This window comes from Lactuca serriola, chromosome 5 (assembly GCF_051521515.1).
Source record: "Lactuca serriola cultivar US96UC23 chromosome 5, Lser_US96UC23_V15, whole genome shotgun sequence".
Lineage (NCBI taxonomy): Eukaryota > Viridiplantae > Streptophyta > Magnoliopsida > Asterales > Asteraceae > Lactuca > Lactuca serriola.
Genome location: NC_136412.1, coordinates 281,495,147 through 281,567,235, shown reverse-complemented (window position 1 = coordinate 281,567,235; position 72,089 = coordinate 281,495,147). Strand labels below are relative to the sequence as shown.

Genomic DNA, 72,089 nt, shown 5'->3' with positions numbered 1-72,089 from the left:
TGTAATGGAATATATGAAACTGTTATGATTGTTGATGACTTTGGAAATGATGTTTTGAACATTGATTCTTCCACTAGTATGGATAAAGCATCCTTGTGGCATTGTCGTCTTGGACATGTCAACAAGAAACGCATAGCCCAACTCCAAAAGGATGGAGTGTTGGAGTCATTCGACCTTAGGGAGGATGACACATGCGAGTCTTGTTTGCTTGGAAAGATGGCTAAGTCGCCCTTCACGAGTACTTGTGAAAGGGGCGAGGGTCTATTGGACCTAATACATACCGATGTATGTAGACCGTTTAGATCAACCACGAAGGATGGGAACCGCTTCTATGTGACTTTTACCGATGACTATAGTAGATATGGGTATATCTACTTAATCAAGCAAAAGTCAGACACCTTTGAAAAGTTCAAAGAGTTCAAGAATGAAGTGGAGAATCAATTGGGCAGGAAAATCAAGATGCTTCGATCCGATCGAGGAGGAGAGTACCTAAGTCTTGAATTCCACGATTATCTCAAGGAGTGTGGAATAGTTTCGCAATTGACGCCTCCTAGGACACCGCAGTTGAATGGTGTGGCAGAAAGGCGTAATCGAACCTTATTGGATATGGTTCGCTCAATGATGAGTCGTGCTTCACTACCTATCTCTTTTTGGGGGTATGCCTTAGAGACTGCCGCCCATATCCTTAACCGAGTCCCTACTAAGAAGGTTGTCAAAACACCTCACGAGATGTGGACAGGGAAAGCTCCCTCGTTGGCACATATCAAGGTTTGGGGTTGCGAGGCTTTCGTAAGACGAGATACTCACGACAAGCTTGAACCTCGAAGTGAGCGATGTATTTTCATCGGCTACCCGCAGACATCCTTTGGATATCTCTTCTATAGACCGAAGGACAATGTTGTCTTCGTTGCGAGGAGAGGAGTTTTCTGAGAGCGAGAACTCATAAGCCAAGGAGACAGTGGGAGGCAAATCGAACTTGAAGAGATTCAAGAATCGATAGATGAAGGAACCTCTACCGCTGGCACTCAACCCGAGGAGGAAACTCCGGTTGAACCAATTGACGAATCCTTACCTCTTAGACGTTCCGATAGAATTAGAGTTCATCCCCAGTTTTATGGCTTTCATATTACTACCGAAGGGGACACGTATATTAGTGATGGTACACTAGTAAATCTTGATGAACCTAATAGCTATAAGGAAGCCATGGCAGGCCCGGAGTCTGTAAAGTGGAAAGAGGCAATGGATAGCGAGATCCAATCCATGTATGATAACCAAGTTTGGAATTTGGTTGATTACGTGCCCGGACGTAAGACCGTTGGGTGCAAATGGATCTTCAAGAAGAAGACCGACGTGGATGGGAACGTACACACATATAAAGCGCGATTGGTCGCGAAGGGCTTTACTCAAACTCCCGGAGTTGACTATGATGAGACCTTCTCACCAGTTGCGAAGATTAAATCTATTAGAGTGATGTTAGCAATTGCCGCATTTCATGATTATGAGATTTGGCAAATGGATGTCAAGACCGCTTTCCTTAACGGAAAGTTGGCTGAGGATGTTTACATGGCTCAGCCAGAGGGGTTTGTGGATCCAAAGCATCCGGATAGAGTGTGTAAGCTTGAGAAGTCCATTTATGGACTTAAGCAAGCATCTCGCAGATGGAATCTTTGTTTCGATGAGAAAGTCAAAGAGTTTGGATTTGTACGAAGCGAAGACGAATCTTGTGTATATGTCAAAGCCAGTGGGAGTATAGTAAGCTTCCTCGTTCTATATGTCGATGACATATTACTCATAGGAAACGACATCCCGACTCTGAAGGAGGTAAAGTCCTGGCTCGGGAAGTGCTTCACTATGAAGGATCTCGGAGAGGCTTCTTACATTTTGGGAATAAGGATAGTAAGAGAAAGAAGTAAGAGACTAATTGGACTTAGTCAGAATACTTACTTAGAGAAAGTACTAAAACGTTTTAGTATGGAAAACTCAAAGAAGGGAGAACTACCGATACAAAGTAATGCCAAATTGAGTAAGACTCAAAGTCCGAGTACCGAAGCTGAGATAGCAGAAATGAGCCGAGTACCATACGCTTCCGCAGTTGGCTCAATCATGTACGCTATGACTTGTACTCGCCCTGATGTAGCCTTTGCTTTGAGCATGGTTAGCAGATATCAAGGGAATCCTGGCAAAGCACATTGGATTGCGGTGAAGAATATCCTTAAGTACCTTCGGAGGACGAAGGAATGGTTCTTAGTCCTCGGAGGAAGTGATGACTTGAAGGTGCGAGGGTATAGTGACGCCAGTTTTCAAACCGACAGGGACAACTACCGTTCGCAGTCGGGCTGGGTCTTTACCCTAAATGGAGGAGCAGTGACATGGAAAAGTTCCAAGCAGGAAACCGTAGCTGATTCAACGTGCGAATCAGAGTACATTGCAGCGAGCGAAGCGTCGAAGGAGGCAATATGGCTAAAGAACTTCATCGGTGATCTTGGAGTCGTACCTGCCATAAAGGAGCCAATGGAGATTTTCTGTGATAACGAAGGTGCGGTTGCCTTAACCAAGGAACCGAGGGATCATGGTAGATCAAGACATATCGACAGAATGTATCACTTCATTAGACATCGTGTAGAAGAAGGACAACTCGTAGTTAAGAGGATATCATCAGAAGATAACCCAGCAGATCCGCTTACGAAGGGACTGAGTAGGGTTAAGCACTTGCAGCATGCTAGGAGTATTGGGCTGAAGGATGATATTAGCATAGATTAGATAGTATTAGAAACATGTAATAGATAAATGTAATTGACATTTGATGATTAAATAAAGGAGTTTTATTTATGAGTAATGTTACTATCTTATGTTAATTGTTTAGCTATTGTTTCACTTTGCATGTTTTGACTTCCAGAATAATTGAAATTATTAGGAATAATAGAATTGTTCAAATTGTCCACAATCGTTCATATGTTGGAAGTAGATATGAAAGAAGATTGTCATGAATTGGTGTGTAGAATGTCTAAATGGTGTTAGACATAGCAAAGGATTGCTGCAACGTTCATGAGTGCTTATGAACTAGTTTTGAGCATTGGAATAAACCCGCGCTTGCTGGAATCACCTTATGGAATAAGATATAAAAGGTGATCGCAAGACGATAATATCATATAGTCTTAAAACCTAGATATATGGTTTATTATTTGTTAATTGATTGTACATTGATTATACGAAAACGCATCAGTAACTTGGTGTTATAAAACGTATTGTTGTGTATAGTTGGTTAATGGATAATTAAATGCATATAAGTCGAAGTTTATCTGTAACTTTTATCAAAGAAGGTAAAAGCGATATCTCGGCCGCTCGATGATTTGATTTGACTTATGTGCCGGGCCCGGTCAGAACTGAATTGATGTGTTCGATTAAGTTCTATGTCAAATAAATCAGAGATCAAGAAACCTAAATGCTTGACAAACCATTCCATAGGATTGTCGACATGATATCTAACAGAGGACTGTACGTTCCCTTATCTAAAGGACAAGATTGATTAGATCAGAGTTGACAGCGTCTTTGAGAGCTATGATTGCAAACCGAATTGTACTTGTATAGTTACTAGACTTATCCAAGTGGGAGACTGTTGGAATAGTGTCTAAGGCTGTAACTATATGCGGTTGTGCATGGTCCTTTTGGGTTGCCTTCACCATAGCAACTTGATAGGATGATTTAATAAGAGAGAGTAAATATTATTAATATATTATGGGAATAATATAATGAATAATATATTGTTATTTGATTAATATAAGTCATAGAATTAATTAGAATTAATTTGGTGACTTAAAGAGATTAATTAAATAAAAGGGTATAAACTGTCAATTGTTTGATAGTTAAACTTTAGACTGTAAATCCATTTGGATATGGTATGGACGAATTCTAAGAGGTTTAGGATAGCTAAAATCGTCCATATGCTTATCTAGGAATGGATTTGGATAGCCTTAAGAGAAGATTATCCGATTAGGGTTTAGGTTGTAACCCTTAAGGAGTCTACAAGTATAAATAGACCCTATGGCTGATGGAATTCGACACTTGACCTAAAGTAAGGAACCTCTGGTCGAAATTCCTCCCCTCTCCTCTCTCCCAAATCATCCTCCTTGCTTTGGTGTTTGTAAGCCATTAGAGGTGTGACATTTGTGACTCTAGAAGCTCCAAGACCTCAAGATCAACAAGGAACTCAAAGGTATGATTCTAGATCTGTTTCAATGTTGTTATTTAACCTAATTAGTAATTAGAAGTCTTGGATTCAAAGCATGTTTATTAGAAAGCCTAGATCCAAGCATTAGGGTTTTGCATGCGCACATAGGAAAGTTCTTATGGCTAAAACCCATCATTAACATCATCCACAGAAACTCTTAGAGCAGCCATTGTCGGAAATTCTGCAGTATCCACACTTGATGGAAACATAATATCCTCCTGAGTGTATATCTCCTTATGAATTAATCCCCAAAATCAAGCACTCGACACACCAGTTGCTAACTTCGTGCGAGAGATCGAAGCTCAAAACTCTTGCCATAGATGTGAAGCATAATCAACATTCAATCCATAGTACAATTCTGCCATGAATGAGTAAACTTCAATCTTGGCCTTGTCAAGCCTAGAGCTTTTTCCTATCAAGCACCTTATAAAATTCCAAACAAGAAACTCCATACACAGGGAAGACTTGACTTCTTAAAGTGGCTTATCATATTAAGGGTAGGTTGATGTCCCATTTCGTTGAGCATATGAATCACTTGATCATTCGTATCTTCATAGAAAGTACCTGAAGTGAGTAATTTCAGAATTTGGGCAAACTACTTTCAAGTGAGCTTCTTTGTTTTTGAATTCAAGAGCTAGAACGTAACCACTTTGGTAGTTTTGTTGAACACTGTGGTTGAACCAGCAAGAGAAAGCTATTCCATCGAAATTACAAACGATGAAGAAAGAGCATATGATAGAACAGAGTTGTTCAATGTTTGAACCAACATCCTTAACTCCTATGGCATTGATCAAGTATGGGAACAAGACAAAGATTAGTGTGTTGAATCTTCATCATAGGTTGCGAGATTTCATCATCATTAGTTGTTGCTGGATCAGCATTGCGAGTAGTAGCAGCCATTATAGAGAACTGGAGTGAATTTGAAGAACTTTGAATCGATGAACAATTAGAGTTCTTGGAGTTTAATCAGAGATTAGAAAGATTAAAGGAAATCATCGTTTCCTTTTATAAATTGTATGAAACTTTGAATTTGAATCGATACCCAGTAAGAAAATGCCATGGATTTTGTTGGTTACTTAACTGGAACCATAAAAATCGCCACGTAGGAAAAATGATAATCACGTTCTCCTTGATTCCCGTAAAAATTTTGAACCATCACTTCATTCTGATGATTCGCTTCCATCAATCATATTCGTATCGCCATATGTTTTGATACCTTGATCAGAATCATCCTTCGCATGGAGGCTAGGCTCATTTACTTATGGGAAGGATAAGTAAAATCATTTTCCAGACTTTGCAAAATCTAAGTTTTGATTTGGTAAGACCCAAAACCTCAATGATTTCAATGATTTTGTGTGCCAAAGAATGAGATAGAAGCAAATAAAACAAAATGTGGATTTTGTGATATCAAATTTCATTTCATACGAAAGCAAAATGATCTCAGGCAAAGATGTCTTCATTCGACATCAAGAGAGATGAAGAATTGATTGTGTGGTGTCATGTGAATTACAATCGAATACTCGTTGATCAGTAACGAAGGGATTCTTTTTCTTTTGGTTTGGAAGGGGGCTTCAATTTTACACAAGATCACAACTCAACATAAGTGTGATTCAGTTGGGAAAAATTATTTGGATGACCAGTGTAGTCAAGACAAGTATGGTTGGTGAGTATTTTAAGTGACAAAAGTTCAGAGAAGATATTCAAATGGAAATCTCATTCCAAAAAAATTGAAAAACTGGATCTTTTTGGGAAAAAACATCTTGGGATTAGAACATTTTATCAAGATCACGCAATACGAATGGAAATGGGATTTTGAATATCGAAATGGTACAAAGAAACAAATTGTAACACTCAAAAATCACAATAATTTAAATTTTTCAAAAATCAACCATTCATCATCATTGTTTACAAAAATAGTCATTGTTTCAAAGTATTATTTCAAATCAGATTTTTCCCCAAGACCTAGATACATAAAACAGGAAGTTGTGTATGATCACGCCTTCACCTTTCCATGATCCTCGGAAGTACCTGAAACCAAAACTAAAATTGTAAGCCAAAGCTTAGTGAGTTACCCCGAAGTATCACCACAAAAACATATAATCGAATAGATAACGGGTCCATATTTGTTCCTGTTTCTTCTTCCTATCTCTATTCATGTTTCTATTCCTTCTGTTTCTATCATCTTTGTATTGTCCCAATTCGGAAAAAAAATCACTGTGTTTTACGTGATTAACAGTTTCTTATTATAATAATAATAACTTTTCCAACTTACCCACATCAAGAACACGTGGTAGATGAATCAAACAGAAATAATAGATCTACATTTAATCAGTTCCTAATGAAACCACAAAGTAGCTTTTAATTATAAAATATTTATTAAAATGGCATATATAATAGATATATGCCTATGTGTAACGTCAAAATCATGAAAGCAACTTTTCTAAATTGTTTTTTTTTTTTTGCATGGACCAGTTCTGTTAATCATAGGATTGGATTTTTCTTGGAGTTATTGTTTTCAATATGAGAGTTTTATTTGCATTTACAACATAATCTCTACTAAAATTTTGATTTTGGTTTGTAATTGGATGTCAATTCTTCATCATCATATTATCCTATCAACTTCTTGTTGCGCGGGGAAAGACCAACATGGATACTTTAGATTAAATAGTATCATAGTACTATAATAATATATCAACTATAGCATTCTACGTTTGAAAAAAATACACCAACTATTGCTTTAATTTTTTTCTGTTTCAAGAACTTACTTAAAAGTGTCATGTTATTCTTCCTGTACATATACGATTTCCAGCTCTTTTTAATAAATATAAAATACACATACATAAATAAATCCATCTATATATAGACTTTTTTTGAATCATTATTCAATCCTAAATTAACTACTCAATCCAACATTTAAGGAATTTATTGTGAATTAATTTTGGTTGACACTCTTAATTAGCATTACATAATAGACTTTTCAAAATTTAAATTACCACCATATCCAACATTTATGGAAACTAATATAATCCCAAATCAATTTGAAATACATACCAATACATCATGCCTCTAATTACTATAACTTTGTCATCGTAAAGAAAGAGCATTTGGCTGCTTCATTGTATAATTTTCACTTATAACGGTTAATTTAGGGGTATAACGGTTAATAAAAAAAATTAAATATAAAGTAGAATGATATAGCAGGTCAACCTAGGGGTAAAACAGTAAACATAAAAATTACTATAAAATGGCTCTTTGTAATAGCATCCTACTTTTCTGTGATACTGCATTTACTGTATATGATGTGTGCTTTTAAGTGGCATCTATATGTGTATGTCACTGTATCTTCTTACTTGGTTCGTAATTTTCCTTTTTTTCATTGACTTTATGTTCCTATGGTTTTTTTATAATACTCTCACATAACAATGTTAGCATCATGTGAGTTATCCTGCATAAAAGTAAAAAGGAAATTCATTAGGATATAGAAATAAATTTAATGAAATATTAGTTTACAAAGATACAAGTTCTATCAAGGTATTGTACTTTGGATTTTAGATATGTCATATTAATGAGTTGTAATGTAAACGAAAAAACTTTTCCTATTATGAAAGAAATTATAAATTAAGCAAAAAAAAAACAGAAATTATGCATTTTTTTTAGTTTAGAATTAAGGAAGAATCAGAAAACCTCTTCATAATGCAAGTTCATGGTTTTGGTTCTGCTACAAAGCAGTAATGGAGTAACAAGGACAAAATGGTTAAAAACATAACAGTGTTGTATAAGTATCAATGTTATGCTTTATAACCATACAATACAATTGTAATTCAAACTGACTAATAAAGAAGTAACTTTTATACATTATCAATTGAAAAAAATATTAAAACAATTAAACAAATGGTGAAAATAATGGTTTAAGTTTCCATGATTTCTTTTTGCCCACTGCTATTATCTCTAAATATTATTAAAAGAGAAACTTTATGACATCATCTAAAACAATCTGGATTGTTGATTGTGTTTTCTTTGTAGGTTTTACACCCTTAGATCAATTTGCTTACTTCACCTTGATCAAACAAGAAGTCAATCCGTTATATTAGGAAATTAAATATAGGAATTGAATGAAAATGATACTTGAATTTATTTCCAAACTTACAACTTCAAAATTGGTTCCTTATTAATGTAAACCTTAAATTTAGGCTCTATTTCCATTCAAAATTGCTTTCCAAATTATATTATATGTTGAAATCTCGGAAACTATTAATTTCAAATTTCAAAAGTTTCGGATATTTTTATGAACCAATACACTTTCAAGCATGATATCTTTTATTTTAAGTTTAAATGAGATTTCAATTGATTACCTACTAATTTTCTTCATATTGACTTGTATATATATTTCAAACCTTTTTAATAATCGATTTACACAAACATTATCTCATAATTCCCACATAGAAAACAAATCTCTAAATATTATTAAAAGAGAAACCTTATGACGTCATCTAAAACAATCTGGATCGTTGATTGTGTTTTCTTTATAGGTTTTACACCCTTAGATCAATTTGCTTACTTTACGTTGATCAAACAAGAAGTCAATCCGTTATATTAGGAAATTAAATGTAGGAATTGAATGAAAATGATACTTGAATTTATTTCCAAACTTACAACTTCAAAATTGGTTCCTTATTAATGTAAACTTTAAATTTAGGCTCTATTTCCATTCAAAATTGCTTTCCAAATTATATTATATGTTGAAATCTCGGAAACTATTAATTTCAAATTTCAAAAGTTTCGAATATTTTTATGAACCAATACACTTTCAAGCATGATATCTTCTATTTTAAGTTTAAATGAGATTTCAATTGATTACCTGCTAATTTTCATCATATTGACTTGTATATATATTTCAAACCTTTTTAATAATTGATTTACACAAACATTATGTCATAATTCCCACATAGAAAACAAATCTCTAAATATTATTTAAAGAGAAACCTTATGACGTCATCTAAAACAATCTGGATCGTTGATTGTGTTTTCTTTATAGGTTTTACACTTTAGATCAATTTGCTTACGTCACCTTGATCAAACAAGAAGTCAATCCATTATATTAGGAAATTAAATGTAGGAATTGAATGAAAATGATACTTGAATTCTTTCCAAACTTACAACTACAAAATTGGTTCCTTATTAATGTAAACTTTAAATTTAGGCTCTATTTCCATTCAAAATTGTTTTCCAAATTATATTATATGTTGAAATCTCAGAAATTATTAATTTCAAATTTCAAAAGTTTCGGATATTTTTATGAACCAATACACTTTCAAGCATGATATCTTCTATTTTAAGTTTAAATGAGATTTCAATTGATTACCTGCTAATTTTCATCATATTGACTTGTATATATATTTCAAACTTTTTTAATAATCGATTTACACAAACATTATGTCATAATTCTCTCGTAGAAAACAAATGCAAAAAAACTTCAACTTTCCCATCAGTCTGATTAGTCGAATAAATGTATGTATTTCTTCCTCAAATCATGTTAATCTGTAAGTTTGATATTGTTTTTTAAATTACATGTTTTTACTCATTCGTATGGTTCTTTGTTGAATACTTATAATTTGGATGTATAATGTTGTTTTTGAAAAAAAAAATTGATGTTGTGTTCGGTTCTTGGTTCCATCTTTTTAATCGGTAACTATGATTCTATTTTCAAAAACTGTAAACTCAATGTTAAAATTGGATGTTATATATAATGAAATTATGATGTTACATGTGTGTATACCTTTGTAAAAAATCAATAGACAAGACAAGAGATGACATGACATAATATAATAGAAGGGTTGTACAAAAGACATGAACGCCCTCATTAGAAAGTTTTTTTTATGTCTCCGGTAGTAACAAAATAAGAATAAGAAATATACCTTCTCAACAATTGATGTGAGCTTTAAAGTTAAATATAAGCATGTTGTAAAAGATGAAAATAGGCTCCCGTATTCTTTTTTCAAAAAGAATCGGTACCATATATAGGCAGGTAAGAATGCACGGTATAATAGAAGTGTGCACTCAACTAGAGTCACCATTTGACCCTGAAATACCAAAAACGCGCCTTAGAACCTTCTAAAAAAAAATTAGGTATACTCAAGGACCAAAAATGTAATCTACCCTAAACTTAAGTAAAAATATATATATATATATATATATATATATATATATATATATATATATATATATATATATATATAAATTTTGTTGTTATGCTATATGTTTTTTAGTTTTGGTTCAAAGGCAAAATGGCGATTTAAAAAAAAAATAAAAAAAAATAAAAAAAAAAATAATAGCTAGGTTGTTAACTTAGGCAATCATAAAAGTTTTATGAAACAGTGAAACAAGGTCCAAAACCTACAACCTGATTCTTTTTAGGGACCAAAACCAAAAAAATCAACTAAACACAAGGACCAAATATGTAAATCACTAAAAATAAATGAAAAACTTTCGTTTATACTGATCCCCCCCCCCCCCTCCGTTTAGAGGTCATGGTAGTAGATTGAGCTTCATCACTTCTACCCCTAATTTGCTCTTTGCTTTATTGTAAAGAATGTTCTTTACTACCACTAGATCATTTCTTGCACGTTCAGGATCCATTTAGAGATGTCAAAAAGTCCCGTGGGACCCCGAACCCGTGGGGACCTGATCCCGAATGGGGAATATCTATTTAAAAATTCGGGGATGGGGGCGGGGGTGGGGGTTGGGGTGGATAGTCCCGTCCCGAACCCCCAATGGGAACCCCGTTAATATATTATTTATATTAATATATATTAATTATAAAAATATAATAAATAATAAAAATGATATTGAATTTCCAAAATTCAATTAAATATCACATTTTTAAGTTTATAGTATAACGTTTTTAAGATGTTATAATATTTTTATTTTAAATATATAAAATTATGCTATAAATAACTATATTTATCCAAAATAGTTTCTTTTAGCTCAAAAAATAACTATTTTTAGCCTAAACAACACCTTCGTTTGCCAAAAAAAAAAGTCAACCCAAACGAGGGCGGGGAAACGGGGGCGGGGGCGGGGGTAATCCTTGGATTCGAGGGCGGGGGCGGGGGTTGGGGAACAAGAAAATTTCGGGGGTGGGGGCGAGGAATGCAATCCCCGCCCCGTTTGCCCCCGTTGACATCCCTAGATCCATTGATATAATCCCTGTTGTATTTCAAATTCAATAACAAAATGGTAATTTATTAATTTCTCATTGAAGTTAATAAATTATAAATTTATCTCACTTCCTGCTCATCCACGTTTTATCATTGCTATAGCATCACGAAGTTGATCATATCACATATTTTTCTAAATAAGAAACACTAATATCAACAAAAGAAGCTATTTAATTTTGTAATAAAGTTGAATTAAAAAATAAGTAAATAAATAAATAAGAAATAGAAGAACCTTGTATTACCACCATATTTTATGTTTGATCTCATCACCATATTTAAATCCTCCCATAATTTGAGGCATTGTGATTAACCAAAATGCAACAATGTTTGGATCTTTCATGCTATCAATAATATGCTGAAACACAAAATTAGATGTTTTGAAGTGAGATAAATGTTACAAGAGGAAAGGGGTAGAATCGTAATTGACATTTACCTCATAAGGGTTTTTTGTTTTTTTCATTATGTTGTAAGCTTTGCTTGGAGGCTCGATAATTTGCAAAGCAAATAAAACTAAAGGGATGTTTCTTTTTTTCTTCATTGAACTCTATAGTGAATGACTATATGAATAAAGTGTTCTATACATAAAGATTGTAGATAAAGATGGAAATAAAACGCAATGGATTATGAGAAATCGCAAAAAATAAGAACCAAACCTAGGAACCAACATCGAACAAAAACCCTACTTTCTTTACTTCAAAAAAAATCAACATACCTGCACATACTCAAAACCATAGAAAGAATTTCATAAAAAAATGTTATTTCATAAAAAAAAAGGAGCCTGAAAAAAAAAAAGATGGTGGTAAACCGAAGAAGGCATATCAAAATCAACAAAAAAAAAACCGAAGATATAAACATAAATGATGAACCTGATAAATGATTTCTGTCATATTATCCCTAAAATAAAAAGAAGTCATCAATGAATCTTAACATTGTCGATGATAGTGACAATAACTTAGATTAAGGGAAAAAAAGATCTGATATTAGAGATGAAGTGGAGGGAGATGATTAGCTTCGTTGCAGATTTATTGGTTATAGATTCTTTATATTTAATATTGTGGGGGGTTTTATGTGGTTCATTTTGAAGGAACATAAATAAGTTGCTATTTTTTGAAATAAAAAGTTATATTTCGCAATATAGCCATAAAATAACAATGTATTTTGAAAGTACATTGTTAAATGTTGGATTATACTTGTGTAGACCCATTTTCACACATGGTTGGCTATATATAGTTGTTTTCCGTGTCACAAGTAAAAAATATTTGAAGGTACTTATATGTGACAAACAAGGTCATTGAATTAATAAAACAACAAATATTGTCTATAAAGAGGTCCTTTAACGTTATGTATATTTACCTATTTTAGTGTAATTTTTACACATTTCAATAATACCAATAATCCTACTTTTTTTATAATTATTTTGTAATATCTATATAAATTTGCATTTTATTTATGTGTTCCTCGCGTTTAACGCGGGTCATAATCTAGTTACAACAACATACCAACTTGATAATGGTTTTAGTTTCCAAGATTTTTGTATTTGCGATAAGTAAAGGTTATTTATACAATCTAAATGTATCTATTGTTTGTTAATTTAATTAAGATGTGTGGATCCAAAACGAAAAATCAACATGTTTTGACTTGCGACATATGTTGGTTCTGATTTCATTAGCTTAGATTGAAATTGTTCCTCATAAACAAAAATCTAATAATTTTTAAAAAGTGGGAATGAAATTTTTTCAGAATATAATGGAGATAATTTAGCGATTCAAATTTCCACAACAGTCAAAGAATATATATTGTTATATTTGTGGCAAGTATTCCACAATACCCTATTAAACTTACTATGTTAAAATCATCCTATTTTTCTGTGATAATGCATTTACATTAGCTTGTATCTTATTTCTTTAATCAACTTTTCTAATAAAGTTGACTGATATAGAATGTAATCATAAGACATATATTTAATCATAAATACATTGTTATTCTGTTTTTTTATTTGTATTGTTGTACAGTTTACCATTTTCAATCAAGATAACTTTCCACTTCATCATTTTGTCCCTAACAGATGGAAAAGTCAATCATAACATTAATATAATTAACATGTTATTGTTTATTTATAGTTACCATATATGTAGATACTAGTAACTCTTTTACATGGACATGAAAATAACATGTTACCAACCATAGCATTCTATGTAGGTTGTTATTAAACTATATACATTCTACAAATATTCTATTTCTAACATTTTTCAAATTAGCCCAATATACATTTGTATAGAAATGGCTAACTTGTTTGTAATTATGAATGTGAAAATGTCCTTAAGTATAAGTAAGTTACTAAAAATTGCACGTTTTGCACAATTTTGACCTTATGATGCACCGTCATTGTTTCAAAGCATTTGATAGGAAACTTAGAGACGTTACCCTTTCATCGGACAAGAATAAACCATTTGGAGGCAAGACCATTTTATTTGGAGGTGACTTTCGAAAAATTCTTCCAGTAATTCAAATAGGAAATCGTTCAGATATTGCCCATGCATCATTGCATTCATCCTGATTATGGCGTTAATGTACAGTTTTACGTTTGACTGTAAACATGAGGCTTCAAGTTGGTTGTCCAAACAATGATTTCAAAGAGACAAAATCATTTACTGAATGGATTCTTAAAATTGATGAAGGTACTATCGGTGGCCCTAATAATGGTGAAGTTGAAGTTGAATTTCCAAAAGATGTTATCGTTCCCTCTACGGGTGACCATAATCATTCAATTGTATCCACCATTTATTCATCCTTTTAGAACCATCTTGATGATCCATTGTATTTTCAAGGTAAAGCATTTTTGGTCCCTACAGATGAAGAATTTGATGCGCTCAATGACTACATGTTAGAATTGATGAAAGACGAAGGGAAAACATATCTAAGTTTAGATTCTTTATGTAACACCCGATTTATCAGGTAAATCCCTTAGCCATTATTTCCTACATTTGGACCCTCGGGCTTAAGTATGTTGGGAGTACACATGGTATATCGGGCGTACTCTAGTGGCTGCATGAGGCAGGGTGTCCCCTACTTACGTTGGGCGTACCCATGCGTACGCAGGGCGTACACAAGCTAGGGGAAAACCCTAAATTTAGGGTTTGCACCCTATTTAAACACATTAAGTCCTTCACCTCTTTCACCTTATCAGCCTCCTTTGCCTCTTGATCCATATATCAAAACCCTAATCCATTTTCCCAAAAGATTGAGCTTGTGTGTGTGGTTGCTTAGTAAAGAAGAAGAAGATTTGTGGAGAAGCATTGAACAAGAAAGAGTTTGTAGATCCAGAGGTTGCTCACCATTTCTAGTTTATTGGAGGTAAAAAGCTCTTACCTTGATGACATCATGTGTTAGTTTTAGTTTAGGGCTTATGTTCTTCATATTATGGACCTTAAGATTCTTGAGAGTATAAGCAACTCCAGAAGAAAATAATGTTAGACCCTAGTGCTTCTGATGTCCCTTGAGCATAAAAATGGTGTCTTGATGGATTAAGTTCAACCATGAAAAGGTTGAAGGTTGTTTCATGAAGTTACTGTGATAAAGTCCAAGATTTGCCCCTTTTAGGACATGCAAAAGCATAAAGTTTGTAACTTTATGGCTTAATACGCTCTAATAAGCTTAGGTCTAAAATTGGACGTTAGGTCGTAACTGATTAAGACCTTCAAAGGAGATTTTGGCCAGCTACAGTGTATGTCAGGCGTACCTAGACATACGATGTGCGTACGCTCCTAAAGTTCCGTCGATGCATGGGTCGTGAGTACGTCGGGTGTACTGGTGGTGCACTGAACATACTCACTAGAGAGGATTTGGGCATTTTAAGCCTCGGGGCATTTCAGACTTAAGGACTTGGCCCTTTGTTGGGCCGCAAGCTTTTCGATGATGGGCCTTCTTGATCTTGGGCCCATTTTGGATATAGACTATCTTCTGGGCTTGGGGCTAATGGTATTTGGGCCTTGGTGGGTTAGGCCCAATAGAGCAAGGGTCAAGCAACCTTTTTAGGGTTTGGACTCTCGAGTGAGAGGATTTCGTAAGTCAGCAGCTCGAGTGTTATTTGATATATTCAATCTAAGGTGAGTTTCCTTCACTGTACTCGTGGGTCGAAGGCACCAATGCCGGCCCACTAGATTATGTTTGTAGTATGATGATTGTCTTTGTGACAATTACATGTTGTGTCTATACCTATTTGATGTCTCTGTGACTCTTATTGTCATGATTATATGTGAAGTGGTAGGGGTGAAATAGACCCGATACCAGTTGAAAGATACCAAAGGGGGTGAAATAGACACCATATTGGTTGAAAGATACCGAAGAGGGTGAAATAGACCCAATACCGGTTGAAAGGTACCAAAGGGGGTGAAATAGACCCCTTATATATATATATATATATATATATATATATATATATATATATATATATATATATGGTGTCAGATATTTTGGAGGAAATCACTAAGCTTTGTGCTTACGGTTTTCAGTTTATGTTTCATATACTTCCAGCTCGAAAGGGAAGGCTCTGACATGATCACACTGCATCCACCTATGTTTTTCTGCATCACGTAATTTTGGGATTTTGTACTTTGATAATATTTCACTATGATATACTCTCGACTGTTTTTACATGATTATCGTATGTTTGGAATGAATTAAAAAATGAAAATTTTCTCTGAATTTTTGGGATGTTACACTTTATATGAGATTGAGGCATAAGATTCTTTTGAGGAATCAGTATACTCTCTAGATGTGTTGAATGGTTTTAAGGCTTCCGGAATTCCCAACCATAAACTTATACTAAAAAAGGTGTTTCAGTCATGTTACTTCGTAATATCGACCAAACCAAATGACTTTGAAATGGTACTATATTACAGATCGTTTGGCTTGGAAGACACGTCTTTTAAGCCCAAATCATATTTGGTAGATTTTTCAACGAGACTACTTATATACCTCACATGAAGTTAACCCCGTCTGATAAAAAAAATTCATTCCGTTTTCAACGGAGGCAATTCCCCATAGATGTTTGTTTTATTATGACCATTAACAAAAGTCAAGGACAATTATTATCAAATGTTGGATTATACTTGCGTAGACTCGTCTCCGTGCATGGTCAATTATATATAGTTGTTTCCCGGGTCATAAGTAAACAAAAGGTTTGAAGGTACTCATATGTGACGAGTAAAGTCGTTCAACTAATAAAACAAAAAATGTTGTTTACAAAGAGGTCCTTCAACGATTATAGATATTTATCGATTTAAGTGTATCTTTTACACATTTCAATAATACCAATACCCCAAAAAATATAATTATTATGCAACATATGTAGATATTTGTATGTTTTTTATGGGTTCCCCCGCGATTAATGTGGGTTATAATCTAGTTATAAGTTTAATCCATAATAACAACATACTTAACTTTTAAACCATAATAGCAATGTATATTTTTTATTGTCAATTTAATCAATAATAACAACAAACAAACTAACTTTTAAACCATGATAGCAATGTACTTTTGTTTTTAATCAATTTTATCCATAATAAGAACTAACTTCTTAAGTTTCAAACCATAATAACTAGGTTCGCCTCAAGGATACCTCTCGTGATCTTAGACGCGATGAACTCACGTAGCCCGTCATCAACCAGCTCAGATCGTGCACTCGAGCCTAACTCTGATCCTGAACCAGATCCTGCTCCATGTCGCGTAATCGCCATATTGAAAACAAACACAATGATGTCAGGGTCATACATACTCTCGAGAGATCTCACACACTCTCCAAGTTTCCTGGTTCTATCTCAGCCTTCCTTGATTCGAGTACGGATCCTATGCTTCCAGTAGTACGGGCCCATACTACCTTTCACATCTATTCGTACTTTCCTCAAGAACTGCCTTGACTTCACCAAGTCCCTTTCTACTAATACAACTTCCCAACTAATTTCATCCTAGGGTTTCCTACGACACCCTCCGACCTACTCTCCGCCATCAACTGCACTAGGAGTCCCTACCACCTTTCCCTAACTAGCTTGCAAATACTATTACATATTCGCCTACTAGTTAGTTAAAGCTGGCCAGAACCCTTATAGCACAACGTAAGTAGCATTCGGGCATCGAGTGAACAAATCAAGCATAACCTAACTAGGCTTTCATACTATTGACTAATAGCCCTAGCATACAGCTCAATAAGCTCATACAACAGGCATATAAGGCCTCCTTCCTAGATCCTTAGTTCTATTCTAGCATGCAGTTATCAGGATCATATAACAGGCATACAAGGAATCTTCCTAGATCCTTAGCCCTAATCTAGCATGCAGTTCTCATAATCATATCATATAACATAACGTGACAAGTATGGGTATCTTAAGGAGAACTTACTTGAGCTCGGTCGGTCGCACACATCACACACCTCGTTTTTTTTTGTCAAAATTCTTTAACTTAGATTTTAGAAAACTATTTTTCTTGTAAAAATCCTTCAATCCCTCGATTTGAGTTCAGACACCCCGAAGGTGGGTCCGAATCCCTCAAACCAAGGCTCTGATACCAACTTGTAACATCCCAAATTTCGAGTCCAAAAATTTCGTTAGTAATTAAGTAATTTATAAAATCGTTTACTGAAAACATTTTCAATATCATATCAATCCATAAACCATCATGAACATGTCTCAAAATCAAACATTGAACAATAGTATAAATCAGAGTACAATCCTAGAAAATTCTTTGCAGAAATCATGTATAAATGTGTGATGCGTTGCTACACCACCGGCTTCTTCCCCTTGGATGAAGAGGTACCTGAAATCAAAAATAAAAACCGTAAGCACAAAGCTTAGTGAGTTCCCCCATCATACCCACACAAAATAATGCATAATCATCGGTATCTTCCAACCGGTAACTGTCAGGCATAACCGGAAGCTATAGTCCCCTTCGGTATCTTTCAACTGGCAACAGGGAACTAACTGTTGGATTAGTGTCTAAGTCCATAACTATTTTGGTATGTACTTGATCCGATGGTGCATGGTCCTTTTGGGTTGCCTTCACCAAAGCAACTTGATTGGAGAAATAAATAAAGAGAGAGAGGTTATTATGATTTATTAATATGTTATAAGAATAATATATTAAAGGAGAAATCATATTTGTTTAATTAATATTGGTCAATAATTAATTAAGAATTAATTTTGTGATCAAGTGTAATTAATTAAACTAGAGGGGCTGATTTGTAATTATGTGATAGTTACAAAATAAGGTAAGGATTATCTTATATATGGTGAACGAATTTGAGGTGTAAATCCCTTAGAATTCGAGTATGATAAGGATTCAAGGATTATCTTATTGGTTGCTTGGTGGATAAGCAACTAGATAAGGATAATGACTGAAGCCCTATCTCTACACCTATATAAACACCCCTAGGGTCATGAATTCGTGTATCCCTTCCCAAGAAGTCTTAGAGACGAATTCTAACCTCCCTCCTCTCTCTTTATACCTTCTCCACTTGCTTATGGTGTTTGTAAGCCATTAGAGGAGTGACACTTGTGACTCTCAGCTTTCCAAGGTCAATTCAAGGAGGAATTAGATTGTTATTGCTATATAACAATCAAGGTATGTTCTTAAACCTAGTTACATGTGAATTCTGATTTCCATATGCTAGAATTAGGGTTTATAGTCTTGGATTCAAAGCATGTACAATAGAGAAACCTAGATCCGAGCTTTAGGGTTTGTATGAGCAAATAGGATGTCTTATGACCAAAACCCATCAGTGGTATCAGATCCTAGCTTGGTTTCAATTGTATTGATGCATTAGATATCTGGAAAATTCGTTTATAGGGTTTCTGGAGGCTGGACTCGCCGAGTCCATAGCTGAACTCGCCGAGTCCAAGGTGACTCGACGAGTCCAAGCCTGACTCGACGAGTCAACTCGTCAGATGGGGATAATCACGGGATTTCTTGATGTTTTTGCATTGGGATAGTTACCTTATCATGTTAGATCAATATTAATCCGATTATATGATATATTTGACTATAATTTTGATCTAATTGAAGATATTTATCAATTAAAATGATAATTGTTTCCTTATAAGATAATTGATTAATTATTTTTGACTAAATTGGTAAATTGTTTTGCAAGAAATCATTAAACAAATCAAATATGGATAATTATGTGATTAAATGTTAATTTAAATTATTTTTTATTTGATCCTTGTTGTTATGAAAAGTTTCATATTTTCCCCTTAGGTTTTATAGTTTGAATTTGAACCCAAAAGTTTTGTTGTTTTGAAATTTAAATAGTTGAAACCCTAATGTTTTGAAAAAGGTTTCAAAACTTGCCCTCAAGTTTTGGAATTTAAATTTTCATTAAATAGTTTAATTTTGATGCATATTTAAATTCTAAACCCTAATAGTTTGAAATGTTTCAAAACTTGCCCTCAAGTTTTGGAATTTAAAAGTTGATTAAAAGTTTAATTAGGAATGTTAAATTCTAAAACCCTAGTATAGTTTTGAAAAAGTTCAAATTACACCCTTATGGTTTTATTAATTAATTAAGGAGTATAATTAAAAGAGGTTTAATAAATCCATAAAAGTTTAGGTTAACAATTTAATTGAATTAAAAGTATAATTGTTAAATTTAACCACCTAGTATTTTGAAAGTATAAAATACACCCTATACTATATATAACATTAAAAGTCTAACATTATATATATGTATGAGTAAAAGTCATTCTTACCGTTAGTAGGCCTCATTCACGAAGCTAGTCTATAAGGGGTGTTTAAGGAAATTGCCTATAAAATGGCGATTGAATGGGTATCCACTCTTACCCACCGCACTCTTGACTAGTGGAGGGTCGTTAGCCGAACGGGTAGGATAGGACGAAACCTTCCATTATAAGTATAATGAATTACTAAAGTAACTAAATGTTTTCATAAAATTCCCAATCTTAGTTACTTAGGCAAAAGTGAATTGATGCAATTCCATGAAATTACACTTTGTGCCCTTGCGAAGACGTTAGTGGAGCGTGTGTGGTTAACCGGCACACTAAATGGTTCTAAGCAAAGGTAGCAAAGGGTGACTCAATGTTTGTCATAGTTCGGTGGAGCGTGTGTGGTTTACCGGCACATCGAATAGGTGATTGTAACATGTGAGGGCACCATGTAGTTTGCATGGTTATTCACACCCGCTTTGTGATCCTCGGCATCCCAGTCACAAACAAGAGGGGCATATCGAGATATAAACATGCCATTGAAAGTTCAATGTATCTCAAAGGATCTAGGAGTTTTCATAGATTTAAAACTTAAATTTCTTTTTCGTTTTTCATGGTGGAAATTAGTGAATCGTCATTCACTTACCTTCAAATATTCTGCAACTAGATTACGACATCCCTTTTCTAGGTTGTAGCGTATTGTGTTGGGTCCTAGCCTTAGTATCTCATTTGGGTGATTTGCTAAGGACTCAATCAATCAACTAACTTGAATTTCGTTTTTCTCCCGTTTTGTAGATGTCAAAGTTCGACAACTATGGTCTTCTCAAATCCCGTGGAACAAGCATTCCACATGAAGATGATATTCCACGATTCGATCGAGGAACAAGAGATCATGCTTCACTTCCTCCTCCTCCTCCAATTATTCTCCCTAACCCACAAGTTCAAAGGCTTGAAAAGTTCAAGATCACTCAAGCCCTTTTGGCAAGTAAACATAAAGAAGGAAAGACCGTGTGTGCACACGTCCTAGGGATGAAGTCACACATTGATAAGTTAAGAATGTTGGGATCCGTTGTCTGTGAGGAAATGGCTGTTGATTGGGTTCTTCAGTCACTTCCCAACTCATATAGTGAGTTCGTAAGAGAGTACTATATGATGAACTACGACGTGACCCTTATAGATCTCATCTATATGCTTATTGCTGCTGAATCTGCAATGATTTGGCGCAATAGAAAAGCAAAGTTGATTGGTGAATCTGCCTTCAAGACCTCTATGGATATAGACAATGGCAACGAAAGACATGCTATGATCGAAAAGTTTGATCATAAGAGAAAGGCGATGTCTGAAGTAGTTCCATGTCCTGTTCCAAAAGAGTCGATTTGCTTTTATTGCCAAGAGAAGGGGCATTGGAGACGAAGTTGCCCCATTTACCTAAGAGATCTAAGAGATGGTAGAGTCGAAACGTATGGCTCTAATATAGGTAAAATCCATTTACTAACTCTTTTAAGCTTCTATTCTATTCTAGTCGAAACCGTGAAGGAATGGATTTCGATCGCGTTTCTCGAAGATTAGATTCTTGAGCTACTACTTAGAGTTAGAATTAGATTGCTAAGAAAGATGTATTAGCATAAGTTTTTCAATGAATTGCATTGTAAGGACAAATTTTTCCGCAATAAAATAAATTTTGATTTTATTTATTTATCCTTGCAATGGCGTGTATGAAAAAAAATTGATGTTAAAATGTTTCTATTATTAGCAATAATGGATTTGGTTCTTATTGTGTTATTTATGGAAAATTGAGGATTTACCAAATAGGGAGAGTTTCTCATCGCCCAAAGTTTCAATTGGACAGAAATTTGGAATCACGCAACTTGGTTGCACGATGAATGAGAAATTTCATATTTGGAAATTAGACAAATTCATTGACAAAGTGTCAAGTGAAGGACTAGGAGATCGAGTACACAAAGTTGCGTATTGATCAAGTCTGTCATAATATTAACAAGATATCCGTCATGATTTACTAAAGGTTTAGTAAATATGATTATAATTATAAGATTAAGTGTAATTCTTAGTTGATTGAAAAAGTTTAAATCAATAGCAGAACGAATAAGAAGAATCAAGAAGGCAGAGAGATAAAAGTCTCTCCATTCTAAGAAGAAGGGAGAGTACCTTTTATGCTTTATGATAAGTCTTAATGATTAAGAACCATATCTCAATTGATCCTCTAAGTGAGTCTTGGTACAATTGTATGTCCGAGAAGAGGAATCAAGAATTGAAGAAATGGTTAAATCAACAAGTCAATCATACTTCGTTCCAATAACAAGTCTTAAAGTTAAGATTGTGACATTGAGTGAAAGGTATTAAGAAGGTTTGTAACTTTCATTAAATGTGGAAAGTTGTGATGTCTTGGATAAGACAAAGACCAACTAGGACCAATTTATGAAGTGTTTTGATAAAAGCTACACTAACTCTTGAATATTTGTTTGTCAAGAAATGGTTATTGACAAGAGAACCTTATATGTCAAGGAGTCAGTGGGAGTCTTAATTGTCTTGAAAGGTTCAAGAACAAATCAAATAAACCTTATCGATCATCACAAGCACACAAGTTGAGGTTTACAACCTATCGTGATGACATCATTTTGTTTCTGTGCCAATCCAATCAAGTTAATTATGCATGAGAGTTCTATGAGTTCTCATTTTGAACGCATAAAAGGAAAAACACCTTAATCAATGAAAGGTACATTGATAAGAAAAGGTGAGCTGCTTAACTACTTGGAAGACATGGTGGGCAGCTATGCTACCATAAGGCAAGAAATCAAGATTAAGAAAGCTCGGTCCATATGAGTTTGAATTTGTCGTAAACTTTAGTTTTAACAAATTCACATGGATAAGAACACATACACCGCTCAAATCTAAGTGTCATAAGATTTCCTCCTTCATGAAAATGATTGTGAAGAAATGCTTTCACTAAGAGAGATTTTAAGAAGATAGTGATTGTAAAATTGCATTCTCAAATTCAATCATGGTTACAGCATCCCTTTCCATAATTTGAATTTGAGGTTTGGCAATTAGTCTTAATTGTTTAGACACACATATGAACTATCGAAGGAAAATGTGTATAAGTTCAAGAAACCTTGATAAAAGATTATCAAAGCACTAAGTATTAGAAACATGAACTTAAGAAATTCAATAAGCGTTGTTTTTCTGAAAGTTAAGATGTTTATGAATACATGTCGAAGCTAGTGGGAGCATAAGTGTTATTTTTTATAATAATTAAGGAAAATAGTGGGAGCATAAAATTTATGATTGTATGATTATTAAGGAAAGTATTGCAAGGTTAGCAATATTAATTATAGAAAACAAGAGTCATACTTTACAAAGTCGCAATTGTTGAAGAATTGTTTTGCTATAATTAAGGGAGGGAATATTATGCTTCATTTCAAATCTAAAGGCTTAGGTTGTGGAATGTTAATAAAATTTAGTCAAAGGTACATAGTGTGTTCTTAAAATTTCGATTATGATTACGGCATCCCTCTTCACAATTCGAATTTTGACAACATAGCAAATAAAACATTATGCGTCGTGTCCCATACGCTTCGGGTATAGGATCGATTGCAAATGCTTTAATGTTTGACCATTCTAAAATTTTCCAAATGTCGAGCGCATTTAGAGGGAAAAGGGACTAGAATTGGTTTTGACTAAAATAATTAAACAACTATCAAAGGACAATCCAAGTTCGACGATGATTGGTCGCTTGTGAGTAGTTGGAAGTATAGTATTGGAAAATATGGAAATGTTTCCATATTGGATGGACCATATCGATATCATTACGAATAGATAAGATTCTATTAAGAATGAGTTGTCATATGGAACATATGGAAGTGTGTCCATATTGGGAATTGAATATTGAGAAATCTATGACTAGATTAGAAACTTCTATGCAAAAGGATGTTCAAAGAATGTACTTTGAGTGAGAGACATCACGTCTATGGAATTGTCTTGTAACAATCTCCGATAGAGGACTTTGTAATATCATTGGCAATAGTCTTTGTGACTTTGGTGCAGTGACATTACGAAAGGATAGTTGCATGGAATGTTAGAATCTAGCATATTCTATAAGTGGCAAGAATTTGATATTCTTAAACTTATGATAAATGGATTTGGAGTTGTGAAATGAGAATGATTGGAAATGTGTTCAATGTGATCTATTTCACAAAGTAAGAACCATAGGTAAACATTGTGTGCATGCTAGGAGCATGGGACAAGTGTAATAATTCAAGTAAGAAGTTGATTACCCGAAACGACAAATAATGAGTAATCAATATGGTGATAAATAAAAGGCGTTTTATTTATACTCAAAGGTTTGAGGTCATATGGGATTAGTATTATTCTTGTGTTTCACTTTGCATGTTTTGACTTCCAGAATAATTGAGTTTATTAAGAATAATCGAATTATTCAAACGGGCCACAGTCGTTCATATGTTGGAAGTAGATATGAATGAAGACTGTCATGAATTGGTGTGTGGATTGTCTAAAAGAGTATTAGACATAAGCAAATGTTTGCTGCAACGTTCATGAGTGCTTATGAATATGATTTGAGCATTGGATTAGACCCACGCTCACTTGGATCACTCCATGGATTGTATCACGAGTGATTGGTGAGACGATAACATCTTATATTCTTGAAACCGAGATGTGTGAGTTGTATCTTGCAAATCGGTTGCACATTGATAATATGTAAACGCACTAGTAACTTGGTGTTATAAAACATATTGTTGTGTGTGATTCGGTGTGTGAGTGCAAGCGAGCATTGTATCAAAGTTTATCCGTTCCTTTTATTCAAAGTAGGATAAAAGCGATATCTTTGGGCCCCTCGATGGTTTAGTGATGACAAACGTAAATGCTCGGTCGGGCTAGGGCTAATTTGATTTGTTCAATTAGTCAGTCGTCATAAATCGGGAATCGAGATATAGTACAAAGAGAATGATTTGAAATCATATCTCATATGATATCTAGAATGGAGGAATATATGATCCCTTATCTAAGGACACGCGTATTTGATATGATCAGAGTTGACAGCGGCTTTGGAAAGCTACGATTGCAGATCGGGATCTGAAGTCATACGCAGAATAGTTATTAGACTTATCCAAGTGGGAGACTGTTGGATTAGTGTCTAAGTCCATAACTATTTTGGTATGTACTTGATCCGATGGTGCATGGTCCTTTTGGGTTGCCTTCACCAAAGCAACTTGATTGGAGAAATAAATAAAGAGAGAGAGGTTATTATGATTTATTAATATGTTATAAGAATAATATATTAAAGTAGAAATCATATTTGTTTAATTAATATTGGTCAATAATTAATTAAGAATTAATTTTGTGATCAAGTGTAATTAATTAAACTAGAGGGGCTGATTTGTAATTATGTGATAGTTACAAAATAAGGTAAGGATTATCTTATATATGGTGAACGAATTTGAGGTGTAAATCCCTTAGAATTCGAGTATGATAAGGATTCAAGGATTATCTTATTGGTTGCTTGGTGGATAAGCAACTAGATAAGGATAATGACTGAAACCCTATCTCTACACCTATATAAACACCCCTAGGGTCATGAATTCGTGTATCCCTTCCCAAGAAGTCTTAGAGACGAATTCTAACCTCCCTCCTCTCTCTTTATACCTTCTCCACTTGCTTATGGTGTTTGTAAGCCATTAGAGGAGTGACACTTGTGACTCTCAACTTTCCAAGGTCAATTCAAGGAGGAATTAGATTGTTATTGCTATATAACAATCAAGGTATGTTCTTAAACCTAGTTACATGTGAATTCTGATTTCCATATGCTAGAATTAGGGTTTATAGTCTTGGATTCAAAGCATGTACAATAGAGAAACCTAGATCCGAGCTTTAGGGTTTGTATGAGCACATAGGATGTCTTATGACCAAAACCCATCACTAACATCCCCTTCAGTATCTTTCAACCGGTAACTGGGAACTAACCTCCCCTTTGGTGTCTTTCAATCGGTAACCGGGGACTATTTCACCCCCTAATACTACTAACACATATCAGGCACAATAGGCATGTGAAGTACAATAATCACATCAAGCGTAGTAAACATGTCACATATCAATCCTAGATAATTGTCATAAAGACAATCATCTATCCAACACTCTTACTTGTGGGCCGGCATTGTGGCCGTAGACCCACCCCTACTAGGAGGAAACTCACCTCGAAGTCGTGTAGTGTCTGAACTAATCTCGGTGTGGCAATCGACTCTCCCCATCTCCTCAATCCCTACACGACAACTCTTCTAAGTTATGAACTCATACCCGTAACCCTTACAAGGGTCACTCAGTCCAATCCAAAGTCAAAGTTTAACTCCATGGTCAAAGTCAACATCTGGTCGACTCGACTCGCCGAGTGAGCCCGTCAACTCGTCGAGTCCCCCTATCCACAAAATGTCATAATCCCGTCCCTACTCGTCGAGTCTAGCAAGAGCTCGACGAGTTCACCTTCAACAACACATCAGATAATCTTCAACCGACTCATCGAGTTCGTCCTTGAACTCGCCAAGTTCATCTGCATTCATAAGAAGATGTTCAGTCTATGACTCGCTGAGTTCCCTTTAAACTCGTCGAGTCCGTCTTCATGTGGCTGGGACATTGCCTTGAACACGTCGATTATGTTCATCCACTCGCCAAGTCCTATGATTTCCAGGTCCCTAGTGAACTTAAACAACCGGGGAAACCTTCGATCTTAACAACTGGTCCAAAACAGAAGGATTTGGTGGAAAATGCACCCCGACTCGCCGAGTCCCAAGAACGACTCGCCGGGTCCCTCTATATCCAAAACTGTACATTCGATTATAATGGCTCTTAACATGTCAAAACCATAGATCTGGCCTCCTAGGGTCCATTTTATACGTAAACCTTCAAATTTGAGGTACATGCATGGGGGTCTTTGGCTCAAAATCCACAAAAAGAAGTCTACAAGATGCATGGGTCTCCCATGGCCATAAAGTTGGCACCTTTATGTCATGGAAACCCTTAATGGTTCCAGATCTGAAGTCGTTATCCCAAAATCGTGGTTGCATCCAAGAATGGTTCCAAAATGGCTTCCAAAAACCCTAAATTACTCCAAGAGAGTATCTAATGAAAGGAGAAGCAAGTTTTGGACTTGTTACCTCCAATAAACAGGAAATGAAGCAAAATCTCTGGATCTCCTTGCTCCTTCTGAAATCCCAAGCTCCTTCTTCTTCCCTTCAACCTTCTATCTTGCACAAGATGGCACAAAGATCTCAAAATCACTCAAAACGGCTAGGGCTTTGTGGGGATGGTCTGGGGGGTGTTGGAGGCTGCAAAAGGGACCTCTTAAAGTGTTTAAATAGGGTGAAAACCTTAAATATTAGGGTTTTGTCCAGACAGCTCCTACTCGTCGAGTCGGTCGCCCGATTCGTCGAGTAGGTCACTTAAAATCTGCGCTAAAGGTCGACTCTACTCGACGAGTTGGGCCTTCAACTCGCCGAGTCCCAGGGTAAAATGTAATAATACTTAAAATTAAATACATACCAGGAACCGGGTATTACAATTAGGGTTGTTCACTGTTCGGATAAAACCGAATTATCCAATTGGACAATTTGGATTGGACTATTTTGTTCGGATATTCAGATTTTTGGATTGGTTTTCAACAAAACCGAATTATTATTTTGGATTGGTTTTGGTTTATAAAATAAGAACCGAATAGTCCAAAAAAACCGAATAAATATTTATTATTTATCTATTTATAATATATATCTATAGTTATTTATAAATTTTGTAATTTATTTTTTCAAATAGGTTCAAAACATTTCACCCGATAAAAAAAACATTAATATGCATTTTCTCTCAAAAGTTTTATATCTATAAAATATTTAACTATAATATATCTTCTTATTAGTTGTTTATAAATTTCAAATCACAACTAAATAATTTGTTTTTGCTTCTTGTGTAAAATTGGGTAATATTATAATTATATGTCGTGTTAAAATGTTTCGGTTTTTGAAAACCGAATTATAAAAATCGATCCAACCGAATTGTAATTGGTTCGGATCGGATCGGATTTGAATTTAGTTTGGACTATTCAGATTCATGTTTTGAAAATCGAAATCAATTTGGATTCACTTGATTGGATCGGATCAAATTGATCCATCCAAACGAACACCCCTAGTTACAATAATGTACTTCTGTTTATTATTAGTTTAATCAATATTAAGTATTATCAACAAACTACTTAACTTTTAAAGCTTAATAGTAATGTATTTTTGTTTATAATCAATTTTATTCATAATAACAACATAAAATTTAACTTTTAAACCATAATAGCAATGTACTTTTTTTAATTATCAATTTAATCCATAATAACCACATACTACTTCTCTTTTAAACCATACTAGCAATGTACTTTTATTTATTATCAATTTAATCAATATTAACAACAAACTACCTAACTTATAAACCATAATAGCGATGTACTTTTCTTTTAATCAATTTTATCTATAATAACAACATACTACCTAACTTTTAAACCATAATAGCAATGTATTTTTGTTTATTATCAATTTAATCCATAATTACAACATACGACTTAACTTTTAAACCATAATAGCAATGTATTTTTGTTTATTATCAATTTAATTAATATTAACAACAAGCTACCTAACTTTTAAACTATAAAAGCATTGTACTCTTGGTTTTAATCAATTTTATCCATAATAACAACATACTACTTAACTTTTAAACCATAACAACATACCTCTTGTTGTGTGTTGTCTGATTGGGTAGATTGTGGACTAGGTAGACTAGGAAGACGGTGTCCCAAAAACCACAAACTTAACATCTTATGCTCATATACTGTAGGTAGCACCCTTCTTTTTTCCTGCTTTTCTTCGAAGATGGATTTCAGCCGATACCTCTACATCATCCTTGTGGTTTACTGGATCTTCACTATATTTGTTTAGTAACCCCTGCAAATATGCATCCTATAATTTACCAAAACAACACCTCTGTCATATACAAAAATATTTGAGATAGTCAATATATAAAAATGATAAAGATAAGTTACTTTTGCTTCTTTGGCGGTCTATGAACAATATTCCATATTTTCACGATCATCGTGAAAGTATCTTTTCTTTAAATCAGCAGTACCATGTGTCTTGATGAATAGATCAAAAAATATAGAATCATTACCTAGCTCTGCTTTCTACATAAAATTAAGTACAAGGTATAATTTACGTAGTCAGTTTTAAAACAAAACAAGAATAATAAAATTTATAGTTATGATACTTACTAATTTACAATGGTGCTTGGCGTATCCTATGCTACCAGTAGTGTGCCTTGATGTCGCCCCATTATTAGAATCACGGGTGTTATAATTCGTGATTGCTTTTGCCACTTTCTTTGTGCTCCAATGTTGTTAAAACAAAAATATGTGTATGATAATATAATAGGAAATAAAAACTCAACAAAATAAACAATAATGTATTGTATCCCTTACGTCACACAAATGTGGCCACACAGTCTCCGATATACGGGATACGGTGATTATGCATCCCATGATAGTATTGACTTGGTTATGCATCACAGGATAATATTGACTAAAATCTTTGGGGATGGGTAACCAACATCTCGTATCATATTGCTAGATAGCTTCCCTAAATCCCTCATCATGTCTTTATATCTATCCCCGATGACATTTTTGAATGCCGTATATACGTCTTCATGCTCTTTTGGGTACCATCTATACTTGATATGTAAAGAATAAAAAGTAAATTTAAAAATACAAACTAAATACAAATGAGTATAAGATACAATAATAAATATTTAATATATTACCCTAAAACAAGCGAACATTCGTCTAAGAGTCGTATCTGAGATGTCACTAAATCGAGGTCACGCCTCATACATATTCTCCTAACAGAGAAATGATATTAATATGTAAGTATAGAATAAGTAATAGATATATTCATTCTATATAAGCTATGTATACGGAATATTGTTTGGATGTCACTAAATCAAGGTCCCCCAAATAGCTGTTCTAACTTTTGACATTGTGTTTTTTCAATATTTATGTTTACCTACGGATTTGCGACTACCAGAATAAAATATATTTACTTGTTGATCGGTAATCACCAACAAATTTGTAACTTGTTAGGACGTCCGATAGATCTGTTGGTATTTTCCGACGGAATGATTCTATTGGTATTTCACTTTTTTTTTAGTAGTTCTTTCTCTCCTAGATTGCTATACCAAAATTTTGTTGATTATTGATTTTATTGTTTGTTTGGTTGCTTTTGACATTGTTATCTTATTGTTTTGGCATTCTATTTGTTTCCTTTCGGTTGTTGGGACGATACCAACTATTTTAGGGATCAAGGGTTTGGGTAATGTGGTGATAACTTTTGTTATGGTTTGGACATTTTCCTTAAACCTAATCGAAAATTCCTGCAAAACATATGCTAAACAACTTAGGAAACAAAAAGGATTGCACATGTATCATTTCATGTCTCATATATATACATAAAAACTCTTTACAAGCATTAATTTGACTAGGATATAATCTCAAATCTCCAACAAACATACTACCAAAATTTCCTAAATCTCATACTAAATAATAAACTAACCAAAACTCCCAAGAACTGTTGTGAGTTGGTGATGACTAATGAGGGTTCTTGAGTTTTTAGAATTTCGAATACCATCAGTTGTTTTGCTGATCACGGCCTAGCAAAACTTCTTTGCCTTAGAAAAGGTGAAAGTTTCTTTGAAATTGTTGATTTACAGAGTGTGTGTAACTTGTAGTTATCTAAACCACCTCCATAGCTTTTGTTATTAGTTTTCATCTTCCTCATCCTGGTGTACGGATTCTTTAGTTTCTTTGGTAGGTCCTCTATGCTCACCACTTTTGCAAGAGATGTAAATGATTCTGATTTCCCGTGATAAAACTGTGATAACCCTCTTCTGGAAACAAAAAACAAACCCAGTTTAATATACAGATTCTTGATCAAAACTACAAAACAAAAACTCAAATTTCAAATAGTTTTGTTCAGAAACTTACTTGATAGGTAACTCGGACATAAGGCTCGATAAATCAAGTAGAGAAGATCCATTTGAGTTAACTGAAGATGAAGATGAAGCATCGTCTGTTGTATCTAATGAAGAACATGAAAAAATTGATGATGATCCATTTGAGATTGTTGAAGCTCCTTCAAAGGATTCGTGATCCGACTTTTCCATGAAACCCCAGGTATGTTCAGGATGATTATCTTGAAAGATTTTATTTTTGAAATCACCCATTTTTTCCATCAAAAGATAAGATGATAAACTGAATGAAGAAAAATGAAGAAAGTTTCAATTTTGATGAGTTTTCTTAACGAATGGCCAAGAATAAAGGGTTTGACGAATTGTGGTATATGGGTTATGGAAGCTTTCTGTGGGAACACCTTATATACAAGAAGGGTTTATGGTCAGCTTTAACACGTGGCAAGCATCTGTTGGGACTAGCGAATAGCTTTTAGTACCTTACCAATTCTACCCACTTGCCCGAATTCCATTACTAGATATGGATGTAGCTTTTTCAAAATAAATCAATAATATACAATTATCCTAGTACCCTTTTTAATAATTCAATGCGCTTTTTAATTGATCAGGACATCAAAAAACAACAAAGCATTTATCTAAATATTAAATAATTTTTAAATCATGAATTTTTCAGAAAACAGTAATACCATTTTCATTATATATATATATATATATATATATATATATATATATATATATATATATATATATATATATATATATATATATATATATATATATATATGTTTGTGAGAATATATAATATGTATGTAGAGTCCTCTCATTGATTTTGATGGTAAATATTAATTAAAATAACCAATAAATATAACTTTTTTTCATATAAAGTCAAATTCATAATATTACGATAAGTCGATAAATGTTATAAAAACGATAATATATATATATATATATATATATATATATATATATATATATATATATATATATATATATATATAAGAGTTATATAAATTATGATATTTTTTTGAAGCAAAATTGGTACCAATTCATACATAGTTTCCTTTATGACATTGGAGTTGATTAATCATTTAAATATCTTTGTTCAATTAAATATATACAAATACATGTATTATACATGTATTGTAAAAAAAAATAGGCCTCTTTCTGACATTCGCCATGGTCAGTCATCCAAGTCGCACTCTTTTAGAGAAGCTCATGCATGTACAAATGTGTGTGCGCATGTATACATTTATATGAATGTATAGTTGTATACATATATCTACAAAAATACATAAGTTAATACATATTTTCTTCTCATAGTTAAATAGCCCTTTGTTTGTACTTTGTATATATAAAGAAATGCTAAAGTTGCCTGATTACACTATTAAAGAATGCATATTCCGTATGTAATTAAATCTTTTGAATTATGATTTTAGGTTAAAAAATCAATGTTTCTCGTATATCATATCACAAGATAAAATTCAATAAATTGCTGAAAACGAATATTTAAAAAGAGAAAAGGGAAAAATTATTTAGTTGGAGATGAGAGAAGGATGGGTCGTTATCTTGAGTTCCAGGGGCGGGATTTGACCAACCAAAAAGCGTGTCGTTGATAACGGGGATGAGTGGATAAGCTCGAAATTCTTTATTTTCCTCAAATTTCATGCATATCCTTTTGCATCCCATTATTTATTATTATTATTATTATTATTATTATTATTATTATATTGAATAAAATTTCTTTAAGAATATCGGTGTAATCAAAAGACCTACTTCGCAGCAACCAACATTGATAAATTTTGAAAGTTAATTAGTGTTGGATAACAAATCGAAAAAAAATTTAGTTAAAACATATAAATCTTTTCATTTGGTGGATTTGGTCAATTTGTTTGACAACAAATTGTTTTGTCTACTTTTTCTTATACTAAGTACTATATTATTGTTCAAAAACTATATCACTAATTAATAATCTAATATTTTAAATAAGAAAATTATAAACTTCTACATATAGTAAAAAAAATCGAACATCTCCGACATGTTTAACCCGCTTAATAAGTTATTTTAGCTAAAACATTTTATATTGAATAATTATTAATTAAACTAATCAAAACTATTACTTCTTACTTTTATCTTCATCTTCATATATTATATATGTGGTACGTAGCTTATTATAAAGCATAACGTGGAATAGCACATATTTGCATATTCTTACCTACCTAACAGTATTCTTTGTCGGTGTAATCTCGATATTATTTTATTTAAGTTTTTTGGTTTAGAAGAGAATTACATGTTATAATATATATCAAAACAATAATGTTACTGGTATTATTTTCTTCAAATTGTAATATACATAATCATTTTATCTGAATTATTAAGGGTTAAAACAATCATAATTGTTAACGTACATTATTCTCCTATTCCTATACTTCAAAATATATTTTGTAATCATTTGTAATTAGTATCTTTTCTTTCATAAGAACACTTCTAATGATTAGTTACCCTCACAGTAAATTATAGTTTTTCATTTTCAATCAAATCTTTGAAAATTTGACAAGATCCATAAATATGATTTAAAAAAAATTACACTCGACATCTTTAGTCCATTTTAAAAGACAATTTTACCCTTACTTTTAGATTTTTGTTAGTAAATTATAGTTTTGGTCCCTATGGTTTGGTTAAATTTTCACTTTTAGTCAAATCTTTGAAAATTTGACAAGATGCATACATATGATTTAAAACAATTACACTACACATCCCTAGTGCATTTAAAAAAACAATTTTACCCTTACTTTTACATTTTTGTTTTCCTTATATATATATATATATATATATATATATATATATATATATATATATATATATATATATATATATATATATATATATATATATATATATATATATATATTTGAAATTTTATTTGAATATATTTTTTTTAATGTTTTTTATATTTTATTCATTTACATGTTTTTGACGTTTTTTTTTAATAATTTTTCTACTATCTTTTATGTTTTGTTCGAACATATTTTTAATGACTTTTTGATCTTTTGTTTATTTATATTTTGTAAAGTTGTTTATAAATACTTTTGCATAAAAAAAATATAAAAAAAAATTGTTAAATGTGAATATGATTAACACATATTAAGTATAAAATTATTCATTTTAATAGGTTTATTGTATAGGCTAACCTGAATTCTAAACAAGTGTCAATGGCTTCGCATTTAGTTTTTTTAGTTTTAGAATTTTTTTTTTAAATTTTGTTCTGAATGGCAAATGTTAATCAAAATACATATAACTCAAAAACATGTGTAAATATTTGCGAGTTCTTTTTTTATTTTTAGAAATTTTGTTCGTTTTCGAGTTATATTGTTTCCAATTAATCATTATATAACTTGAAACCCGTTTACGAATTTTGGTTAACCTATATATATATATATATATATATATATATATATATATATATATATATATATATATATATATATATATATATTCACATTTAACAAACTTTTTACATTTTTTACCAAAAAATATAAACAAACAAAACGTCAAAAAAAAATTAAAATATATTCAAACAACACGTCAAAAACCTAGAAAAAATTATTCAACAGACAAAATTGCAAAAACGGTCCCTTTGATTGGCAAATTTATATACTTTTGGTCTAAAACGAAATGTTGGTGCACCATTGGTCCAATTTTGAATACCTTGTGCGATTTTGGACCCTATGATTGACATTTTTGTATGGTTTTTGTTCATATCCAACTTAAAAAGACGGATATGCCCTTATATTTCTTTTATTAATTTCCTTTTTAATTTCTATATTATTAAAAGAAAAAGAAATAACACCTACCCCACCCCTCTTACTCACATTTACCCCGACTCACTTATATTCTCTCTCTCTCTCTCTCTCTCTCTCTCTCTCTCTCTCTCTATATATATATATATATATATATATATATATATATATATATATATATATCACACACGCGCAGTAGCACCATCACCGGTCACCCTACTACCTATCGGCATTCATCGTTGTCACCTCCCTTCATCGCCACCGAGTCCGACACTGTCACCCATTACCATACATATCCTCACCGGCGACCATTATATCACCAGAACCGACGGAAAACCATATCCATGTTGTTAGAAGACCACCAACACCACCAGCAGGAGCTGTCATGGAAAGCCCCAAAAAATCCCACTTTTTTTCTCTTTACTCTATCTCCGATCACCATCTATACTAGAGGAGGTGTTGGCTCAACAACTAGAGATCCGATCTAATCATCGCCACACATTACCTCTGTCAAACCGATCTACAAGACCACTGCCACAAACCTCCTTCATCACTTCTCCCTCGCCCTTTCTCCTAGTTCTGCTCGGATTCTCTCAGATCCGTCTATAACCCCACCGGTGTCGTTTGTAGGGGATCGAGGAGGTGTTTCTCTAGGGTGGTGCATGAGGCTGAAACGGATGGCGATAGAGGATGTGGATGTGATGAATGTGGTTGTTTTAGGTGAGACAGGGGAGAGAGGACGGTGGATCTAAAGTCATTATCGGAGTTTTTTGTCCTCTTTTACAAATGTTCTTCCACCACCGAAGGCTCCATGTCCGATAGGTGATCCGATTTGGGTTTAATGTCTCTCGTCGTCTCTGTTGACCCGGTTCATTTAGCATGTCACCCACCTGTCAACGATTTTTGGTAGGTGATTCAATTTGGGTTTGAGCACCCCCTTGCTTCGATCTGAGCACGTCTTTCCGACGGGGGAGATGCGTGGAGAAAATAGGAGTTTTCTGGCAAGCGGATATATATATATATATATATATATATATATATATATATATATATATATTATTTGTTTTTTATTTGTTATAAAAACAAATTATATATATATATATAATAAATAAAATAAAATGCAAGCGAACAAATAAAAAACAAATTATATATATATATATATATATATATATATATATATTATTTGTTTTTTATTTGTTCGCTTGCATTTTATTTTATTTATTTATATTTTTTATTAGTTAGGTTTTATTTGACATTTTTTCGAATAGATTGCTTAATATATATATATATATATATATATATATATATATATATATATAAAAGAAAAATAAAAATATAAAAGTATGGGTAAAATGGTCTTTTTAAACGGACTAAGGATGTACAGTGCAATTTCTTTAAACCACGGAAATGCATCTTGTAAAAAAATTTCAAATGTTGGACTAAAATTATGTATCTGACCAAACCACAGGGACCAAAACTATAATTTACTCTTAACCTCATGATAACCTATTTTTTTGTCTATCAACTTTGTAGTGTTTTTTAAATTTATTAAAAAAAATTATAAAAAATATTTCCAAAGATTAAGCTTTTTAATTTCATTTGTAGCAACTCTAAGATATGAGGCATAGCCTCATGTTAACAGCGAATGATTAGTCAATGCGCGAAAGTTGGCTCGGAAACTCTCGTTAAGGAAGTTTCTTTTCTAAAAAAAACTAATTTACCATTTATCTATCTTGATTCTTTTACCTGTACCGTCCTAAAAATTACAAGAAAAGTTTTTCATTTTAAATAGTTTAACCAATAAAACGTAAAATCATTATGTGGAATTCATTTGTTTGAAAATCATAAGATTCATAGAGTTAAATTGCCAAAACAACAGAATCTAATATCGTCGATGCGTGTATATAGTCCCGTTGAGCTTTTCTCACGAACAACTTGCAAAATATTTAATCCCTAACTATAATCAAAAAGCTTAGTAAGTTTCCCGATATACCATATACTCCATTATATATACAATGCATACAAACAAGTCATCGGCTTTAGCTTTGATCTGTCAACTCTATTATCCACAAGCATACAACATACATACAATCATATGTATCATCTACTAGCACTTTGCCACTTTCTCTCAGCCACTACTACTATCGACTCTCAGTCGCCCTGCCATCATCAGCATCTCGTCGGAACCATATACATATTAAGGTCAAAGCTAATACTGACTACCGCCTCATGAATATGTAGAGTGAAAGGATTTGTGTTTGAATCAATCGATGTAAAGAAAGCAAGAAAGAACGCATAGATGTAAATAAGATCGATTTTCAGCTTAATTAGTTGTCTGGAACCATACGAAGAGTATGAGAGTACAATAATGTATATGCGAAAGTTCCTTACTCTAAGTCTATGTAATTACCCTATTTATAGGGTACTCACGGACCAAAAATTACAAGGTCTAAACATTACAGGCGAAACTCTAACATGCCTTGTAAATAGATAAAGATAACGAAAGTCCTTCAACTTTCGCTATTTACTGACGCTAACATAAAGACACTACATTCGACTCTTAGAACTACTTTCGACTCTACATTCTCTCCCTTTGTGGGAACAGTCGAATCTTCAAGCCAGTGTCTTCATTGTCTGTAACAATTCCTTTTTGATCTCCATATACTAAAGAAAGATTTTTCAAACCTCCGCCTTATCTTCATTATCGTTCTTCATGCAGTTATTGATGCGAAGTAAAATGTTCGAAAAATGAGAGTTCGTGTATCTCTCAATATCATCCGTTAAAGAGAAACTTTGTTAAATTTCCTCTTTTATTCTTTACCAAAAGGTTTATGTATTATGTAACACTTGGATTTGGGGTATGTTCCTTTTAGCTCTTTTATATTGAATTATTACATTTTGGTCCCTGGAGTAGTACGTAGGGCGTACCACATGGTACACTTATCATACTAGTTGAGAAGACAGTACGCGGGGCGTACCACATGGTACGCTTAGCGTACTAAGGTGGAGTTGGATCGCGAATGCAAGGCCTCGTGCGTTGGGCATATGAAGGTTATGCTTAGCGTACTCGAAGGTTAATGAAACCCTAATTTAAGGGTGTTGCATCCTATATAAAAACCTTAAGTCCCTAGGGTTGGCCTGTTTTCCAGCCTCCATTGTCGTAAAACCCTAAAATCAACCTTTAGCCTCCATTGTTTTGTTTTTGAGCTCTTGAGAAGATGTCAGTGTTTGTTTTCCTCAATTTGAAGATATTGAAGAAGGTTGAAGGTTCATAGCTTGGTAGGAAACTTATAGATCCACAATCATCACTCATTTATAATTTTGGTCCCTTTTGGGTTGGTTGATGAGTTAAGACGTTTGTGGGGCTTGTCCTTTTAGATCTGATCATGTTATGAGGTTCTTAAGCATAAATGTGCAAGCATTATGGGGTTTATGGTCTCATGCATGCATTGAGTCACCTATTAAGTCCTTCTTAGCTGTACGAGCTTCATTAAGCCATGCATGCACATAGAGTTAGCAAATTTACATGATAAATCAACTCAAGGAAGTCAAATCTAGGTTTTAGAGTAAAGTCTTAATGGATTAAGAGCTAGAAATGAGATTTGGTTAAATGGGTGAGTACGTTGGGCGTACAAGCACGTATGTGTTGTGTACAATCCCTAAAGTGTGTATGCTTAGTGTACAAGCTGAGTATGCCCCATGTACTCAGCTAGTTGGGCTTAGCAAATTGGATCTTCAGTTTGGGCCATTATTTTGGGATTAGGTGCTTATGGCCTTGTTGGGCCATCAAGTGTTGGGCTAATGCTTATTTTGGGTTCTTGGAAAAGGCCCATGAAAGGTGTTGGGCCCAATTTGGAAAATTAGGCCATGATTTGGGCCTTGGGTGGCTAATTAGGATTTGGGCCTCTTGGATTGTAAGTTTTGGCCTTAATCTTGGACCAAACTAGGTAAGGGGTAAAATAGTATTTTTACCCTATTTATGGACTGCTGGTTATGGATTTGAAACCCAATATTTATGGGATTTTATTTGGTATTGATAGCGCAGGGATTTGTCGGACCAGCAGCCAGATATCTTTCAGTGTGATTCAGCAGTTTGAGGTGAGTTTCCTCATTATGTTTAGTGGGTCCAAGGCACCAATATGGGCCCATGATTATGTTATGTTAGTATGCTAGTTGTCTGCATGACTCTTGCATGTGTTATGTACTTGTATGCTTATCAGGTGGGACCTAATGACCATTTTGTATGTTATGTATCTTTGTGATTCTTGCATGTGTATGTGTATATTTGATATATGTTATATGTATGCTGGGTGGGGCCCGATCTATATATCGAGGGGGCCTAATGTCGGGCGGGGCCCATTATGTGTTTATTAGGTATGGTATGTGGTATCTTGGGAACTCACTAAGATTTATGCTTACGGTTTCATTTTATGTTTCAGGTACTTCCAGTTCCAAAAGGAAGGGCTCAAGATGATTGCATGGCACACACACCACCTCGTTCCGCATTTTCTTGATTTACTCTGATATGATATGTTGATCGATACATTTGGTTATCTGGATTTTTATGTTGATGTATTTGGATATCGGTTTTATTAAATTAAAAATGAAATTTTCGAGTCTTATTTTTGGGACGTTACAAGTTAGTATCAGATTCTTAGTTTGAGGGATTCGTATATACTCTCGGGTGTGTCTGAACCCAAACTGATGTTTGGGTAAAGTTTTTCAAAAAGAAATGCAGTTTTAAGAAAATAGTTTTTCTAAGACAAGAAAGGGTGTGGTGCATGCAATCAACTGAGCTCCAATAAGTTTTCCCAAAATACCCATACATGTTATCTGATATGATTTGATCTGTAAATTTGTGAATCACATGCTAGTTAGGGCGAAGGATCTGCTTAGGTTTTGCATGATAAAATGCTGGGAGAGATGACTTTGTATGGCTATTATATGAGCTTGTGGACTTGCATGCTAGTACTGATCAGTCATTGATAGGATGGCCTGATTAGGTGAAGCTTGGTTCTGGTTACTTGATGCTCAAATGTTGCTTGCATTGTGCGTTTAGGAGTTCTTATTAGCTTCAACTAACTAGTAAGTGAATATGTTAAGTTACATATTATGGGAACTAAATAGTTATAGAAGGTTATGTTTTAACTCTATTGTGCAGCTCTTGTCTGAGTCCAACCATTGTAGTGTGAGACCTTTCATTCAAAGAATTATCTGGTTTTATTAGAGGAAGTTAGCGGGTGTTCCTTATGCAGCTGATATCAGAGAGTGGTGTTGGGTTTTCCCTAGGAAAACCTAGGATGAGATCTAGTGTTGGGAGCCTTATTTTGTTGAAGGTTATTCGTATGGGTATAGGGTGACTTAGCGGATTCAAGGCAATCCTTAAGGAAAGTAGCGATAGATGTGGAAGGTAGAATGGGCCCATACTATTGGAAGCAGAGGATTCGTACTCGAGTCAAGGAGGGTTGCGATAAAACCAGGAAGTTTGTATAGACTGTGATCCCTCAATGTATTCTGATGCCTATTTTGATGGTTTATATGATCTATTTTCAGTATGGTGACATTGCGAGGCAGGCCTGTTGGCAGTTCTGGTGCTGGAGAGGGCTCAGGCTCAGGTTTTGGAGTCGGTCAGATAGATGATCGAACTAGGGAGTTCATCTCATTTGAGATTACATGTTGTATTCTTGAGCAGACTCCTATGATCTTTGATACAGTCAAGGAGGGCATTCTAGAGATTTTGGATGAGCGGCTGAGCGCCTTTCGTTCTGAGATGGTGGCCTTGGTTAGGGCGCGCTCTTTGACCTTCAGGGAGTTCCGGGCATGTGGAGCTCTGGATTTTCATGGGTTGAAGGACCCAATAACTAGCATGAGGTGGCTAGCGGATGTTGCTAATGCCTTCCGCACTAGTAGTTGCCCCCGAGGGGCAAAGGTCGGTCTTGCCTCCTATCTTCTGAAGGACAGGGCACAAGATTGGTGGGAGGAGGTCGAGGCACAGTGGGCGATGAAGTTGTTGATTCGATGACCTTGGATGATTTTGTGACCAGGTTCAGGTTTGAGTTTGCACCAGTGATTGAGGTGCAGTGGTTGGCACGAGAGTTTTAGGATATCCGTCAGACTACTGAGACTTTGGATGAGATCACCACCATGTTCCAGGAGAGGGCACTTTTGGTTCCGCAGTATGTGGCAGATGAGGAGATAAGCTCCGTATAATGAGATTTTGATGAGTGATATTCGACAATTCGTGAGCCGATCCAGCTGTAAGATGCTATATGATATGATAGCGACAGCTATGGAGAGGGAGATTCTCCTGGAGATGGAGAAGAAGAGGAAGCCAGACTTTGTGTCGAATGATGAGGGTTCGGGCAAGAGGTTCAATGTATCTTATTCTAGATTAAGAGGCCATCATGGTCGTAGCCACAGTGGCAAGTGCGACAAGATGCACGAGGGAGTGTGCAGGGTCGGTGGTTCTAGCTACTTCAAGTGTGGCTGGACTAGTCATATTAGCAGAGATTTCACGGCTACCACCACCACCACCACCCCGGTATTTGATTTGATTTGATTTCATTGCAATCAGAGAGGTCATAAAAAGGCCCATTGTCCGAATTTGGCTGCAGCAAGACCAATGTCAGCACCCGCTCCTGCTACTCTTTGGATTACTTATGGCCGCCAGTGCCGGGAAGATGTGCATGTGGTGAAGAGCAGGGTTTCCAGCTGACAGCCGAGGAGGCTCGTGCGGCACCAGATGTGGTGACCGGTATGTATCTTTTCCTTATCTCTTTATTTATATTGAATTGTTGCTTATATTTATGTGTTTTATTTTAGGATTGTTCCTTGTGAATGGTATTTCTGCTTTGGTATTGTTTGATTTGGGGGCTACTTGATCCTTTGTATCGCTTGTGCTTAACAAGAGGTATGCTAGAGCTCCGGGGGAGCTGGATTGTCTATTGGATGTCGAGATTACAGATGATAGATATGTTCTGGTTGCGAGGGTTCATTGGGGTTGTACCCTTCAGTTATTCAGCGAAGAGTATCTAGTTGGTTTAGTTGGCATTCCTTTGCGTGGGAACAAGGCTATTGTGGGTATGGATTGATTGAACCTTAATGGGGAAGTGATTGATTGTGAGCAGCAGTTAGTTCGGGTTCGGACGCAAAGTAGGGGAGAGTTAGTGGTGCATGGGGAAAGATCTCAACGTGGGCCGCTTTTGTGTTCAGCAGCGAGGGACATTCGTTATCTTCAGCAGGGTTATTCCGGTTATGTCGCCTATGTTATGGATACCCGGGATAAGGGTAAGGTGACTGTGGATGATGTGTCAATTGTGCGTGATTACCCGGATGTGCTCCTGGAGGATTTTCCTAGGGTGCCTCCGAGGAGGCAGGTCGAGTTCACGACTGATCTGGTTCATGGTGCGGCTCCGATAGCCAAAGCACCGTATCGGTCGGCTCCTCCTGAGATGTAGGAGTTGTCTACATAGTTGGAGGAGCTGTTACATAAGGGGTTCATTCGACCGAGCAGTTTACCTTGGGGAGCGCCAATCTTGTTTGTGAAGAAGAAGGATGGGTCTCATCGTATGTGCATTGACTACTAGTAGCTAAATAAGGTAACGATGAAGAACCGTTATCCACTCCCGAGGATTGATGATCTTTTTGACCAGCTTCAGGATACATCTTGGTTCTCCAAGATTGATTTGCGATCGGGTTATCATCACATGCGGGTTAGGAATAAGGATGTGCAGAAGACAGCTTTCTGGACTCGTTATGGTCATTACGAGTTCGTAATGATACCTTTCGGGCTCACCAATGCTCCAGCCGCATTCATGGATCTCATGAACCGTGTGTACAGACCGATGCTGGATCTGTCTATGATTGTATTCATCGATGATATCTTGGTTTATTCCAAGACTCAGGAGCAACATGAGGAGCACTTGAGGGAAGTGTGGAGAATTTGAGGAGGGAGAGACCTTTCGCAAAGTTCTCCAAGTGTGAGTTCTAGTTACGCGAGGTGCAGTTTATGGGGCACCTTGTCAACCAGAATGGTATTCTGGTCGATCCGGCGAAGGTTGAGGCTGTAATGCAGTGGGAGGTTCCAAGGTCCCCATTGTGATTTGGAGTTTTCTAGGTTTGGCGGGTTATTATCAGAGATTAATCTAAGATTTCTCCAAGATAGTTGTTCCATTGACCCGGTTGACAAAGAAGACAGTTACATTTCGTTGGGGGCTGAGCAGTAGGCAACTTTTGAGTCCTTGAGACAGCGGTTGTCCGAGGCACCGATTTTGAACCTGTCAGAGGGTGTTGAGGATTTTGTGGTATATTGTGATGTGTCGATCACAGGATTGGGGAAGTGTTGTTGCAGAGGGGTCACGTTATTGCTTATGCTTTGAGGCAGCTGGAGCCTCATAAGGCGAATTATCCGACGCATGATTTGGAGTTGGGGTTCGTGGTTTTTGCCCTCAAGATTTAGAGGCATTAACTCTATGGGGTCCGTTGTACTATTTACACAGATCAAAAGTGAAAGGTTTGGGGCACTACATCATTCCTATGGTGTACATGCAAACACTAATGCTTTGGAACTAGTTTGTCTAATAAACATGCAATTGAATCATCCAAATCCATAAAGCCTAGATCTATCATGCTATGAACTGAATTAAGGGTTTAGAAGTTACCTTTGATTGTTATGTAGTAATAACAATCTATTCCTCCTTGTAATTGGCTTCAGAAAGCTTAGTGCCTTAAGTGTTGCACCTCTAATGGAATCACAAACACCAAGAGTAATAAGGATGAAGAGGGAGAAGAAGAGAGGCACCCAAAAATGTCTAGAAACCCTAAGGAAACTCTTAGCCACGTTTTTGGGGCTTAGGGGGTCCTTATATATAGTTAGGCTATTAGGTTTTACAACTGGGAAACCCTAATCTGACTGCTTAAGCCCTAAGCAGCCCATGGACTCCCTCTTTAGAAGCCTTGGACGAATTCTTATAGGCTTCCCCATACAATTCGTCCACTCCAAATTCTATGGAGTCCATTAGCCCATTTATATAATTATCTTATAATTACACAATCAGTCCCCTATATTTAATTAATCTCTTTTAGCCACAAAATTAATTATTAATTAATTCTTGACTAATATTAATTAAACAATATGATTTCTCCTTTAATATATTATTCTTATAATATATTAATAAATCATAATTAATCCTCTCTCTCCATAATTCATCCTACAAGTTGCTATAGTGAAGGCAACCCAAAAGGACCATGCTCATAATCGGGTCAAGTACATACCAAAATAGTTATGGACTTAGACATTAATCCAACAAAAAGAGCATGAGGTATTTGATGGATCAGTTGAACCTGAATTTGAGAAAGCATTGGTGGTTATATGTGGTGAAAGATTATGCTTGTGAGATCCTTTATCACCCGGGGAAGGCCAATGTGGTGGTCGATGCTCTCATCAGCAAGGAAGTCGCGGCTCCGATCAGAGACATATGTTTGAGGATGACTGTGATTACTCCGTTGTTGGAGTGGATTCGTGAGGCCCAGGTGGAAGCTATAAAGGAAGAGCACCGCAAGAGTGACCGTATCGTGGGTCAGGTGGCTTCCTTTGATTATGATAATTATGGATTGTTGACTCTGCATCGGCGGGTTTTGGTTCGGTATTGAGGCGGTGCGTGTCAGGTTCTGATGGAGGAGGCGCATAAGCCTAGGTTCTCCATTCATCCCGGGGCGACGAAGATGTATAGGGATCTTCGTTCTGATTATTGGTGGCCCTGCATGAAGCGGGATGTGGTCTAGTATATGGAGTGGTGCTTGACTTGCTGGAAAGTCAAGGTAGAGCATCGGCGACCTCACGGCAAGATGCAGCCGTTGGAGATTCCCGTATGGAAATGGGGAGATATTACCATAGATTTTATCACAAAAATACCCTCGACTGCGTGCATAGTGGATTCGATTTGATTCATCGTGGATTTTTTGACCAAGAGTGCACATTTCATCCCGATTCAGGAGAATATTTCTACAGAGAAGTTGGTTGAGATTTATATTAGGGAGGTTGTAGCACGTCATGGGGTACCGATATCAGTGGTTTCTGATACGTGTGAAATAGTATTAGTTTTAAACCTACTAATTTAAACACAAAATAAACACATGAAAGGAAGTGTACCTATCGATTAGCAATATAGTTTAAGCAAGTAGGGTATTGAACACATGGAATGGTAATAATTAAAATAAATACTACAATTACCTAAATAAAAACAAGTAATAAAAAGGGGGGTTTTCTCTAGTTTTGCAAGACTAGAAACTAAAGCATTCAAATAACACTCAATCAAAAGACAATTAATCAACCAAAGAGAAAAAAATGACAACTAGATTCAATGATAAAAGAGACTTCTGTTCAGATTCGATTCGCTTATTCATATGGTTTATTTCATGGCAAGTGCAATGGATCAATATATCAATGGTTACCGATTTCTAATGTGATTAGGTTCATGTTCACTATTACTAATCCTTTAGCAAACAAGTTAATTCAAACAGTGATCAAGTGATTAAAACTAACAAGTTTTCTTGTATTCAGTTCGAATCAAGTAAGACTTGTAATGTTAGTTAACTAAATTTTTCAATTCAATCAACTCATATGTGGTTGTTTGTCAAATATGCTCGCACGTTAATTTACTTATTTTCTAATTAACCCTAGGTTCATGTTCACTAATACTAGGCATACAATCTTTTTTTTCACAAAACTATACAATCTTTTTTTCACAAAACTATATGATTCAAGCAATTAAGAAGATGTTCATACAACTCAATAAACTTGATTATTAACATAAAACAATTATCATTAACACATAAGGATCTTTAACAAGCATAACAAGATAAATAACCAAATCAAATTAATTCAGGCCACTCAATCAAACCATATTCATAAGATCATCTAGTCTAAACAGAAGTATGAAGCTTTTAGCTCATAACTACAGCAAATAACAACCTAAAATCAAAATCTAATGTTTCAAACATGGTTCACACAAAAGATTAATATAAGAGTAATGTTTGTTTTCCTTTGATCTCTTCGAAATTGACTTCTAGGTTGAATTATCGAAAACTAAAGCTCCAAGAACCCTTCTGATATTCAAAAGTCTCCAGAATGTGTTAAGGTTTCGGGAATAAACGATAAATATATAAATTTCCAAAATTCAGCACCAATTCGTCGAGTTTTTAAGATAAACTCGACGATTTTTTCACTTAATACACGTGTACGACAAGGTGTTGTTGAATTAGGAACCTTCTGACCAACTCGTCGAGTTGATGGCCAACTCGTTGAGTTTTTCTTCTTTTAAGCCTTATTTCTTCAAACTTCAATTTCCAAGCTCCCAATTGCTAGTTCCTCTTCCTTTTTTGCCCGAGCATGTCTTCATTGTTGAAATTGAAATATTAAGCTAATTAAGCACCTTCTGTCCATAATATGGGATAAAATCAACATAAAATATTAATATAATGCATGATTTTTATGACTAATTAAGCACATATCAGTTTTCGATAGAGATGTTCGGTTTGTAGCCACGTTCTGGAAGAGGTTTCACGACGAGTTGGGCACTTGTCTCCACCTCAGCACAACATTCCATCCATAGACCAATGGTCAGAGTGAGCGGACTATTTAGACCTTTAAGGATATACGGTAGTAATGTGTTTTGGATTTCGGTAGGAGTTGGGATACGTATCTTCCGTTAGTGGAATTTTCGTACAACAGTTAACACGCCAACATTGATCGACCTCCTTCCAAGATGCTCTACAGGAGGAACTGTAGGACCCCGATTTGTTAGGGCGAGGTCGGTTAGCGGGTTATAAGGAGTACCAAAGTGGTACTCAATACCACTGAGCTGATTCAACAGGTTCAGAGTAGGCTCCAGACAACTCAGAGTCGGAAGCAGAGTTATGCAGACAGGCGCCGGTTAGATTTAGATTTCCAGGTGGGAGATATGGTTCTCCAGAAGGCGTCACCTTGGAAATGTGTCATCCGGTTTAGGAAGCAGGGAAAGTTGGGCCTAGTTATATTAGTCATTTCAGGGTTTTGAATCGGGTGGTCTGGGTTACTTATCGCTTGGATCTTCCAAATAAGCTCAGTCAAATTCAAAGCATGTTCCATATCTCTCAGCTATGGAAGTGCTTAGTGGATGATTCCGTAGTGATACCATCGAAGGATATTCAGGTGGATGACCGTCTGAATTATATTGCAAGACCGGTAGCGATTCTGGATCGGAAGATAAAAACCTTGAGGAACAAGGTTGTCCAGTTAGTGGAGGTGCAATGGCATCACCGCAAGGGTTAAGAGTGTATTTAGGAGCCCGAAGATGAGATGAGGAAGCACTATCCACAGTTATTCGGGGCAGCGGACTTCGAGGACGAAGTTTGATTTAAGTGGAGGAGAATTGTAACACTTGGATTTAGGGTATGTTCCTTTTAGTTCTTTTATATTGAATTATTGCATTTTGGTCCCTAGAGTAGTACGAGGGGCGTACCACATGGTACGCGTAGCGTACTAGTTGAGAATCTAGTACGCGGGGCGTACCGCATGGTACGCTTAGCGTACTTAGGTGGAGCTGGATCACGGATGCAATGCCTCTTATGATGGGCGTATGAGGGTTACGCTTAGCATACTTGGAGGTTAATGTAACCCTAATTTAAGGGTGTTGCACCCTATATAAAGACCTTAAGTCCCTAAGGCTGGCCTTTATTGCCCTAAAACCCTAAAATCGACCTTTAGCATCCATTGTTGTCTTTTTGAGCTCTTGAGAAGATGTTGGTGCTTGTTTTACCCATTTTGAAGAGATTGAAGAATGTTGAAGGTTCATAGCTTAGTGGGAAACTTAGAGATCCATAATCATCACTCATTTTGCAAGTCTTTTGAGGTATCAAGTTCATACCTTGGCTTTTGAATGCTTAGATCTCTTTATGTCTTGATTTTTATAATTTTGGTCTCTTTTGGGTTGGTTGATGAGTTAAGACGTTTATAGGGCTTCTCCTTTTAAATCTGAGCATGTTATGAGGTTCTTAAGCATAAACGTGCAAGCATAATGGGGTTTATGGTCACATGCATGCATTAATTCACCAATTAAGTCATTCTTGGCTTTAAGAGCTTCATTAAGCCATGCATGCATGTAAAGTTAGAAACTTTACGTGATAAATCAGCTCAAGGAAGTCAGATCTAGGTTTTGGAGTAAACTCTTTATGGATTAAGAGCTGGAAATAAGATTTGATTGAATGGTGAGTACGTTGCGCGTACAAGCTCGTACGAGCTGCGTACAAGCCCTAAAGCATGTACGCTTAGCATACAAGCTGACTGCACCCCACATACTGAAGCAGTTGGGCTTCGAAAATGGATCTTCGGTTTGGGCCATTATTTTGGGATTAGGTGTTTAAGGCCTTATTGGGCCATCAAGTGTTGGGCAGATGCTTATTTTGGGTTCTTAGAAAAGGCCCATGAAAGGGGTTGTGACATCCCTATTTTTCATGGCCAGAAAAGACCGATTTTGTTTATGCTTTATAAAAATCAGAGTACCACTTTTAATAAAAATGTTGCGGAATTTGTTCCCAGTAAAACATGATAAATACGCTATAAAAGCATTTCCGAACGAGAGTATTTTTATCCATTTTAAAACATTTGGGATGTCATCGTCAATACAGAAACATAAGCATAAACAGAACTTACATTCAGTATCACTAGTGATTTATATCTCCTTAATCTCTCAGTGTAATGTGACTTCATATTGACACATGTGATATAAATAAACTGAATGGGTCAGGTTGGGAAACGTGGTGAGTACATAGGGTTTTCAACCCACAATAATATAATTATTATGTTAAAACAATCAGGCAATCAACCCAATTACCCATCCCCATTATCTTCTTTATTCTTAAGGATCTACCCTAAGAATCAGCTATTCCTCGTTCATTCATTCCTAAGGATCATCCTAAGGAATCGGCACGAAATCCATCGTTGCCAGGGTTTACTCAACGGGCACTAAATCCATAGCTGCCAGGGTTTTCTCAACAGGCACTAAATCCATAGCTGTCAGGGCTATTTCGTTTATCGACAGTATCCACTCGCAATACATGTCAATGGGTTTTTAGAGTACACCGGTGAACACATCGTTCACAACACCTACAGGTTGCGAGCCTGCTAGTGTTCCACTGGACTGTCTAGAATAGTCCGTGGTTGTCATCCATACTCTGATGAATGACGGGGCCATCATTTGGGAAAAAAGGCTTCTCACATCGTCCACCTCTCACCCTCACCTCACGGTCTATTTCACCTCTCAACTCATCATCCAACTCATACTCCATCTATTACATTTACCCATGTTTTACCCCAACATTATCGTAGATATAAAATACATATACTTTTTAAATCATCTAAAACATGTATAAAAACGTTCATCCAGCATAGATAGCAAGTACTTAGATAATATGCACACATAGCACGTAATTTATATAAAATACTTCATATCTATGTGTAAGATGAAAGTAACTATGCACTCACCTGATAAGATGGTGACTCTGAATTCAGACAGCGCTTCGTTACTCTTAAAACAATTTCCTTCGATAAAACCTAGTATCAATACCACTAGAGTTTAGTCTAACGATAACCGCAACAAATTAATAGTCTGACTATTATTATTATTATATAAGCGTTAAATAACACTCAATATAACTCATAATAATAGCCCAAATAATTATTTTAGGTACCTAATAACATTACTATAATTATTTGAAAGCTATATTAAAAATTGCGTAAACGTAGCTCACTTACAGCGGATTTTAAAGAAAACCGGGCTTTGCTCGGAGCAGCGTTTCCGAAACCGAAAGACCCTTTTTCTCGAGACTCCAGGAGCCTCGGGGCTTCCCTCAGGTGCTAGGGGGTTTACCTAGGGTTTAGGGGGGGTTAAGGGGAGCTAGAGAGAGAAAGTAGTGACAGAAAGAGTGGAGAAAAGTGTGAGAAATCCGGGCAACTTCGCATGCCTTTTATAGGCGCCTAATCCTCGGACATACGCTGCGCGTCGGACAGGACTACGTTGGGCGTAGTTCAGATAAGCCTCCAGCTCGCATCCAGTTGGCTTACACCTTGGAATGGATAAGAACCGAAGCTACACGGGGCGTATGCGAGGGCAACGTGGCGTGATCCAAAGCGACTCCTGAACCAACATCGGATGGCCCAGATGCTGCCACGTCATCAGGTTCTTATTAGACTTCGCAATTTCGACTACAAACTTTAAAAATTCGTATCTTTCGAATACGACCTCTGTTTTTGACGTTCTTTATATCCACGCGAAGGTGGGAACGTACTCAACAACTTTCGTTTAGACTTTGTCGGCTAATTTTGACTTTACTTTAAAAGTTACATTATTAACAGGGCAGGACAGGATTGGTCCATTAAATTCTCATAACTTCTTCATCCGACGTTCGTTTTCACCCATCTTTTTCTCGTTACGCTACTCTTAACGAGACCTTCGATTCTCGTTTAGGTTGTGTCGGCTAAAAACCGCTCGATCTAATATTCGAATTTCGAGATGTACCACTAAGCCGAAACTTTGAAAAATCATAACTTCTTCATACGAAGTCAGATTTGGGCGTTCTTTTTATGGACACTCTCATTTTAACGTATTCTACGACTTTCGTTTAGATTGCTAAGGCTAAAAGTCGCTCCATCATAAATTTACTATTTAGGCTTCCCGGTGTCGTGTCGGTTTTGCCGTAAAACTTCGACGGGCCATAACTTCTACTTTATAACTCGGATTTCGGTGGTATTTATATGTATGGAAACCTTGTAACATATACTAAAACCTGGTTAAGATTATTTATTCAAAATAATCTTTTGTCGAAAAGTCGTTTTCGACCCCTATTCTCTCTAAATTGACTAGCCCGGATCTACGGGCGTTACAATTATCTCCCCTTAGGATGATTACGTCCCAGAATCATCAACGAAACAGGACTCACATGATGACTCCATACTTTATCTCTTCATCCTAAGTAATAACCGTAACTTTGATGTTTCTTCGAGCGAGTATCTAACTCTAAGACTTCGTGACTGCAGGCAGTGCTCGATCTTGCACTTGCTCCCTATCTCACGTTAGACTCCAAATTATGACCTTCAAGTCACAATCTCGATCCTCACTGGATACGAACTTAAGATAAGTTCTTTTATTACTATCATGGACCGATGTGTCATATTCTAATGACCTCTCATCGTATGTTGCAACGCTCAGACTCAGGTCTCTTAGTGTCAAATTCCAGAACAGACTATACTTTCCTTCATGTTCTAATCTTATCTTAAAAGGTAGCATTTCTAGCTACAAGCAACCGCCGTGATACCTCTACTGATCGCTTTGATTAATTCTTCCGGCTTAAGTCAGGTGCTACATCGAACCTGATTCTCTAAACTACATAACATACTCATCGTAGTCGGACTCAATTTGATATGACCACTAGGGTTGGAATAACAACAATCTTCTTAGCCATTACCGAAACGATGGTAACGACATGCTTGAATAAGACGGAATCAGTTATTGGCTTCTTGGTAAACTTGTGACTTTCCCTGATCCAAGAGTGAGTCCTGTGCTTCTAGTAGTATATGCGTATATTACCTTTCACACCTACTCATACTCGTCCCAAGTATTGTCTCGCAGTTTTCCAAGTCACAATACAGGAAAATCACATAGCAGTTTAACACATCAGATAACAAAACGAAGGCTTTATTATTTCTCGAAACTATTACATAGGTGTTCAAGTTCACCCTAGACTATGCCTCTAATAGGCTACATCATACGATACTATGGCTATTGCATAACTTGATCTTCGGATATGAAGCCCTCATCCTTGATTCCTCGCATGGTTTTCTGCTTCGTCGAGGATCATGTGAAATGCCCTTAGCCTTGGTGGCATTTCTAGTCGTGCTGCTTTATTTTTCCTTGGGAAGTCCCTGGACATGTACCCCTTGCCTCCACATCTGTAGCATACTTTATCATTATGTGTACAATCCTTGGAATAGTGACCAGTCCTTCCACACTTGTAACAAGTCACTTCTTCGTTGCATTTCCCGCAATGCTTCTTCTTGCATTTATCACACCATCTCGCCTCACCTCCTTCTCCTCTTCCAAGCTTTAAGAATTTGCTTTCCTAGTTGGACTTTGAAGATCCTTCAAACTTCTGCTTCTCTCCTGCCTTATCTCTTTCTAGACCCTTTTCTGTTATTTGGGTCTCTACGTTCTTTGTGACATCCCCAATTTCATGGCCAGAAAAGACCGATTTGTTTATGCTTTGTTTTTAAAATCAGAGTAATCGTTTAAAGAAAATTGTTGCGAAATTTGTCCCCAAAACAAAATATGATAAGAATTTATCAAAGCATTTCTTAAAGAAAAGTATTTCATTATATAACAAAATCTCGGGATGTCATGTTCCGATACAGACACATAAGCATAAACAGAACTTACATTTATTTACACTAATGATTTACATCTCATTTAATCTCTCAGTGAAATATGTCTTCGTATTGATACCTATGATACAAAGAAAATTGAGTGGGTCAGGCCTGGGAGCCTGGTGAGCATATAGGGTTTTCAACCCACAATAATATAATTATTATATTTAATCATCAAACAATCAACCCAATTACCCATCCCCATTATCTTCTTTTAGTCTTCCCTAAAGATATTATCTCAAGGGTCATCTCCTATATCATATTTACTTCTCATCTCCTTACATCGTATTTCCTTATATGTTTGTTCCTATGAACTTTTCCTAAGGGTCATCGCCTACATTGCATAGACAATACTAATTCGGTGACTACTCCCTCAATGTGTCTAGCAAGGGTTAGGGTATCATCGCATGATTACGCAACCACAACATCGCCTGGACTGGTAAATCATAATAAGGGTTAGTCTATCATCGCATGAATACGTAGCCAAAACATCGCCTGGACTCGTAATTCATAATAAGGGTTAGACTATCATCGCATGAATACATAGCCACAACATCGCTTGGACTCGTAATTCATAATAAGGGTTAGACTATCATCGCATGAATACGTAGCCACAACATCGCCTGGACTCGTAATTCATCACCTATATATCATCACCTATTTATCATCACCATTATATCCTCACCTATCTCTCATCACATTTTTTTTATCACACACCAACTATTTCATCTACCCATGTTCTACCCAACATATTTGTAGATATAAATTACATATACAACTTATTTAAAAACTCGTATAAAACATTCATTCAACATCCATCTCAAGTAAACAAACAATGTATAAACACATAGCATGTATTTCATAGCAAATACTTCATATCTATGTGTAAGCTGAAAGTAACTATACACTCACTTGATTAGAAGTTGATCGGACAGCACTACGACTTGTAGAAGTAGTATTCTTGGTTAGATCTGGAAGATCTTTACAAAAACCGGGCTCCTCGCGGGCAGGGATTCGGCTCAGGAATCTCACTTCTCGGGATCCTCGGGGCTTCGGAACTTTCTTCGGGGCTCAGGAATGATACCGGGGCTTCGGGATATCATTGGCACGCAAAACGATGCAAAACTTAGAGAGAAAGGAAGAAAATTAGCAAGGGAAATGGCTGATCTCGGGTTCTACTTATAGGATGTTGGGTCTGGAATTACGCTGGGCGTAATCAGTATGCTGGGCGTACATAGAGTACATTGGGCGTAATCTTCGGATAAGCTTTGGTATGCGTGCCACGATCTTCAAAAATCATAACTTTCGCATACGAGCTCCGTTTTCGACGTTCTTTATATCCACGCGTAGGTGAGATTATGCTCTACAACTTTCATTTAGACTTTGTTGGCTAATTTTGACTTTATTTTTATTATATTATTTTTAGTAGGCCGGGACAGGAAAACTCCGTTATAAATTCATAACTTCTTCATCCGACGTCCGTTTTCGCCTATCTTTTTATTGTTTCACTACAATTGATGAGATCTTCGATTCTCGTTTAGACTGTTTCGGCTAAAAACCTCTCGATCTCAAATCGAGTATTCGGGCTGCATACCGCTAAGTCGAAACTTAGAAAAATCATAACTTCCTCATACGAAGTCAAATTCGGACGTTCTTTTTATGCACGCTCATGGTTTAACGAACTCCACGACTTTCGTTTATATCGCTAAGGCTAAATATCTCTCTAACGTAAATTCACTATTTACGTCGCGCTGTGTCGTGTCGGTTCTGTCGCAAAACTTCGACAGGTCATAACTTCTTCGTTATAACTCGGATTTCGGCGTTCTTTATATGCATGGAAACCTTGTAACATATACTATAACTTAGTTAAGATTATTCATTCTAAATAATCTATCATCAAAAGTCCATTTTTGACGCCTATCGTCTCTAAATTGACTAGCCCGGATCTACGGGCGTTACATTCTTAGTTGCCCTAACAGCTATTTTCAATGTAGTTGCCATTTTGACCATTGGGCCAAAGTCAATGGGCAGTCCATTAGCAAACCTATCAATCTTGGAGAGTTCAGTAGGCACCAAGTAGGGGAATAGCTTCATCCTCTCGGTGAATGCGGTGGCGTACTCATCAACACTCATCTTCCCTTTCTTCAGGTTCTGAAACTCGCTGTTTAGGTCTATCAGATCTATCTCTGAGTAGTACCGCATTTTCAACTGTTCCAAAAACTCTTCCCATGACATCCTTAGGGCTTCTCCTCGTGGCATCGTATCTGCTAGTAGCTTCCACCAGCTCAGGACTCCAGTTTTCAGCTGTCTTACTGCGAAGACAGTCTTTTGTTTCTCGCTACAGCTGCAGCTCTCAAACACCATCTCCATCACGGAGATCCAATCCATAATCTCAACCAGCTTCGGGCTTCCTGAGAGACTTGGTGGTTTCGCACCCAAGAAATTCTTGTACATTCGCCCATCCTTGTCGTTTCTCCTCTCCGGATCATCCCTTCATTCACCTTGAGTCCTCACTTGACTCACTTGGCGGCTGTAGTTTCCTTCCTCCGATTGCTCGAGAATCAGCTCGAGTTGCTCAATGGGCATAGTAGGTTCGTCCCTATTCGACATCCGCCTCATTTCTTCCCTTTGTTCAGCTAACATAGTCTGAATCATGGCTTGTACTCCAGTCATGGTGATCGGATTGGGTACATTTTCTACTACGACAGGTATTTGCTGAATCACCAGGGGTTGATTCCTATTCCCATTTTCATTCCCAGCTCCACTGCGGGTTCTTGCCATTTTGATCTATACAACGAATAAGGTGAATCTAGATCTTAATTTAGGATTGACGTTTTAAATCGTCCTTATCATTCCGAAATGTTTATATGCTAGTTCTAATATCGTATTCGTACGTTTAGAATCCTAAATACATAAGGTTTCCAGATCCGGTCAGCAACAGACCATAGATCCGATCAAAAGATAGCAAATCATTTAGCACGTAAAAGCAATTTAGGCATTATTCCTAAAATAAACTAGTGCTTGTGTCTATTCAGGTGTATTACCTAAATCTATTAGACACACTCCTCACGATCATTTCTTAGCATTCTAAGTTTAAGTCAAGAAATAAATCCATATTCCTAGTTCGATTAAAATAATGCTCTGATACCAACTGTGACATCCCCATTTTTCACGGCCAGAAAAGACCGATTTTGTTTATGCTTTATAAAAATCAGAGTACCTCTTTTAATAAAAAAAAAAATTTGCGCAATTTGTTCCCAGTAAAACATGATAAATATGTTATCAAAGCATTTCCGAAGGAGAGTATTTTTATTCATTTTAAAACATTTGGGATGTCATCGTCAATACAGAAACATAAGCATAAACAGAACTTACATTCAGTATCACTAGTGATTTATATATCCTTAATCTCTCAGTGTAATGTGACTTCATATTGACACATGTGATATAAATAAACTGAATGGGTCAGGTTGGGAAACGTGGTGAGTACATAGGGTTTTCAACCCACAATAATATAATTATTATGTTAAAACAATCAGGCAATCAACCCAATTACCCATCCCCATTATCTTCTTTATTCTTAAGGATCTACCCTAAGAATCAGCTATTCCTCGTTCATTCATTCCTAAGGATCATCCTAAGGAATCGGCACGAAATCCATCGTTTTCAGGGTTTACTCAATGGGAACTAAATCCATAGCTGCCAGGGTTTTCTCAACAGGCACTAAATCCATAGCTGTCAAGGCTATTTCGTTTATCGACAGTATCCACTCGCAATACATGTCAATGGGTTTTTAGAGTACACCGGTGAACACATCGTTCACAACACCTACAGATTGTGAGTCTGCTAGTGTTCCACTAGACTGTCTAGAATAGTCCGTGGTTGTCATCCATACTCTGATGAATGACGGGGCCATCATTTGGGAAAAAGGCTTCTCACATCGTCCACCTCTCACCCTCACCTCACGGTCTATTTCACCTCTCAACTCATCATCCAACTCATACTCCATCTATTACATCTACCCATGTTTTACCCCAACATTATTGTAGATATAAAATACATATACTTTTTAAATCATCTAAAACATGTATAAAAACGTTCATCCAGCATAGATAGCAAGTACTTAGATAATATGCACACATAGCACGTAATTTATATAAAATACTTCATATCTATGTGTAAGATGAAAGTAACTATGCACTCACCTGATAAGATGGTGACTCTGAATTCAGACAGCGCTTCGTTACTCTTAAAACAATTTCCTTCGATAAAACCTAGTATCAATACCACTAGAGTTTATTCTAACGATAACCGCAACAAATTAATAGTCTGACTATTATTATTATTATATAAGCGTTAAATAACACTCAATATAACTCATAATAATAGCCCAAATAATTATTTTAAGTACCTAATAACATTACTATAATTATTTGAAAGCTATATTAAAAATTGCGTAAACGTAGCTCACTTATAGCGGATTTTAAAGAAAACCGGGCTTTGCTCGGAGCAGCGTTTCCGAAACCGCAAGACCCTTTTTCTCGAGACTCCAGGAGCCTCGGGGCTTCCCTCGGGTGCTAGGGGGTTTACCTAGGGTTTAGGGGGGTTTAGGGGAGCTAGAGAGAGAAAGTAGTGACAGAAAGAGTGGAGAAAAGTGTGAGAAATCCGGGCAACTTCGCATGCCTTTTATAGGCGCCTGATCCTCGGACATACGTTGCGCGTCGGACAGGACTACGCTGGGCGTAGTTCAGATAAGCCTCCAGCTCGCATCCATTTGGCTCACACCTTGGAATGGATAAGAACCGAAGCTACGCAGGGCGTATGCGAGGGCAACGTGGCGTGATCCAAAGCGACTCCTGAACCAACATCGGATGGCCCAGATGCTGCCACGTCATCAGATTCTTATTAGACTTCGCAATTTCGACTACAAACTTTAAAAATTCGTATCTTTCGCATACGAGATCTGTTTTTGACGTTCTTTATATCCACGCGAAGGTGGGAACGTACTCAACAACTTTCGTTTAGACTTAGTCGGCTAATTTTGACTTTATTTTAAAAGTTACATTATTAACAGGCCAGGACAGGATTGGTCTGTTAAATTCTCATAACTTCTTCATCCGACGTTCGTTTTCGCCCATCTTTTTCTCGTTACGCTACTCTTAACGAGACCTTCGATTCTCGTTTAGGTTGTGTTGGCTAAAAACCACTCGATCTAATATTCGAATTTCGAGATGTACACTGCTAAGCCGAAACTTCGAAAAATCATACGAAGTCAGATTTGGGCGTTCTTTTTATGGACGATCTCGGTTTAACGTATTCTACGACTTTCATTTAGATTGATAAGCGTAAAATTCGCTCCATCGTAAGTTTACTATTTACGCTTCCCGGTGTCGTGCCGGTTTTGCCGTAAAACTTCGACGGGCCATAACTCTTCATTATAACTCGGATTTCGGCGGTCTTTATATGTACGGAAACCTTGTAACATATACTACAACTTGGTTAAGATTATTTATTCAAAATAATCTTTTGTCTAAAATTCGTTTTCGACCCCTATTACCTCTAAATTGACTAGCCCGGATCTACGGGCGTTACAGGGGTTGGGCCCAATTTCAAAAATTAGGCCATGATTTGGGTTTTGGGTGGCTAATTAGGATTTGGCCCTCTTGGATTGTAACTTTGCAATGTTTGGCTGGAAAGGAACAATATAGTCTTCAAGAAACTAAGGTATTCAGCCACAAAAATTGATGATAACATAATTGCTTCATCATATCTATGGTGTAAGCACAGGAGCCATGGCATTTGTGGAATCTAGATTGATTGGAGTTGTTCTGAAACATCCAAAAAATACAGTCTAAAAATTTCTCTTTTAAATCATTAATAAAACCATAAATATCATCATCATATAAAAAGCATAAATAGTGCATCTCAAAATATCATAACAGCTGTCAAAATATATCAGAGTATAAACATCTCAGGCTAAACAAATAGTGTGTGCACTGCAATCATCCCGAGCTCCTCTTTTGAAAACCGAAGTACCTGAAACCAAAACTGAAAATTGTAAGCACGAAGCTTAGTGAGTCTCCCCATACTACCACATACCATACACTGGGCTTTGCCCGCTACATCGGGCCCCGCCCGGCATCAGACCAAAATCCGGTATACATATAAACACATCAACAATGCAAATAACATAAACATAACTTGGGCCTAGCCACTGCATCGGGCCCCGCCCAGCATCCGACCCCATCGGGCATCGGGCCCCGCCCGACATCGGGCTTTCCCCAGCATCGAACCGAAGTATGGCATTCATACAACATATCATATAACATAAACACATATCATAAGCATATAAACATTCATCGGGCTTGCCCTGGCATCAGACTGTAGTTTGGCATACATACAATATAACATATAAGCTAAACATTCATCAGGCTTGCCCCGACATCAGACCGAAGCCTAGAGCACATAACACATAACATGCAAGAATCACAAAGACATCAAGCATACATAAACGCTTCTCGGGACCGCCCCGACATCGGACCGAAGTCCGGAACATATAAGCTACATCAAGCTATCCCCAGCATCGGACCTAAGTCCGTCATATGCTAACATACATAAATGCGTCGGCATTGTTTCCTTATACCCGTTCCTACTGGAGGAAAACTCGCCTCGTACTGTTGAAGTCTTGCGGACCAAACCCTAGCTGCTGGATGACAGATTCCTGAATCTATCAACATCAAAATAACACCTAATTAATAATTAGCTCCCCAGCACATATCCATAAGTCCATGCTTGGGGTAAAAGAGTACTTTACCCCTATCTTAGCTTGATTCAAGCCCAAGCCCCAATCCAAAGGTCCAAAAGTCTAATAATAAACCAAGGCCCAACTATGGCTCAATTTGGAAAATTGGGCCAAACCTATACATGGTCTTGCCTTAAGGCCCAACCATTTATTCTTGGTCCAAAACTTGACACTCTGATAGTCCAATATCTCATAATCATCAAGGCCCAGTTATGGCCCAATCTTCCCTATTGGGCTTAAGCCTGTCCAACGGGCCTTATCCTAAAGCCCAATCCAAATATTCTAGTCCATATGCTTGTTCTTAGATGGCCCATTAATAGCCCAATCACCAAAGACCAATAGAAAGGCCCAACTTAAGGCCCAAGTAAGATTAGGGTTTCATATAAAATGACAATTAGGGTCAAGTGCTTCTCACTTAACCCATTAAGGACTTAATCCATTAAGTCCAGCACTCTACTAGATAAATCATATGGTGTGATTGGGTGTAATTCACAATTCCATTCCAATGGCCCAAATGTAGGTCCCAATAAGTCCAAGGCCCATATATCCAAAATTAGGGTTTTCAACCCAATCATAGCCCAACAGGCCCAAAACTAAGTCCTTAGATCAATTAGGGCTTCATTAGGCCCACTAGAGTCTCATAAGGCTCATTAGGGTTTCATAAGTCGGGCACCACCCACTACCACCTCGAGTAGTGGTGGTGTACGGCGGCTCACGGCGACGACCACCACCACACGTTGGTGGTTAGGGTTCTAGTCCGATTAAGTCCAAACATCAAAAGAGAAAACTAATCACAAGCTAAAGCTCATTGCCACCCAACACGACGGCTGGTGGCAGCAGGAGGCAGTAGTCACCACCCTACGGTGGTGGTTTTGAGTTTCTTTCCATTATTCTACTTTCTAATTACATTTTACAATGCTTTAACCCAAAAAATAAACACACACAACCACCCTTGTGGTGGCCGGCGGTGGCACATGGTGGCAGCCACCACCTCACGCCGGTGGTGGTGGCTTTTTTGGCCAAATAAACACCCACACACCTCTCCACTGAAATAAACACACACATACATGCTTCTAATTGCAACGTAGACCCAGCCATCGACCTAGCGGCGTACGGAGGGGACAGAAACGGGAAGTCGACGATGACAGCCACCACCTCACGGTTGTGGCGGTGGTTTGTTTCTTGATTCACTGCCCAACAACATGTCGCAAATGCAAGAAACACGAAACAACAGCCCCCAGCCACCGACTTGGCGGCTGGCATCGTTGAAGTTATTCTGGGTTCCCAATGGCGACATGGTGGGTGGAGGAGCAACAGCTAACTGAAGGAGGAGGAGCAAATACAGTGGGGGAGGTAGCGGTTAGCTGAGAATCGATGGTTGCTCGACGACTTAGGTTAAACAAAAACAATTCACGACGTCCGACAGCAGCAAGGCGGCAAGGTTTCGGCAGTCACTTGGCGGCCACGGCTGACCAGAAGAATGTGCATGGCGGTCGGAAAAACAAAAAAAATGATTGGTGGTGGCGTCGGAGACGAAGAAGGAGGGAAGGTGGCGGATGTTTCATCCGAGAGTAGGGTTAGGCTTTTCGCACCGGGGGGGGGGGGGGGGGGGGGGGGGTGACGGGTTATATACCTAGGTCTAAAAACTTAATCCCATACTAACATAAATAGTCGCTCCCTTCAGAATTGTTTGCGAAATTAACCCATAATTTACCCTTACAGCCCTCAGCATTAAAAGCCATTACAAGTTAGGTACAATATTTACCATTTACACCCCTTCTTCCATAATTCCTCTCAAATTCGATCCTTAATTTACCAAACAGCCCCTTAGCCTCCAAAATCTCTTCAAATGAAATCCCAGAACTTACAATTTAGTCCCTGCCTTCAATAATACTTACAAAACCAATCCGGAACTTACGTTTTTAACCCCTAACTTCTAAATTATGTTAACTCCTCGAAATCACGCCTTGCTATATAATTATCGATTTTATGGCTACTATTCATTCATTAATTTTATTTAATGATTTACTTAATCAACGGGGTGTTACATGTTCACCCTTTTTTATTCTCTAATATTATGTTTTTCTTTCATTTCGTTTTCTAGATGTATTTCGCATTGTGATTGCCTTAGCTCCTTGCTTAGTGCTCTTTTCATTCATAATATATATCATATTTGCCTTTTCAAAAAAAATCTTAATGGCTCTTTCTACAAATGGTTTGTGTGATTTTCTATGTAGGGTACTCTAATTCTTCAATCTTCATTAGTAACTGTTACAGAATGAATTATTTACTTATTTATCATATCATTTTTATTTATATAAAATATTATTTTAAAAATATTTAATATTTACATTTTGATATTAATTTATTTAATAAACTCATATAGGTGTCTAGTCAAACTTATCCCAAACAACAAATTACATTCGAGTTTGATTAATTAGGTTGACATAATTTTCAAAATAAGTTTCTAGAATCTAATTAAAATAATGTCTAACAACACCAAATGGCTAAATATATAATAGATGGAATCATGAAACCGACTTTCGTTATATTTAAACAATATGCCCTTTGGACCAAGCTGATTTTAGTTGGTTTGACCGAGACCTTAATTGCTTTAGCCACCTATGGCTATGGGTGTGCAAATTTATATTCTTAAATTATTTTAAGATGTTGTTTTTATGTTATCTTGAAAGGTTAGAAGAAATAGACAAGTCTTATTATTAGACCGGACAGAGTGGACTCGACAAAGACTTTGACAACTTCGGCAAACAACGGGGCGAAGCCCTTGGCGACCTCAGCTCGGAAACCGTACTCGATGAATGTCTACCAATGAGAGAGAAAACTTTTTTTCAATTTTTTTCTTTTTTACCATTTGATTAAATTTTCATTTTCAAAAAATATCATATTTTCAAAAAAAACAACCTCAATTTCAAAACTATAACCGTTTTGTTTTTCAAAATTTCAAATTTTAAACACTCAATTCTTAAGTATAAATATCATCATCCTTATTCATTTTTCACCACATGAAAATTTTCTTAATTCAATTCACTTAATTTTTTTATTTTTCATCTTCTTTTAAACCTCATCACTAAAAATGGCTCGTGTTTGGTCCCCTGAAGAAGAGACGTTATTGGCTCGTTTATAGAATGATGTAAAAGAAGACACAATCAACATTAACATCAATGCACTTACTTTTTGGGAGAGTCGTTGAAACATTCAACTGTCAAGCCCTTGTTCCTCGAAGTAAAGATCAACTTTTCTCCAAATGGAGATATGCAAACGCACTTGCAACTCAGTTTAACAACGTGTTTCATAGGGTGATGCATGAAGCCGAAAATTGTGAAAATGAAAATACTTTGCTAGAGAATGCTCTTGAGGCTTACCGTGTTAAAGCTGACAAACATTTCCGGCTTGTTGAGTTTTGAAAAATTGTGATTCGGTTCCCCAAATAGTTTCAAATTTGAATTTGTTGTCTTCTAATTTCTAGTGGGTTGTGTGTTTAAATTTCTAGTGGTCTTGTGCATTAGTTTAATTTCAAGTGTGATATTTTAAAATTTCTAGTGGTTTTGTGATGTTTTTAATTTCTAATGGTGTGTTGTAATTTTGTTTTCTAATTTAATGATATTTTAGTTTTTTATAAAAATAGTATGTTTGAAATGTTTATTTTTTAAATTAATTAATTAAAACATAACATAGCAAGTATGGCAATCAACGTCATGTAAATGACAAAAATTTGAAGCAGTGAGGCAAATCATAGGTGATGCCTACATAGATTGTGGCAAACTTGGCACCACTCCCTCCACCCTTAGCACCGAGTTTAAGTAGTCAAGTTTTCATTGTTCTATATTGGTGAGGGGAAGAAGATAAATTTTCTCTCGATAAGAATAAGATATGGGTCATATGCCTATAAATGCATTGAGTTAGGCAGAGGATGCGAGACGTAAGGTTCGGGTTGGAACGCATTTGACCAACCCGATCAGCATATCGACCAACGTGGACATCAAGGATAAGCAAACATAATCTTCTTGAAATCTCTAAAAATATTATAAACATCATGTTTTGAATTCAGATGAGATATCGTATAGTGGTTCCAACTTGTTGGATTATATCCAACGTTCGAATTGCCATGTGGTTGTAACGCCCAGTTCCAAGTAAGCAACACTTTTAAGTTTATCAATTAAGTCTCAAATGATGAAAAGCTTGGCCACGGCGTGATCATGTGTGTGTGTGTGTCACGACATGACGGTGCCTAGGGAGGAACACGCATCTCATTGGGTGTCACGACATGACAACATGTTGGTCACGACGTGACATTCAAGCATGTAAAAACCCTAATTTTGGAGTTTATGCCCCTATTTAATGGAAGTGAGGGCTATGGTTTGCACACCCTCAGCCTCCATCACCTCCCTTCACCCTCAAGAAAATCTAATCCTCCATTGTTGATTATGAGCTCCTTTTTGGTGATTTCTAGCCTAGAAAAAGAAAAGAAGGAGTTTTGGTGCATCATCTCAACTATCAAGCCTCTCCTTCATCATCTTGAGCTACATTAGGACCCTTGTAAGTCCTCAAGTTCCTGTCGTTTTAGGTCAAGCATGTTAGATCTAGAGTTTTGTCCACTTTTCTCAATGTTTGAGGAATTTGAATGTTGGAAACTCATAAAGTTAGCAACTTTATGATTTCTTGAGGATCTTTTGTGAACCCTTGTTCTATATTTGGAGAGTTAGTGAGTTATGAATCCATGCATGAGATTAGATTTCATTTTTCCTTCATTTTGACATAGCTTGTGTTCAAGACATGAATTGGACATGCATGTCTAAGAAGCAATGATTTTTATGGTACCTTGGGACGGAGAAAACGTTCCAAAAAGTTTGAGTGCTTGGCTTGAAGGATTAAGAACTTAAAGCATTAAGTTGTCCAGAGCGATCCTCATGACATGACATGTTGGTTTTCATGACGTGACGATGGTCAGCTTTGTGATTATTTTGTCCTCACTCTGCTACGACATGACCAAAGGGTGGTCACGATGTGGCGACTAGCTGAGTGACCTTTGATGGTTGACTACGACTTTGACCGTTGACTTTTTTACCAAGTTTGACTTTACGTCAAATTGAGGGTTTTGGGCTGTAGTTTGAGATTTGGCCCATGTTTGTTGTATATATAGGTTATTGGATCTGTGATCAGTGTTGTTATCTTCTAGATTGTTGTTGGAGTAAGGTGTCTAAGCCAATAACTATATTAGTATATTCTTGAATAGAAGCAAAGTCCTTTTTGGGTTGCCTTCATAACCAATAACCGAATAGAATGATTTTTGGAGAGAGAGGTTGATTCGTTAATTTATTATATGATTAATAAATTGTAACAAATGATTTATTAATATATTATATGATTAATATATTGATTAAAAATAGTACTAATTAATTAAGAATTAATTAGAAATTAAGTGAGATTAATTTCAGGTTAATTAGAATTAATTAAAAGTGTAGGGACTAAACTATAATTGTTCGATAGTTGAGCAAAATAGGGTTTCTAGAACCTTCTAAGCATGGCTAGTTTTGGCTAGAACTTTTAGGGTTTCTAGATTAATCATATTGGATAATTAAGGAGTTGGATAATCACCTAATTCTAGATACTATTATTATATTCAAATTAGGATTATTCAACGCTTCCTTATCAGCTATAAATAGGACCCTTAGGGTCTCATAATTTCATCTACTCCTTCTTAACTCTCAAGAACCAAAATTTTGCTCTAAGCCTCCCTTCTCCTCAAGTCTTCTACTCATTAGGGTTTTAGGTACAAGCCATTACAGACATCCAAGCTTTTGGTGATTGCTTTCCAAGGAGCTACAAGAGGATTCAAGTTGATTATTTTTTATAATAATCAAGAGGTATGTAACCCTAATCTTTATGTTAATTTCGATTTTCATAGCCTCCCTCTAGGGTTTCGTGATATTCATTGTTTATTGTTATCAATAGAGAAAACATATATCTAAATTACGTTGCATGTGAACTTAAGGGTTAAGTGTTTTCCCGCTCATATGTGATTTTTTATAACCTAGAAAACCTATCAGTTGTATCAGAGCTTTAGTTTTCTATTTGATTGTGCATAAAAGTGAATTGATCAAAATTAGGGTTTATAGAAATTAAACCCTAAAGGCTTAAAATTTTGAAAATGGCTAGGGTTCTTGAAACCCTAGCCTCCATCTTAGTTTCGAAAATGTTAGGGTTTTCCTTAGCTTTTCTAGTTTTCTTAATTACAATTTTAAATACCTTAAAATTTGGATAATTAAAACTTGGTTACCCTTATCCCTATTTTTCGAAAATTAGAAGGGTTAAAGGGTTAGGATTAAATTTGAATTATTTTATTAATTGTTTAATTAAATATAATTATTTAATCCCAATGATTTAAATTTGAATTATTTTATTAATTGTTTAATTGAAGATAATTATTTAAATCACTAATGATTAAAATTTATTTAATTGATTAATTAAAGGATAATTGGTAAATCATTAATTATAATTATTGTATAAGACAAGTCGGTCAACCAATAGTAGGACTCGTTCACGAAGACATGATATAAGGGGGTATATAAAACGGCCTATAAAATTACCGTTGAATGGGTGTCTATTCTCATCCACCGCTCACTTAGGTGGTGGAGGGTCGTTAGTCGAACGGTTTGATAGAACATAACCTCTTAAAAATATGTTGTTATTAAAGTACTAGAACCTCTTATACAAATCTCAACTCTAGTTACTTTAGGAAAAAGTTGAAATGTATGTTAATCCATGAAAACGCACATCACTCTTATATCGTTAGTGGAGTGTGCATGATTAAACGGCACACTAATTTAGGACTATAAAGTTGAATGATTAACAAATCGAAATTGATGAAGATTTGTGGTGTGTGGTTTGCCATCGTTTTTTTTTTCCTGTTGGAGCATATACATATTTCATCTTGGGAGCATGAATTGAACATATTTCACGAAAATGTTCAACGAGTTTTCCACCCTATCATTTATTTATTTGTTACAATTGTTGTTTGATTAACACAAAAAATGACAGGACATTAAGTATGTGTTGACCTTTTCTTTATAGAGCATTGTTCAACTCATTTAGCACCCCAAAAATAGTCTTACTCAAATCTATCATGCATATAAAATCACAAGACTAGAGTACATAACCAACAATATCAAACTTTATTTGATTGTGTGAACTTGAAGAGACATCTCCATTTTTATCAAGAACATCTTGTATAAACAATATAGAGAAACAAGCATATGCGTATGTTATTCCTTTCTGGCTTGTGTATACATGTGATCAAAAGCACGTTGAATTGATTTTTTGGGTTTAGTAAACATAGTGAACCTTTCTCTAGCTCAGTTATGAATGCTAGTAATGTTTCCGACATATTTATCAAACCTATTTGGCATATTCCAACTTCTAATTCATTCTTTATAAAGCATTTCCTCATGTTTTTTTCTAAGATCATCCTTCTTCTTAAGTAACATACAAATAAATCAAATATTACTAATTAAACAAAGATTTATAAAGATCAAATAAGTAACCATAATGAACATTTATGAGAGAGACAAATTGAAAACAAAAAAAAAATCAGGTATTACAAACAAGGTAGTTCCATTTTAAAATTTAAGCAGTACATTATTTATTTACCAAAATATGTTTTGCTGAGAAGATATAAGCCCAACTCCTTTTGGCCCAACCCAATTATGCTGTCATCGCCGGCGGTGAACACGGCTTGACATTTTCCGTTGACAAGGATGGCCGGAAAAGAAAAGGTGGTAAATGCCATCATTGCTGCTTCATTCTAAAGTTTCTTTACAGTCAAAAAGGTCCCAGAATTCTTAAAATAAAGGCTTCAAACAAATATATTACAAGCTTTTGCTGCTGCTACTTGATTGATCTGATCAAATTTACAGACTTTTTTCAATACCTTTCATGGCGAATTGGCCAGAATCATTTCAATTCCAGCACAAGCCCTTAGAATCCCGAGCTCCACCGCCATCGCCGGTAGCTTCTGGCCGCCGATCTTCAGTCGCAAACGATGAGATTCTAACAGAATTTCTTCACCATTCGCTCCGTGTACCTGATCTTGTCCTACCGGATCGCGTCTCCCCTCGTCAAAAGCTAAAGATCCAGAAACTTCCTAAACTAGACTACAAAACACTGGAATCGTTGGAAGATCATAACATCACCAACACTTTTGATGTGATTGGTCAAACCGGTTGCTTTGAGCTCGTTAACCATGGAATCTCCAATCAACTTGTTCGTTCTGTGGCCAAATATGGCGCAGGAATATTCGAATTATTACCGGAGAAAAAGGCTGTGATGTCAAGGTCTGCTGACAGGATTTATGGCTTCGAGGAGTTTCATGGAGAAGAGAGGGAAGCAAGTGAAGAATTCGTATGGTGTAGAGACGATGCGTTGAAATCGGAATTGGAAGCAAGTTTGCCTCTTCAATATTCAAATTTCAGGTAATGATCTCTTCACCAACTCATTTCATTCAAATTAAAAACAAGAATCGACAAATTAAACACTTACAGCGGAAACCTCGAGATCCTTACTTCCGAAATCGAAAAGATCTCCGGAATTATCTTAAAATTTCTGCTCGAGAACACTCCACTAAAATCAGGATCCGACGATGATGATGCAAGCGAGAAACAAATTTTTGGAACGATATGCTACTTCCATAGGCACCATCAGGATCCGGATAGAATCACAAACGATGATCATTACACGAACAATTTGAGATACGACATGATCCGAATGCTGATTAGAGGATCCGAACACTCTCACACGCTATGCGTTCACGCATGCCATGGATCCTCCGAGTTCCATGTTTATTCGAAGAAAGGTTGGGTATCGTTTCGCCCAGAGAAAGATGCATTGGTCATCACCATTGGTGATCAGTTGCAGGTAAAACTGACCATATTATATTTGACCTTTAAATACTTTTTGTTAACTTCCGGACAAAACTTCTATATTTTATTTATCAGAAAGTCAACATAATAAAAATCACGTATTCATAAATAAATCAGAAATTTTCGCATTTTAAATGTGTATAAGTGTATGACTGTATACTGAAAATTAAAATTACACTCTTGTTGTGGCTAATACTATGTTTTAGTCAAACTTTTGAAAAAATTGAATGATCTGTAAAAAAACAAAAATTAGTTATACATAACAAATTATGTTTTATACAGTTATACAATACAATCATATAAAACATAAATCATTATGTACGGCTAAAAAGTGTTGTATACAAATCACTACCCTTATTACAATAGTCCTCATGGTTCCAAAATGCTACGTGGTTGACTTTTTTGGTTATTACTGTCAATAGGTCTCTATTAAGTATGTGTAAAATAAGCAGCTTGTGCTCGAACCAAATTAAGAAAAACTATAAACTAAATAGCTAACCTTGTACTCTAGAATGCCTCGCTCGTCTTTCCCGCTTAAGAACATACTTGTTGTCCGCCCGCATCTTTGACGACCACTTTCATCTTCGGCAATTGCCTTCACCTCTTGTCGTCGCCTCTCTATTTCTCCCACAACGGCTTAACCTTCACCGGTATCATTCTACTCCTATCATCGCTAAACATGTGTCGCCTCTTCTTATAATGATGGAAACACAATTGAGATGGAGAGAGGTTGGCCATCCCCGTCCCTAAGTCCCCATCCCCAACCGTCATGAGGAATCAAATTCACGGCCCTTTGGAAATTGGAAACATCGTTGGTTAATACCCAACCCATCAATAAAACTTATGTTAGACGCATATAATTAAAAAAATCTTAATACATAATGCATTAACTTACTGAAAAATAAATGTGAATTCTAAAAATTCTAACCATCTACAACATTCCCTTAGATTAATATCATTATATACTCAACAACATCATTATATTCAAATGTTTGATTCATTTCTTCTTGTTTTAATCTTCAATATAAAATCATAATAGAAACATTGTAACGTCCCAAAAATTACAAATATATTTTTATTTTTAAAACAGATTAACCAATTAAATATTTACTTCAAAAACAATTGACTAGCATTTAATTGATTGAAAACCACACATTATTAAAATTAAGTTTACAAAAATGTGGAAACGAATATCTTTGTTGCGATTGTACAATTTTGTCGAACTCTTCTCACGAACAACCTTCAAAAATTTTAATCCATAATTGTAAGTATAAATGTTAGTGAGTTCCATAGTATACCACATATTCCACTATACATACAATGCATCCATATATAATCCTCGACTCTAGCGTCGAGCAACCAAAAACACACATATATCATATATAACGAACCAAGCCCAAGAGTTCACAGGACCAACCCAACTACCATAACGGGCATTGCCCAAACATACATAACAGGTCCCGACCAACATACGTAACGGGCCACGCCCAACCATACGTAACGGGCCCCGCCCAAAGAGTAAATGGGCCCAACCCAAACTCCCTTTCCAAGAGCTACATCCTGATCTTTTGTACTATTGTTAGGGGCCAAATCCTAGACTTCCATACAATGCCAAAACCTTACATAGTCGAAATTTGATAGACATTTGAACACATGATCTACCCAAAAGTGATAAATCAGACAAGTACCATGCAGTCGGGCATTACACCAAGAGTTCTCATGTTGTCCAACTTGACTACATACAATCTCTTAGGGTAAATATTTAACAACCAATCAATACTAGCAATACTCTAACCAATCATGACACCTAGTAGTATCAAATAAACCTCAAACAAGACTTTATCTGTCTATCATACCATGACACCAAGTGTCCTAATTTCACAAGCATAACAAGGAGTTAACATAGTCAACTAGCATACTCGTACTCTATCAGTACCTCTATCCTACCATGCAAAGGATATATAATGGGATATGTGGCATAGTGAGAAACTCACATGAATGGAAGAATCAAAGAAGCACAACAACACTCTTACACCTTGTACTGCTCAATCCCGCAAACTGGCTTACACCAAAATAGATAAATCCTAAATCAAAATCCAAATCTCCAAGTTTGACCCCAATTCAAACTTATCAACAGTCAATGGTCAACAAAAGTTAATTGTTAACCGAGTCAACAGCCACCACGACGTAGAGACCTCTTGGGCATGTCTAGACAAAACAGTCGACATGCAAGAGACCACCAGGTTGTGGCAGGCTCTTGGCCTCGTCGTGGTTTATGGTCAGGAGTCAAAATCTTTATTAAGCACTTAATCCTTTCATACCAAGACTCAAAACTTCATATCTACTTCTTCTCACTGACTTAATGGATAAATTTTCCAATTTTTTCCAATAAGACCTCACCATGAAGTAAGATCTTAAATCCTAAATCCAAAACGGCATAAATCTTACACCAAACATGCATAGATCCAAGGACAAGGTCATCCTACCAACTTTCCATCAAGAAAAGTTCCAGAACACAATCCTTAGTACTTAGAAGGGGTTGGAGTCATCTAAACTCCAAGCAAATCACCAAAAAGGGACCAAAAGCTAGATCTAATAAACTAGAAGCCAAGGTTAAAGCTATATACTCACAATGGTCCATAAATGAAGTCACTTTGCTAGATCTACACTTGATCTCTTCACCAAAACACTTTGCAGGCAACTTGATCTTCAAGCTCCACACCAAAACAATGAAGAATGAACCTTCAAGTGGCCAGAACACCTCGAGAACACACAATGGGGCTATGGTTTCGAGATAGAAGGGTGGAGGCTGAAATGACCCTAAAGTTAAAGTCCTTAAATATGGGAGAAACCCTAAAGAATCATGGGCTTGGGCTGCAACAGCCACCATGTTGTGGTAACCCTCTTGCCACGCCATGGTGCTCACCAGAATACGCAATCTATAAAAGTTATGTTACGTCGTGGTCATTCATGCCCACGTTGTGGCATAGGGTAGTGCCCAAAAACCCCATATTTTATCCCATTAAGTCTATAGCTGATCCATTCTAGAAAATTGGTGTTACAAACATAATATATACATGTATGACCCTATGTATATATTCGTCTACTACATGAAAATCACAAAAAAAAAAATCAAAGACGTTATTTAAGACAATAATGATATAAAAAATGAAAAAAAAAATGTAGTAAAAACATTAACTATATATATATATATATATATATATATATATATATATATATATATATATATATATATATATATATATATATATATATATATATAGGCTTAGGTTATTCTATTTAAACTAATTATTGTGTTATTCTATGCATCAATGTGGGTCAATCATTTTACTTATTTTAAAAAAGTGATTAATACATATTATTAAATTAAAGATAGTTGAAAAATACCATCTAATTTCATTCTAAGGGTATTTTAGACAATTGAGATAAATTTAAAAAAGGAAAATTCCATATTTTTTGGGATAATTAATTCTCTTGATTTTAAACATCTAACTTTTTAATTACTTTAATTTTAATTATAACGTAATTTTTATAATTAAAAACGATTTTATTATGTTAGAATTATATTCTCTAGGAATTTCAGGATATATATTTTTATTAGAATGCCAACACCGACTAATAACAAATTTTTGGATAAAACTTCAAATTTTTCATTACATTCTTAAAAAGGTAAAAACTTTATATAATAGTCTATGACAATGAAATACTCACTAATAACAAACAAAACCATGTATATTATTATGTTAGAATGTCATTCTGTTAGAATCATATTCTTTAGGAATTTCAGGACATATATTTCTATTAGAAAGATATTCTATTAGAATGCCAACACCGACTAATAACAAATTTTTG

General features: G+C 35.8%; 1 protein-coding gene and 1 long non-coding RNA gene across 2 annotated transcripts in view; one reads left to right on the top strand and one right to left on the bottom strand.

The window, feature by feature from the left end:
- Positions 1-28,638: 28,638 nt before the first annotated feature.
- Positions 28,639-30,426, bottom strand: LOC145054468 (uncharacterized). Its single transcript, XR_013684804.1, has 4 exons — positions 30,024-30,426; positions 29,479-29,928; positions 29,254-29,391; positions 28,639-29,170 (listed from the first exon to the last, which is right to left on the bottom strand). It is a non-coding gene; the product is annotated as an uncharacterized LOC145054468 (long non-coding RNA).
- A 36,705-nt stretch (positions 30,427-67,131) lies between these two features.
- The window catches only part of LOC145054467 (1-aminocyclopropane-1-carboxylate oxidase 1-like), a 17,146-nt gene continuing 12,188 nt past the window's right edge, over positions 67,132-72,089 (top strand). The window contains exons 1-2 of the mRNA XM_079002671.1: positions 67,132-67,769; positions 67,839-68,211. Of these exons, the coding sequence (XP_078858797.1) occupies positions 67,234-67,769; positions 67,839-68,211 (909 nt within the window). The 5' untranslated portion in view covers positions 67,132-67,233. The remainder of the gene's footprint in view (positions 67,770-67,838; positions 68,212-72,089) is intronic.